Source organism: Lissotriton helveticus, chromosome 7 (assembly GCF_964261635.1).
Source record: "Lissotriton helveticus chromosome 7, aLisHel1.1, whole genome shotgun sequence".
Lineage (NCBI taxonomy): Eukaryota > Metazoa > Chordata > Amphibia > Caudata > Salamandridae > Lissotriton > Lissotriton helveticus.
In genome coordinates, this window is record NC_136068.1 from 1246429145 (window position 1) to 1246501233 (window position 72089).

A 72089-nucleotide genomic window follows, 5' to 3' on the forward strand; every position below is an offset into this window, starting at 1 on the left:
TGTATAGGAATAGAAGGCAAAATCAATTTAGGTACATTCGTAAACGAATGTTTCGCAATAGGGTGGTTTTAAATTTGTTAATGTTAAAAAATATTAAAAAAGGTAAACACAGATCTGCTTTTTATAAGAAAAAGAAAAGTGTAGAGAAGATTGTTGTTGTTGATTGTTGATCATGCTTTTGAAGTTAAGAAAAAAAAAATATTTTAATAATCAATAGAATTAGGACACTTAACAAGACAATTGATGTTTTCAAATCAAACAGTACATTTTTGTAAAGTTTTTTCTGGAGAATGGATGCACAGTTCAAGTTGTGAGCCATTTTTTAAGGAGGAGAGTTACTTTCAGGAGAGTGATTTAGTGCATGCAGTTGACACCAGTGGTCGAGCATATGAGGTGAAATACGGTTGTCCGATTGAAAAAGAGAAACTTGTGCCTAGAGAACAAGAAGAGGTGTTAACTGATGAAGTTTTAGGGAGACGTACTAAGGGTCCAGTGTACACTTGGAAGTGTAGTAGTATTTGTAGTGTGCGACAGGAATCAATCGATTTGTTTTGTAATTTCTTAGGTACAAAATGAAGATGTTGCAAGACTTAGATCCTTGCAGAGTGAGAGAAAACACAGGTTTGCAAGGGCATTCACTGGATTGTCTTTCTAGAAAAGTCTGTCAGAGTGTTTTTCATCATTTTAGGATGTTAGCAGTGCATCATAACAAAATGAGGAAATTAGTGAGAAGGTTGTATTATGCAAAAAGTCCAGCACTTAAGCTTAAACAATTAAACAGTGCTCTTTTGCATGGAAGTGAATTAGATGTGAAGAAGATTTGTGAAGAAATTGAGATTTGTTTTTTTAGTGAAAAAGAGGACAGTGTAGAAATTGACACAGACATTCAAGGTAATGTGGAAGACAATGTACAGATTTCAACTACAGAAAAGTTTGACCAGGAAATTATCAGGTTTAAGGTGAAATCAAGTGAAAGGCCGAATTTTACTTGTGTGTGTTGTCGACGAACTCATTATAAGCATCAAACTAGAATAGTTGATTTATACGTAAAAAGTGAAAAGATAAATAATTATGAGTGGAAGGATTTTGCAACTTATTTGTGGGTGGAGAATTCTTTTGATTTGAGTACTGATCAGCGTATTTGTAAATATTGTTATGATAAATTAAATCAAAACAGAATGCCTGCTAGAGCTGTTCATAATAATCTTGAGTTGGTAGACATTCCTCCTGAATTGATGGATTTAAATACATATGAGTGTATTTTGATTCAATGTGCCCATCCTTTTCAGGCAATTGTTCGCATGGAGCCTAAGATAGGGAAATTGCCTCCTTCAGATTTACAGAGAGGATTAAAGGGAAGAGTTGTTTATTTGCCTCTAGATTTCAAGAAAAATATTGATACAACTGGTGTAGAGAAAGTGGAAGAGGAACCTCTGGTTATTCTAGTTAATGGGGTTCCGACAAAGAGTAAGAAAATCTGGCAAGATTTAGTGGATGTTAGGAAAGTCAAAAAGGCAACGTTGTATTTGGTCAAAAACAATGAGTACTACAAACATGTATGTGTTGGAGCAGAGGAAACAGCTGCAGATGAAGACAGTGATTGTTCAGCTGGCCAAATTGAAAAAGTTGATGTGTCTAGAAGTGAAGAAATATATGAACATTATACTGTTCATCCTTTGCATTCCAAAGAAGTAATGGGGAATGAAATTGACTTTTTTCAAATGAAATCAGCAAAAGGAAGTCCCATTAGTGTATGGGAAGAAAGTTTGGAAGCTCGTTGTTTTCCACAGCTATTTCCAACAGGTCGAGGTGGACGATATGACGATCGACCACTTCAAATTCCAGCATCTGAATACCGGACTTTAAGATTACATGCTGAAGATCCAAGGTTTCGTCAATGCATCCCATATTTGTTTCATCTACTGTATGAAAGTGACTTGTCTGGGCTTTCTTATGCAGTAAACCATCGACTGAAAAGTGGAGCGCATCTCCAAAATGTTTCGGCAAGGGACTTTATGGAGAAAGTTAATCTGCAAGATAATATTTTTGAATCTCATCTAATCAATCTCATGGCATGTCAGCGTGGTACAAACGAGTATTGGTATCATCGTCATGGGGAATTGAAATGTATGCTAAGAAACTTAGGAACTCCTACATGGTTCCTCACTATTAGCTGTGCCGAGTATGCATGGGACGACTTACTTCAATTTATACGCGAGGCAAATGCAAATATACAAAATATAGAATTCAAAACACCTGGAGAACTGTGTTCTTTGGATCCAGTGAATGTATGCAGATATTTTAATCATAGATTTGAAGCTATGATGTCTTTCATTACCATTGGATTTCTTTTGGAGAAAGGAGTACCAAGCGAGAGGTGCTCCTCACATACATATGTTGCTGTGGATTAAAGATGCACCCAAATTTGGAACAGATTCGGATGAGACAGTGATGAGCTTCATTGAAGAGTATTCAACATGTGCTGTTCCGAAATTACTGAAGAAAACAGTTTAAGGCAACAAGTTTTACGCTTTCAATCACATCGTTGTGGAAAGTACTGTCGTCGAAAATTCAGAAACAAGGACAAGTTCTACACAAAATGTCGTTTTGGTTTTCCACGAGCAGTGATTTCTAAAGGAAGAGTAAATAATTTGATGTCTTCTCTGCGACATACTGTGATGAGGAAATCACCCAAAAATACATACAATTTAAAAAGAAACAAAGAGTCCAAGTACATCAACGACTACAACCCAGTGATTTTGTCCATGTGGAATGCTAACATGGATATTCAGTTCGTTGCTGACAACTCTATTGCTGTGGCTCGATATGTGACGTCTTACATCACAAAAAAAGAAAAGACAGAACTGAAGGAAATGTGGGAGGACATTTCACATGAAAAGAGTATAAGCAAGAAATTATACAGTTACAGTCTACAGATGTTGTCACATCGAGAAATTGGAGCACATGAATGTTCCGATCGATTGTCATCAGCAAGTCTATATGCCAAATCTAGAACCATCATTGGGTGAGTCTAGGTTTTGCTGCAACACGAAACCGAGTTTTGAAATCTGTACAGGAAATAGAGTATTTGGCGGAGAAAGAACCAGAAAGTACAGATATTTTGAAGACAAACATGTTGGATACATACTATCCAAATAGTAGTCCTTATCTTGAGAACGCTTGTCTCTATGAAGTTCTGCAAAGATATATCTATAAGAGGAACATCAGAGAAGATATCAATAATGGAATATATGCTGTCATTGGATGTGAAGGATGTCTAGTAAAACAGAGAAAAGGTCATTTGATTAATCATCGAAAATTGAGTTGTGAAAATCCAGACAAAAGAGAATTTTACTATTTGGCTCTTTTGCAACTCTTTAAACCATGGCGTACAGAAGAGGAACTACTTGGAGATTTTCTCTGTTACGAAGACTCTTTTAATGCAACGAAGGATACCATAGAATGTCCTGTTTTTCCAAATTATCTGCAAATGTTGAATGAAGAAATAGAGTAAGAAGCAACAATTGCTGCAGAGATTGCGAGAGGCAGTTCTCAAGACAGTCAGAGTTCTGCTTCATTGAGTCAGGATCCACTAGGAGGACCAATTATCCAAAATGAAGCTGCCACTGCCATGGATGAGGTGGAAAGAGCTATGGAGCAAGCTCAAGAGGATGTAATTAATTTAGAAGATTTGGTGAAACAATTAAACCTTGAGCAGAAACAGATATATGACGAAGTCACAGAACAGGTTGAACATGGATTCAGTCATGAGAAGAAAGAGTGCTCATGTACATCATTTAAGCCTGTCCAACTGTACGTGAGTGGAAAAGCGGGAACTGGAAAAAGTTTTCTGATTAAAGCAATTGAAACTTATCTGCAGAAAAGGACTGAATCACCGCTGTCTTGTGTTGTAACCGCTCCAACTGGGCTGGCAGCACATAATATTAAAGGGATTACTTTACATCGTTTACTGATGCTGCCAGTGGAGCATGATAACAAATTGCAATACCACAAGCTATCTGGGGATGCGTGTTCCGAAGTTTCCAGAGTTCTTTAATAAAATGAAACTTCTTATCATTGATGAAGTTAGCATGGTCTCAAATCTAATGCTTGCTTTGTGCATTTGAGAATGCAAGAAATTCTTAGAACAGAGTATGATGTGTTATTCGGAGGAAAACACATTATTGTTTTTGGAGATCTACTGCAGTTGACTCCAGTGAAAGGACAACCAGTGTTTAAAATGGTCACGCATGAAGATACCAGGAAGTGCCTAGGAAGCATTGGAAACGTTAATATATGGTTAAATTTCAAATATGCAGAACTACTCCAAAATATGCGGCAGGCAAAGGATGAAGATTATAAAAATATTCTACAAGATGTAAGAATCGGAAAAATAAGTCAGCATGGGAAAGAAGCTTTACATGGACGATTAATTTCAAATTTGTACCCAAATGAAAACATTCTTCCAGAGAATATTTTTAAGAAAATTAACGAGAATAAATCTGGCATATGTTTGATGCCTACTCTGAAAGAATGTTCCATGTTCAACAACAAAATGTTAAAGTTAAAAAATGAAGAGATAGTGAAACTGGAAGCTATAGATAAAATAGAGCATATGGGAGCAACAATTATTTTGTCATTAGAGAAGACTATATCTAAAACTGCTGGTTTTGAAAAGACTCTGAATGTGTGTTTAAATTGTCGTATCATTTTGAGAAGGAATTTAAATGTTGAAAGAGGTCTGGTAATTGGAGCAATGCGTATGTTGTTGGTTTTGTGAATTACAAAAATAGAGATGGAATTGAAATTAAAAAAATTAAATTTGATGGCATTGACGAAATAGAACAAATTTGTCGTTGTTCAGCTAGATTTTTGCTTGTGAAAGACTTATATGTTCGCCGAAAACAGTTTCCTGTTTGTTTGGCATATGCAGTGACAATTCATAAATCTCAAGGTTTAAGTGTAGATAGTGCTTTGGTGAGCAATGGAAGTTCTGTGTTTAAAGAGGGTATGGCATATGTGGCATTATCACGAGTCCGAACTTTATCAGGATTGTACTTGATTGAGTGTGATGAAACAAAGATTTGTGCTGATCTAGATTGTGTTAAAGAATACAATAGGTTAAGAAGAGAGTGTGCTCCACATTTGCTTCAATATCCTCTGTTTGAAAAACATGTGGTAGGCCGAAAAAGAAGAAATGAGAATAATTGCAGTGAGGTACTAGCAAAAAGACAAAAAGTAGATGAAACTGTAATTGTAAGTAGAAAGAAAAAGGATTCTGTTGAAGATGTTGTTGGATTTCAGTTTGAAAACAGTTCTGGTGTCAACTGCTATGCTAATGTAGTGGTTAATGTTGTTTTTTTTCTTCAAAATTTACATCAACAGATTGTTGAAAATCGGGATCAAACATTCTGCTATTTATTGAATTCTGTGTTTGAGAAATGTAGCAGTGATAGAGCAAAAATAGAAAGTGTTTCAGAAATTAAAAATCTTCTAGACATATGTTCTGGTCAAAATCAATTTTCACGGATTATTCAGCAGGATTGTCAGGAATTTTTAATGTATGTGTTTGATGTATTGGAAGATGAAGGAGTAGATATAAAAAATCTTTTTAGCCTTTCTTATCAATGGCAGCATGACTGTGACAACTGTACTTTATCAAGTAGTACTAGAATAGACACTGAAAGATTTATATATTTGACTGCAAATCAGTGCCTTTTAATAATCTAGTTAAAGCAGCTGATCACAATATGGTGTGTACCCAATGTAAGTCTGCAATGCTGTCCACATTATTTTTACAAACGTATGGTAAATATGTGATTTTAATGTTCCAACGATGTAGACCTGATGGAAGTAAATTGTCAACTTCTATTAAAAATTTTGTGGCTTCTCAGTTATCAATTTCAGGAAGAACCTTTGCAACTGTAGCTATTATTTATCATGACGGTCCTTCTACAACATCAGGGCATTACACATGCTATTTAAAAAGTTGTAACGGTTGGACTCTTTGAAATGACACTCATTTGACTTTCAAACAACGGTTGCCTTTTGAATTCATATCTAGTGTTTTTAGAACCAAAATATAAGTAAAGATAATTGGCCTATGAAGACGGGAGCAGTTATTAAAGGTTAGTTTGCTGTTTAAAATTATATTCTGAGTAAAAGTGATCAAGATAATATAAAAAATTGAGTTGTCATATAGGTACTGTAAGTGGATCTCATAGTAAGTGATATCAGTATTATAGGAAATGATAAACATGAGTGAGTCAGCGATGGAATTACGAAAATTTAAATATTGTGAAAATGTTGTTTCAGCCTTTCTTTCAGAACGTCAGAAAAACGGTCATTTTAGAGTTTGTTTTAATTAATTTGAAAATATACTGATACATATGACACTATTTGGCCTTAAGGAATGGTGAAGGAATGAGCAAAGAGTTATGACTGAACAGAAGGAGTATATGAAAATAATGAAAATATTTCAGATGTTCTTCGAGGTTTTCTTCTAGAAAGTCGATGAAATGGAATTTTTAGATAACAGCAGAGTACTTTCCAACGAAAAGGACCTTCATGATATACTATTTCGCCTAAAGGAAAAGTAAGTGAATCAAAGATTAGTGTACATTTGTTATTTGAAATTTAGATTTTTTTTTTAAAACACAATCTTTTTGATTGTGGTTTTTTTCCCGCTGTCATATGATGAGTAGTTTGAACTCACTTTTTTAAGTGAAATTCAATATATTCTGAGAACAGCTGAATGTAATATGTGATGTCATCAGCAGTGCATTGCACGCGCAAGTTATAGTGAGTCCAACTAACTATAATGTGGGAATTTCAGTGGTTTTATGCGAGTAAAACTTCCAGCTAACTATAACAGGTGTGAAACCTATGGTTTTTTCAGTGAATTTAATAGGTTTTTTAAATGCTAATTCCTAACTATAACTGGTGTGAAACCTATGGTTTTTTCAGTGAATTTAATAGGTTTTTTAAATGTTAATTCCTAACTTTAACTGGTGTGAAACCTATGTTTTTTTCAGTGAATATATATATATATATGTACATATATATATATATATTACCGGAACTTCGTTTTCATAGCTTTCTCTTGGTTTTTAGTCGCAGAAAAACGAAACGGACCCAAAGAGGTAGAGTTGCTGAGTTTATTTCATCGTGTGCACCACTCCGTCCGCCATGACGCGTTTCGGGCCCTGAAGCCCTTGATCACATGACATGGTCAGCCTATCCGTAGTGTTTTTAACGAATATACAGACATCATCTGACCACTGGGCCTGTAGAGATAAACAACAGACTTCAGCCTAATCTTCTGAACATCGTCCACGACAGTTTCTTTCTCTCTCTCTCTCTCTCTCTCTGCATAGATTAAAATACAAATATACATCCTTATTTTACTCACCCTGGTCATTTCATTATATACACCTTATCACAGTATGATAATTAGAATTGCATTTATATTTGACAATTTCATTAACCATTGTGAAATTAGTTATAAGTGTATAGGTAGATATATATCTCTTTCCCAATGCAGATCTCGCAATTATACAAATTCATAAATATATTTTACAAATAAAACCAGTATTATATGATCATATTTAAAATGTATAAAATTCATGGTCTGATAGTACAATACACTTGATCTTCACTTTGTGCAAATAAGCAAACAATGTGCAAACTTTCGCTTTTAAGATAAGTGCAAATCAGCAATGTTATAGTTGGGAGAGATATCTACAAGGGGATTGATAGGGAGGGGTTGTAATAAAGCCCTAGTGGGCTAGATCGATGTTCAGGATCACTGCCTCTATATTGCCCTAGTGGTTCAATTTCTGACACTCGTCAATAGGAATCAAATAATAAAACGAATTTTTTTTATATAGTGTGTTTTTTTATACCCTGGTGTTTAGAAAAAAAGGGAATCTAAAATTTACTATTGTCTTTAAATCAACAGTCAGTTAGAATTTTTGACTTTTACTGTTCCCTGTTACGAAACCGATGCTCAATTGATACTCAATATTGTTGGAGACAGGTGTACATATCCTCTGTAGCATTGAGCCCGTTGGGGGTCTTCGTATTTAGTTCCAGAATATATCTGTTTCCAGTGTTCTCAAACGGGCTTCCCTGTCTCCTCCCCTGCGGAGAGGCAGTAATGTGTCTATTGCATAGTAACTGAGACAACTTAAGTTGCCCCCATGGTATGCGTTAACATGTCGTGCCACAGGGTAAGACTCATCGTTGTTGTTAACCGCCCGCATGTGCTGGAGTATGCGTTTGTGGACCTGCAACTTGGTACTTCCCACATACCGCAGGCCACAAGCACACTTCAGCACATACACGACGAAATCTGTCTTACACGTTATTTTCTTAGAGATCAGAGTTGGTGTCTCAGTAAACGGGGTCATATAAGCAGTTTTATTTTTCCCCATTGTACATGCTTTGCATACAGCGCACTTGATGAATCCCTTACTCTTATGCAGCCAATCATCTTTTTTGGCTATCTCTGGGCTACTCATAACCAGCATATCGCTCATTGACCTAGCTCTGTGATCGCAGCGCGTTCTGCCAGGGTTTCTCCAATTATGGGATCACCCTTGACTATAGGCCAATTTCTGCCAATGATCTTATGTATCTGCTTATGCTGGCGGCTGTAAGCTGTTATCAGTCTTGGTTGGTCACTATCACTACTAGTTATCTTTTGGGTTTGATCTAAAACCCCCTCATGCTGTGTGAAGGTACCAGTTATGTTAGCTCTTACTATAGCTTTTTCTATTGTGCTCAAAAAGTAGCCCCGTGCCAGAAATCTATTTTTGCTGCTTTCCTGTGCTGCTGTACAAGACTCCTCTGTACTGCATATCCTCCTGAGCCTTAGCATCTCCCCATAGGGGATACTTCGGATCAGGTGGGCAGGGTGATGGCTTGATGCATGCAGGACCGTATTTCCCGCTGTAGTTTTATGGTGCAATCTAGTCTGTAATTTACCTTCCTCAATGTGCACCTCCACATCAAGGAAGTTCACATGGCTTTCAGTGATTGCCCCAGTAATTGTAAATTTAAATTGTTAACATTAATTTCAGAGATGAAACGCTCAGCCTCATTCCTTGATCCTCTCCAGATCAAGAAAAGGTCATCAATAAACCTATATAATAACACTATGTTGTTTCTCACTGTATCAGCAAATGCGATTCCTAGGACCTGCTCCTCCCACAGCCCCATGTGCAAGCACGCGTAGCTTGGGGAGAAGCAGGCCCCCATCGCAACTCCTCTCAACTGCTGAAATACTTGGTTCTGTAACAAAAAATAATTGTTTGTGAGGCATACCTCAATCATATCAGTAATCATAGCATTGTGCTCTAACATACTAGCTGGTCTGTTTTTTAAAAAGTGGGTTACTGCTTTCAGACCATCCTGATGATTTATGCTTGTGTATTAAGACACAACATCAAGTGTGATTAATAAATAATCATCCTGCAAAATCACTGTCTTTAATTTATCCAAAAAATCCATAGAGTCTTTTAGGTACGATGGTAGACTTTTGACATGTTCTTGGAGAAAATAGTCAATGTAACGTGAAGTGTTCTCAAAGGCTCCCTGTCTGGCCGAGATAATAGGCCATCCTGGCGGTTTTAACAGGTCCTTATGAACTTTAGGGATCATGTAAAAAACTGGCATCCCTGGGTAGTTCGTTTTAAGGAACTTGAGTTCATCTCCGCTCAAAAGCCCCTTACTTTTCCACCCATATAGTCTGGTATTGAACTTGTCCCATGCTAATTTGGCTTTCTGGAGTTCACTCCTACAGTAACATTGTCTGTCGTTAAGTTGTTTAAGAGCTTCCTCCATATATAGTTGTAAGGGCCAGAGGACAATATTGCCCCCTTTGTCCGATTGCCTAACAATTATGTCCCTGTTGTTCTGTATTTTCTTCATTAGGCTGCCAATAGCATTATTACAATGATTACTTTTCTTTTCTTCACTTATTGATGCCTTATGTAGTTTCTTTATCTCTGCTGTTACCAGATCATTAAAGACATCAATATTGTCATGGGCCATTATTGGATTGAACGTTGACTTTTGTCTAAAGGAGGTGGCCCCTGGGGTGTTAGTTCTCAAACGCCTCTCCTACTGTGTGATTTCTTCAGTCCCACCTTCCCTATTCAAATCTTGCAAGTCACAAAAAATATCAAATTCCCCCGCTGTGACTCCCAAGGTTTCAACGTTTCCCACACTACTGGAGACAGTGGTCTTGGTGTTTTTGTTTTTGTTGATCAGATATAATTTGCGCAGTTTCAATTTACGCACAAATTTAAAAACATCCATCCTGGTGCGGGCATAATTAAAGGTACTAGGTGGACAATAAGTCAACCCCAATGACAACGTTCTGACCTCTCTTGCGCTTAAATGCATTTCCGTCAAATTAATCAGTCATAACATCTCTTACTTGTCTTATTGCCGGCGATTCCATCTCTTGCGGGTTTTCTTTTTTGCTGCTTGTCCTCCCGTTGGGCCTTGCAGTCCTGCACTTCCTGCGCTGCCTGCATTTGAAGTTGTTCCTTTGGCTGATGCTAAGCTTGCTGAGTGGGACCTCAATGTTAACTTGCGGTCGTTGCGGAGGCAATCCACCTCCTGAGCCAACGACCGCTTTGTAAACCCCAATGGAATGGTGTTTGAGCGTTGTTCCTGTTCAGAGTCACTATCAGGCACAGAGCTGATATCCATGGAAGACGCCGAAGTACATCCTGTGTTTGTAGCTCCCTGCAAATTGTTTTGAGCTGTTATATTTTTTGGAGGGTCATACTTGCGTGAGAATGTAAAAATCCACCCGTTCTGATAATCCAGCTTGTCACGGTGGAATTTGAAGGTTTTACGTTTTTTTATGACATCCTCTTCTTTGGCTAACCTCAGCGTCATTTCTTCTCTGAGTTTTTTCTCTTGTGTCTGGTCAGTTAGTGCTCCTATCTGTTCATTCAAATCCAGGATCTTTTTTTGTAGTGTAACCCCATCACTTTCTGCATATTGAATAAATATTCTTACCAAATGACTGGAATTTTCCAGATTGCATTTTGCCCAGTCCTGTAACATATCTGGGTCGGGGTTTTCAAAGCTGGGGGCCAGCATTATCCGTAAGCCACGAGGTATGCGTCCCACTTCCAAGTAGCGGGTGAGAGACTTCTGCTCCACCACTTGCCTTGCTCTGTTTTCATCGCCTTCTCTAGTTGTTTAAAGAGGTCCCGTATTATACTGACCCCTCCTTCCGTTTGTGTGTTAACAATCGGGAACTGAGCATCGGTTATCGGAGAGTTGTCAAACATCTCGACTGCCGCCTCTTCTCTATTCCTGACCACGTCGGTGGCGGACATGATGGTGCACTCGTGTTGTTTCTGACGATTCTATTACAGCACCCGGACTGTCGAGCTGCGTACCTTGTGTGGCTCCGCTCTTCTAGTCCGGCCTTACTTCAGTACCAGCGCGATGTTTCTTGCAATGATCACTTGAAGTCAGTTGTTCCTGGCGTGCACTCAATCACAGCCGTGAGAGCGTTCTGCCTTTGGATTCTTCCGACCTTGGATCGATGTTGCTTGCCGGGGGCTTACCGCGGTTGCTCCTACCAGAGCCCTGGATGCTTCCGGGTTACCAGAGGCTCTGCTACCTCTCCGCTTCGCCCAATCACTGAAGGGGTCCGTTAATGCACCTGGAAGCCAATCGGTGTATAAACATTACTGGAACTTCATTTTCATAGCTTTCTCTTGGTTTTTAGGTGCAGAAAAACGAAACGGACCCAAAGAGGTAGAGTTGCTGAGTTTTTTTTCATTGTGTGCACCACTCCGTCCGCCATGACGCGTTTCGGGCCCTGAAGCCCTTGATCACATGACATGGTCAGCCAATCCTTAGTGTTTTTAACGAATATACAGACATCATCTGACCACTGGGCCTGTAGAGATAAACTACAGACTTCAGCCTAATCTTCTGAACATCGTCCACGACAGTTTCTTTCTCTCTCTCTCTCCTCCCCCGGGTATACTCTGCATAGATTAAAATACAAATATACATCCTTATTTTACTCACCCTGGTCATTTCATTATATACACCTTATCACAGTATGATAATTAGAATTGCATTTATATTTGGCAATTTCATTAACCATAGTGAAATTAGTTATAAGTGTATACGTAGATATATATCTCTTTCCCAATGTGCAAATCTCGCAATTATACAAATTCATAAATATATTTTACAAATAAAACCAGTATTATATGATCATACATAAAATTTATAAAATTCATGGTCTGGTAGTACAATACACTTGATCTTCACTTTGTGCAAATAAGCAAACAATGTGCAAACTTTCGCTTTTAAGATAAGTGCAAATCAGCAATGTTATAGTTGGGAGAGATATCTACAAGGGGATTGATAGGGAGGGGTCACTGACCATGTCATGAATGATCTAATATGTGACATCATCAGCAGTGGATTGCGGGTGCGCGAAATATAGTTAGTACAACTAACTATATAGGAGCAATTTCAATGGTTTTGTATGAGTGAAATGTCCAGCTAACTATAACACCCCTAAAACTTATAGTTTTTTGAGTGAATTTCAAAGGTTTTTTAAAAGCTAATTCCTAACTATATAACGCTTGAAACCTATGGTTTTTTCAGTGAATTTGCAAGGTTTTTTAAATGCTAATTTCTAACTATATAAGGCCTGAAACCTATGGTTTTTCAGTGAATTTGCAAGGTTTTTTAAATGCTAATTCCTAACTATATAAGGCCTGAAACCTATGTTTTTTTCATTGAATTTCGAAGGTTTTTTAAATAACAATTTTTACATCTATTAATTGTTATTTTTTTAATACTGATTTACTACATTTTTGCAGGCAGGTGTTCAGAGGGCACGCCCCCTTTTTACAACGTTCTGCAGTGCAACCCCTGGCGCGTTTGCAGAGGAAGAACTAATTCCCCTTGCATACTTGGGGTCCCTGGGGGGCAACTAGCCCACCAGGAGCCTCCAGTATAAGCCAGGGAGCTGCATTACAGAGAGGTGTAATGAGGCCACACCCTTTTTTACACCTCTCTGCAACGCAGCCCCCGGGCGTGTTTGCAGAGGTGGAACTAATTCCCCTTGCATACTGCGGGTCCCTGGGGGCCAACTAGCCCACCTGGAACCTGCAGTATGCGCCAGGGGGCTGCATTGCAGAGAGGTGTAATGAGGCCACACCCTTTTTTACACCTCTCTGCAGCGCAACCCCTGGCGTGTTTGCAGAATAGGAAATAATTCCCCTTGCATACTGGGGGTCCCTGGGGGCCAAGTAGCCCACCAGGAGCCTCCAGTTTGCGCCAAGGGCCTGTGTTGCTTTCCCCCGGGGCGGTGGTCCCCGGGGCAGTGTCGGGGGGATTGAGGACCCCCCACACTTCTTTATCACTATGCAGCCGCGATTTGGACCCCCGGGGGGTAATTTTTAAAAAAACAGACCAGGTTTTTAAAAAAAGAAATATGGTCCGTTTTGGTCCTTGTGGGACCACCTGGGCAGGCCTAGGGGGTCAGGGTGTATCTACCCTACCCCCTTTTTGTGTTTTTGTGTTCTTCACGTTTGTTTTTCTGCTTTCTTGTGCCTCGGTCTATCTACACGCACACATATACACATATATATATGCATATATATGCATTTATATATATGTATCTGTATATATTTTCTCTATGGGATTTTTGAAAATTCTATGTCTAATAACTTTGGCGTTTGTGGACGGAATTGGCTGAAATTTTCAGGAAAATGGCACATTTTGTTTCTGAGCAGCCCTTGAAAATTTGGGGGGGTTCGTCAAGGGGGGGCCGAGAAAAAAGGGGGGTCCCAAAACGTGTTTTTAACATTGAGTTTTCCATAGGGCGGTTGGCCTCACTTTTAGCCCGAACGGCTGAATGGATTTGCACGAAACTTGGCAAAATTGTAGGGGCTGGTAGCCCGATGTGCCTTTTGTAAGTCTCAATATATGTGCTCCAGTGGATTTTGAGAAATTAACGTTTAAAAAAAGATATATATCTGTAACAGCGGACCTGGCAGCGTCCCAGGACGCGTACTTTACGCGCAACGGAGCTTTGTGAAGCGAAGCTGATTGGTTCTCCGGCGTCTGTCAACATTCCAAAAAGTCTGTAGCGGCCGCCATCTTGTCTCTCGGTAGGATCGAGAGACAAGAGGAGGTCAAAACAAAGGGGGAAATAACTATAAGGGGGCATAGTAGATCCTCGCTGACCCCCTAGGTTTGATGTGGAGGTTTTAAAAGGGCCCCGCGGGGCAAAAAAAAATAATAATAATAATAATCGAACGGCTGAATGGATTTGCACGAAACTTGGCAAAATATTAGGGACTGGTAGCCCGATGTGCCTTTGCTAGGTCTCAATATATGTGCTCCAGTGGATTTTGAGAAATTAACGTTCAAAAAAAGATATATATCTCTAACAGCGCTCCGCTTCGCGTAACGGAGGTTTGCGAAGCTGATTGGTCATTCTGTCACTGGGCTATAGTTGGGCTACATCTGGCTGATATTTGGGCTACATTTGTTTTTTTGTGTGTCTGGCGGCCATCTTTGGGCTACATTGGGCTACATTGGGCTTCATTGGGCTACATTGGGCTACATTTGGGCTCCAACATATATATAGGCCAATGTAGCCCAATATATATTTTTCAAAGTTAATTTTCGTAAAAACCACTGGAGCATATATCTTGAGACATAGCAAAGGCACATCGGGCTACCAGTCCCTACAATTTTGCCAAGTTTCGTGGAAATCCATTCAGCCGTTCGAGCTAAAAGTGAGTCCAACCGCCCTATGGAAATGAAGGAAATGAATGGGTAATTTGTAATTAGCAAATAGCTAATCGCAAACTAGGAATGGTAAAGAATCGCTATTTATTCCTTAAAGTTCGCTATTTAGGAAATGCAAAAAACTTTGATGATACATACGGCGGTTCATCTCTAACAAGATAAGAAGCATAGGGATACATTTATGATGACTGGCGCATCACCAGGGATGTGTTAGTCATTCTGTGCCGCTGTTCCGTCACCTATGGTGTGCTGCATTTACAATGCGGCGCATCATGGGGCAAAAACAGCACAGATGCGTGATGTATCTGTGCCGTAAAGGTGGCGCATTGCTGGAGTTGTATCGCAAGTGTGATGAAGCTCCAGCAAGGGTCGGGGGTGCCCCTGTCGCAGGGTTTCTGTTCTCACACAGAACTGTGGACAGAGGATTGGAACCTCGGCGAATTAGGGTGTCGCAAAACTCACGTTAGTAATCAAAAACTCCTTAGCAAGCTAGGTACAGTGTCACATTGGATATAACAAACTCTCAATGTTTAGACAATCCAGAATATGAACTTATAGTACCTCAGGATACGTGGAACTCATGAACAGTCGGTCGTTCTATATTTCTTAGAAACCAGAACATGGAGTTAAGAAGAACACATGTGTATTTGAAATGTTTATTTACTAATGCCGTCTTCTCAGGCGTAGTATCTTAGATAATACAAGTACACATATTATCAGTAGCAAAATTACCAGCATAGTTACTAGTACATAAAAAGCGAATGGTGATAGTATGTTAACATGCTGTAAATGAATAAGAGTTAGCAACACTTATAAGCAGCCGCGGGCCGTGGAGGGAGTTACGGTGAGGCAGGGAGGCGGGGAGGGGGAGAAGCAGGGTGGAGAATACAAGTACACATATTATCAGTAGCAAAATTACCAGCATAGTTACTAGTACATAAAAAGCGAATGGTGACAGTATGTTAACATGCTGTAAATGAATAAGAGTTAGCAACACTTATAAGCAGCCGCGGGCCGTGGAGGGAGTTACGGTGGGGCAGGGAGGCGGGGAGGGGGAGGGGCAAGGTAGAGAGGGCTCCACCCTGCTTCTCCCCCTCCCCGCCTCCCTGCCTCACCGTAACTCCCTCCACGGCCCGCGGCTGCTTATATCTCACCCTCCCTAATACACATATTATATTATTTGCTAAGAAGGTCTCTTTGTGTTGGTTTAGGGCGTGCCCATACTTTAGTGTCTTAGATTTGAAGGAATCACATCAGCATACACCAGCTCTCTCTTCATGTGAACCGCATCAACTGTTGTGTATGTGTGTTCGGCAAAGCAATATAAAACCCGCCTCATGCCCAGAATTGGCAGAAGTTGCACTTATGTTATGAGTATGAAGTCGTGGAGATCAGACCTCATAACAATTCTGTATCGTGTTGTTCTTGAAACTTTAGCACTCGCTGTACAGATATAGTTTAACAAGCAAAGCAGATAGTAGAGCAATAACATATTATTCTCATGTAAACCACGATGAACTACTAGGTGGAAAGCTAAAGCAACAACTAAGTGTCGTGTGCAGAAGTTGCAAAAAAGGAAAAATGGCGTTTAAACCGGTAATGAGCCCATGCTAACTTAACACGGTGTAAAGATATCCAGGACCTAGATGACACCTCCCCATGATCCGGAAACGAACTGAATAAGATAATAGAAGTGCCATCTCATGAGAGCAGATTGCAAGTTTATATGTGGACGGTCCGCAAGGTAAAGCATTAAAAACTAGGAAAATTTAATGCTAAAGAAAAATAAAACAGCCAAGTACTTTATCGAGTCTTAAGCCAATAGGCAAGGTAAATAATAAAAACTTGACAAATAAGTCAATGAATTGTCAATGAAATGCTAGTACTCAGCATATCAAACATGAAAAAGGTCTATGACATAACTGTGTATGCAAAATAAGCTGCAACAGCCTCCAATAGGAAGTCACCGTCTTCATCCGAAAACAGTTCAGCCATCCAATTTAAAAGCGGAAAAGAACATACGTGCTCTCCCAGCACCGGATCCTCTATCACCATCAGAGGACAGCTCGGTGGGTTTTCAAGAAAGCTCTGTTCCAAGAAAGACTGTGCTGCCGCCAGTAAATTCCAGGGACCAAGTAGTCCATGCATCAATGCCACAGCCATAATCCTTTCGCCAGGACAAACCAACTCGTGAGTAATGATAGGAGTCATCAGCTGATTAAAGTCGACGTCAGGAGAAACCGGTCCGCAGAGACACAAATCAATGGCCCAATCGAAATCACAGGTCAGGCAGTGAAATACAGGCTGGACACAGGTGAAGTAGGAGAATCGAAAAGATAATCCATATGCCGTGCTTAATATCGCCAACGGCATTGTGCCATAATATTCTAGCATGCGATTGCGGAACAGTGTCAGCAGCAGCAGGGTGGGAGGTTGCATAGGAGGGACATCCATATTTAAAAATGTAAAAAAGCACAAGAGCGTCCGCTGGTAATGCAAGTAAAAATGCCAATCCACGAACCAGAGTGGAGAAAATAGAATGAAAGGAAGCAGGGATGACTCCAAAGATTTTCTCAAATGAAGTCACGAGACCACTGGTAACAACTTTAAAAAAGTGCGCCAGGGTCTTTGTGGAGGATGCGTTAAAGATAGTCGGAACCATCTTGCTGAAATTGAAAGGCAAATCTGAATTGAAAAGGGTCTGCACCTCTGTACGGGTGTTCGCTATGTGAAGCACGAAAGTTTCACGGGCCGAACTCAAGGCCACCTCTCTCTGAGACAAAAGAGCTCTTATTCTTGCCATGCCGTTGAAATCTGTCCCAAGGTTGGTATTTGTGGCCAGATTGAAAACTCCCTATGTTCATGTGTGGGAGGAAATAGAACATTTCTGCAGCAAATAACCCGTTCACTTACTGTTACGATAAAAGGAATACTTTTAATTAACTCAGAACAATCTTCATTATTGAGCATCAAATAACTACCATTTTCCAACAACTTGAACGTGGGGATGATAGCAGGAACTGGCGTGCCTTGCAACACGCAAGCCATATTTGGTCGGTGTTTGTTGCATGAACCGTGTAACTGTATGTGCCTACACATTAGTGAATGATCTGGCGTCTCAGTGCATTCCTCTCCATTCAGATAAACTTCTTGATCATCTTTGAAACATCTGTATGTGTATGGAAGCGACCAGACCTCATGAAGAAAAGCACTACCTAAAGGTTCATAACGACCTATTGGTATATATTTCATACAATTTGAAAACTTATATAAAGCAAAAGGCAGCGTTATTAAACCGTGGATAAGGCACGTTGCCAAAAAACCCGCAATCCTCTGCTGATGATGTCACTGAGCATGTCATGAATGATGTAATATGTGACATCATCAGCAGTGGATTACGGGTAATAGTATCTCTAGTTTACTCCCCTATAGCTGTCTTTCTTTTAACATAAGTGTCTGTTTCCTTCCCTTATACTTACTGTTTTTGGTTCGCTTCTGGTTCGCGTACCGGCGAGCGAACTGGGAAGCGAACTAAGAGAAATAGAGGTTGGCACAGTTCCAAATATTGTACCAATTTTTTAATAACGGGGAGGTAGTTCTGAAAAGAACTTTTTTTTTATTGTTTTTGTTGTTTTATATTTTTTTTATTATTTTTCGGAACATTTTTTTACTTTTTTTGAATTTTTCTGAACAGTTTTATATTTTTTTGGGTTTTTCTTGGAGGGGGCAATGAAAACGATTCATTGTAAAGGGCTCAACAGGAGCAACAAAACAAAAAAAGAAGTATTTATTATTTTGGGCGTTTCGTACAAACTTGCATATGATAGTCAATAGCTCTGTTGATCAGAGTGATGCCTTTTTCTCCGTAGGAAATGAATCCATAGCAAAATACGCAGATGTGTTTTACTTCACCAAATTTCATTTGTATATTTGGCACCATCTCCCTGCCCTCTGGTCCCGTTACTTCCGGTACAACAGATCTTCTGGCCATAATAGGGAGATTATCTAGGTCGTTCCGAAACTGTGCAGCACTGTAGTTGTTAGGATGCCACCTAGTCATATGGCGATGCATTGTGTAGTTTCCGAAACTGTATTTTTTCTCGGTTCCTCTGGACAGTCTATCTTGACAGATAAGGCAAGTTACGTATCTTGCATTTACTTTTTTCTGACCTTTGGGAATTTTAAAAAATTGCCAAATGAAGTTTTCTTTCCGGTGAGACGTCCTGGGCTGCTCAGGCAAAAACTGCCTCTCTTCGTGCTCGTCGTCCTGTTCCTCTTCTTCTTCTTCTTGTTGAATTATAACTTGAGCAGGTGGTCCACTCTTCCTTGGATGTGGTGGAGGTGGTGGGGAAGCACCAGCTGAAGCTACTAAAGAAGCCATTGCTCAGTGATCACAAAGGGTCTTTCTCTCACAATGATGAAAGTCAGAGTGAGGAAAGAAGGAGGGATTTTCATCATTTGGGAAAAACAAGAGTTCTCAACCAATCAAAAGTGTTCATTTTAGATTATATGACCTAGTCTTACATCATTAGGAAACCAAAAGTGAAATGAACCAATGAAAAGTGTTATTACCAAGTCACATGACTTGCTGTGTTTACGTTAAGCGCTTTGCAGGGCCTCCCGGTTTGCTTCCAGAAACCTGCGCTTTGCGACTCGCTTCGCGTACCAGTTCGCTAACGTAGCACGTCATATGACGTATCACGCGACAACGTGAAACGTCATGCGGACGGGAGGCGTCACGATGTTGTTTTCTAACGCGGCACTTGCGGTAAAGAAACGTTTACCGGCTCGCGGTCTATTTCGCGGCATCAAGGTCAGCTAACGGGAAGCTTCCCGATTCGCGAAGCGGGAACGAAGAAAAAAAAATATTTAAAAAAAAAATTATTCATAAACATATAAAATATATTTTTGGATTTAAAGAAGAATACATTTTACAGCTACAGATATTAGCTGTTAAAAAACCAATGAAATTCACAGAAAAAACCATAGGTTATAGACCATATATAGTTAGGAATTAGCATTTACAAAACCTTGAAAATTCACTGAAAAAACCATAGGTTATAGACCATATATAGTTAGGAATTAGCATTTAGAAAACCTTATTTTACTCACACAAAACCATTGAAATTCCATATATAGTTAGTTGCACTAACTATATATCGCGCACCCACAATCCACTGCTGATGATGTCACATATTACATCATTCATGACATGGTCAGTGACATCACTGATGACATCACTGATGACATCTCAAATGACATCACTGATGACATCACTGATGACATCATCCAGTGACTGTGTGTTTCTGTAAAGTTTAAATATGTTTTACATATTGAAGAATGAGTAGATGTATAAGTGTCTGGATGAAGCATTTAGTAGGTGGGTGACTGACTGTATGAGTGAGTGATTAAATGTGTCTCACTGAGTGCATGGGTTAGTGACTAAACTGTCTTAATTTGTGCATTATTATGTCTGTTCTGTAAACTGCTGCATGTGTTGATCAGTAGCTATATGAGTAACTATATGGGTTATTAATTGATTGTCCAAGTATTTGTATGGGAGACTGAGTGTATGTGTGGCTGGCTGGGAGATGTGTGACTCTGTGCAGATCAATGTGTACTTGTATCAATGATTGTATAAGAGAGTAAGTATGTGTTAGTATATGTTTGAAAATGTAAGGTACTCTATGTTTAACTGTATAGATTAGAAAATGGAAGTGTGATTGATTCTTTACAGGACTGACTAGGTGTGTGAGTAACTCCATGGATGAGTGGCAGAGTGTGAGTGTCTGTATAGGTGTATGAGTGCATATGATAGTGTTGTAAAGATGAGTGATTGTATGTATGAATGATTGTATGGGTGAATGAGTGAATGTGTGTGTAGACGTAGGAATCAGTGAGTGCGTATGTAGTAACTAGTATTGGTGTGTCAATGGTTTCAAAAATTATACTCTGTATTTAACACTGGGTGTAACAGAGGTTATATTAAAGTGTGAGGAGATGCATTGTATTGTCACATTAATGATATCATCATTGATGTGACCATTGATGTCAAATGAGATATCATCAGTGATGTCATCAGTGATGTCATTTGAGATGTCATCAGTGATGTCATCAGTGATGTCACTGACCATGTCATGAATGATGTAATATGTGACATCATCAGCAGTGGATTGCGGGTGCGCGATATATAGTTAGTGCAACTAACTATATATGGAATTTCAATGGTTTTGTGTGAGTAAAATAAGGTTTTCTAAATGCTAATTCCTAACTATATATGGTCTATAACCTATGTTTTTTTCAGTGAATATATATATACATACATATATAAACATATATAATCTGCATATCTATATAAATACACATATAAAAAATAATTTTCTTCATTCAAGGCTTGTTTTCCATTCAAACTTTCCAGATGTCGACTTTCCTGTCGATCTTCAGAATCTGGATTTCTTTCATGTTCTTCTTCAGAATCTGAATCAGCTGTGGTATCACCATCCTCATCAGGATTATCAGGAGGTGGTACACGAATTACGTGACTTACATGGACCCACCTTTTTAGGCCTTTGCACTTAACTGCATTTGTTGTGATTAGAATCACCTGTCTTTCTTTCTGCCACTTGGGTACCAAACAATTTCTTCTTCTGTACACTTTTGTTTTGACCCAATCACCTGGGATCAAATCATGTCCTTGTTCTCTCTCTTTTATAATCACTTCAGTTCCCACTTGATTGAATGCAGTAGTTACCACATCAGATTAGTAACTTGTTTGCTGGAACAAAATCTTGTCTCATGATCTTTCCCATTAATTTTTCTTGAGGACTCAAACCTGTCTTGTCAGGTATGTTTCTTACAGTACTCATCACAAATGGCAAGGCTTCTGTCCACTTCATACCTGTTGTTTCACACAATTTTGTAAGTCTATCCTTGATATTATTATTGATTTGTTCAACAATTCCTGATGCTTCTGGTCTGTATGCACAATGCAAATTTTGTTCAATCCCGAATGCTTCACAAACTATTTTCATTAATTCTTTTTCAATCCGTGTTCCATTGTTAGTTTCTATATTTACCGGAAAGCCAGAACGCGGAATCAATTCGCATAAAAACAACTTTGCCACAGTATTTTTGTCATTCTTTCTTGTTGGAAAAGCTTCTATCCAATTTGAAATTAAACAAAAGATAACCAGGACATATTTCAATTTGTTTTGTTGGGGCATTTCAAAGAAATCTATTTGAATTCTTGTAAATGGACCACCCTCCCGGCCTATGGTTTCCAAACTCTCAAATGTCTTTTGACCTGGATTATCTATTTGGCATGTTAGACATCTTTGACATAGTGACTCCACAACTAATCTGAACTTCGGATTGTACCATGTCTTTCTGAACAAATTCATTGTATCATCTCGATCTACATGACCCTCTCCATGATACATTCGAGCCATATCTGAAATGATACTGTTTGGTATGACCAATCTGTCATCTCTATGAACCCAAATCTTATCTCCTTCTCTTTGTTCACAGCCCTGTCTCAGCCATCCAATTTTCTTCTCATCATCTGCCTTATCTTGTAATTGTTTTAATTCTTGCCATGTCTGAATTACAAAGATTAATATGAGAATACTTGAAACATGTTCATTGAATTTTCCCGATTCATCGCAACCCTCTCTTGAGCACATAACTTAACACTGGTACCTGCGTACGCATTGCCTTTTGAGATATAATCAATTTTTTCTTCATTTACAACACATTTCACCACCGCTAATTGGTCAAGAGGCTCAATTCCATTTATTAACCTTTTAATTAAAATAGCATTTCTTATAGGTGATTCTATAGAGTTTAAAACATCTTTTTGTGACCATAGTTGATCATAATCATGAATTATGTTATATCCAAATTTACTATCAGTAATAATAGTAATTTTTAGTTTTTCACTCATTTCACATGCACTAATCAAAGCAAATAATTCCGCTACTTGAGCTGAACGAACTCCTTTGAGACAAGATGCTTCAACCACTTCTGTAATCGTACATACTGAGTAAGCTGTACTCAATATATCATCATCTGTTTTCAAACATAATCCCTTCACAAATAACACATAGTCAGATTCTAGTAAAGGAACATCCTAATGTCTTGTTTGGGCTTTTTGTAAAATTCTAATACATCCTGACATTCATGATCATTTGTCAAGTTTGTTTTAATCTGTTGATCAATTTCATCTATTACTTGGATGTTTTCACTTAAAAGACCATCAGATTCATTCCAAGATACTGGGAGTACATTTATTCTTTTTGGTCTGTTTTCCTGTTCCTTACTGAATCCTTTATCTGTATTGTCTATCTGCTCATTAACATAATTTGGTAATGGCAACGGAGGTATCTCATTCTGTTGAATCATCACCTGTCGCTGTATTTGTAGCTGTTGATTCAGCTCATTTTTCTCATTCTCCCTTTTCTTTGACCATTTTGTTTTCCATTTATTCAGATTACCCCGTTTTCTCAAAGTCCAAATTAATTCTTTTATATGGGCAATTCTACCTGATTTGTTCAAGTTTTCAATGTTCTTTTCAGTAAAATTCATTCTGTAATTTTTTTGAAACAAATTTTGTTTATTCAAATCAATTTCAAAATCAAAAGCCATTTCTTCAACAGCATCATATTTATTTTTTGTTTTCCAAGTAATGTTTTTGCAAAGAAACATCAATTCATCATCCTGATATGTTTTTAATCTATCTGTACTCATTGTACCATTTATTAATTCTTCTAAATCAATTTTTAATTTTGACTCATCAGGCTGTGTCAAATCAATTAAGTCAATATCAGAGTTTTCACTAGTTGAAGCAGTAGTCATTACTCCCTCTAGCTCATTTGAAATCATTACTGCCTGACTTTCATTATAATAAAGTTTTTCAGTAAAATTTTGAATTTCCGAATTTAATGGGACCGTAAAAACTGTGGAACTAATTTCATCTTTTCTAAGCACAAGGACTGTCACTGCTTCCATGTATCTCGCTAACTGTTTTAAATCATTTGATGAATTCACATGATCAGGAATATTAATTCCAGAAGTACTAGGCATTTCATCATACTTTTCTGTTGCTACACGAATGGAAGAAGTCTGAGCTGGGACTCTATTAATCTGAACTGGGACTCTTGGCGTTACATTAATCTGTTCTGGGGTTTTGCTAAAATTTCTGTCCTGATCTGTATTTACAACATCATTTCTACACTGACCAATAAATTCTACTCTCTCATCTTTATAATTTTTATTTATAAATTTACAAACCGAATTTTCATTAAAATGTATTTCTTTTGGGAGAGGTGGTCTATTCATTAATTTGCTTTCACATGTAACAACAACGTTTTTCATTTTCTGGTACCAGGAAAACATTTCTCTTTCTTTAGATAATAATTATCCAAGTTTTATAAATACTTACCTTATTAAAATTGACCACAACAAATAAACAGAACTTCCTACTTAAATTAATATATTTTGTAATTTACCTGCATTCACGTTTTAATTTAGGCAGGAAAATGTGCTTTGCGAAAAGCAGCGATGAAAATACTTAGACTGACAAGAGTAGAAACACCTGAAAATGATTGAGAGTTTAAAAATGTTTATTTACACACACACAAAATATCCGTTGTGGGGAAGGTTCGGCAATGTTTATTTATTTAATTACCCTATACTATCCTCGTTCTCCCCTTCTGTTAACCAACTCTAAAATCACAGCTGTGGTTTTTGCTATGATCCCTGTTAATTAGGTAGAAGTGTCTCTTTGAACTATTTCTAATGTCTAGTAGATAGCGAATAGCGATGCACAGAACTAAAAATTGCTTGGAAACACACTGAGCTTTTATACAGAGCTGATCATTCCTAAGGGGTTATTTTATGAAGCACACTACAAACGTGTACCTTAACAGATTATCACTGAAGCAGTAAAATAATTACGAGTTTTTATCCTTCTCGAAATGCTGTTATTCAAAAGACTTGCATTATTGAAAAAAAAAACGATGGAGTGTGAGAAAGAGCGGATATGTTTTATTAATATGTGCTTCACTGACAGAACATCTGACAATACTCGTCTAGCTAAACCAGACGCTGCCCAGTTCCCGCGCTGATGGGAAACTATGAGAGGACTGAAGGAAAGGAAAATGAAGTGGTTGCTTCAGGACTGAAATTTTGTCAGCCACTAGGCTCTCAGAACGTTAGTCCGTTAAATCTGTGCCCAATCTTCCATGCCTCTGTGACTCTGCTTCTGAAAACATGTCAATGACGGTCTGCGCTGGCAAGGATAAGACACGAGCGCTACATCAGAAACGAGACAGTCACTAAATAGAAACAGCGTTTAAGGCTCAGTCTCACTCTTGGCAGAAGTAAACAATGTCTCGGCCAATTACAGCATTACAAATGCCTCGGCCAATCACAGCACATCTACCTCGACGCTCAGCCAATCACAGCACGGCTTTTGTTGTGGCGTGTATTACTGCTACTGTCTCTCTCCCCCGCACTCAGCCCCTCCTTTGTAAAACACGTTCTCAACACATCACGCAACGTCCTGTCATGGCAGAATCTCACTAGACATTGTGTTTTCCCTTTAAGCATACCAGTTGTACTCATTTTAATGGTCTATCTCTATGTTCGAGTGTGTTATCGTATATGCACTGGGGGATCGGCTCATGCAGACAGCTGATCCTTGAAGACGTGCTCTCTAAAATGGAACAAACCTCCACTTAATTTAGCTGGACTACCCAATTATTTCTAAAATCAAGTCACTACACGGGGACACTTACAAAACACAAACAACTTGGCAGGCAGTGGTGACGCGCATTAGCCAATCACGCGCAACTACTCCAAAGCACTGAAATGTTTTTCAGTGAATCAAAGCGTTGCTTTACTATGACGCTACGAATGCCTCAGTCAATCAGAGCGCGGCGGCTCTGACGTACACAGCCGCTGCAGCTCCAAGCTCTCCCTTTGCACTCTCGCTCCTAAAATCAGCCCCTCCTTCACAATTTCGATCGTGACACTTTTAAATGGATTTTTATTAGCGAGCAAAACTTTTTAAATGTATTTAAGTAGCGCAGACTTTCTTCAGAGGCTCAAAAGCACTTTACTATTACTTTTTTACACAATTAGTGACTACAACAAAACAAAACCATTTGCCTGCTTCTCTAAAAAGGATAGTAGTTCCACAGACACACAGATTTTCACTTATTCACTTGAAATAGACGCTACTTATTCAGAATATTTTCTACCACATTTATACATACATTCATGCAAAGGAAATCCCTATTCATGCATACTTATTTTCTTCTTTAGGACTCTAACCTTTAGAAGAAAATCTCTTTTGCCAGTAAGAAAACAACGCTTATTTTTCCTCCTTAGGACTCTAACCTTGGAAGATAAAGCAACGCTTACCCTTCATACAGGCTTGGATATATCCTATTACTCTTTTCACAGAGAGTTTTAAAACAGGCTCCAAGTCCCTATACTCAATGTTACAATTTCATAGACAATCCTCACTATCATACATACAATTTATTCAACACACCTATAACCCTAAACTTGTGTTGTACGTCCACAACACGATGATATGCGGCGATATGACCTTTTGTGTAACTTAATAACAGCGTCCTGCTAATAGCGTTACACTAATCTTGCCATGGCTAACCTGGGATTTTTCACACTGCTGGAAAAAACCCTTTCAACTACATTCAACAATCTGACAAAATCAATAACTCAACATATGTTTAACATTGATCCTATGAATATACCAACATATATGTATCATGCATGTAACATGTATGTTAAAAACAACATATAAACCGTCTGAATTCTACCAAGGTAATTGATCCAGCGCTCTTACCAAAATTTTGCATAAATGTCTTTACCTACTACCACCAAACTTACTCTACAACACTAGGCCCATATCAACAACAGAGCGACTGAATCATGAGGCGATTAGATCTATATATGTTGTTTAAACTATCCACAATAAACAAGACCAGCTTGTCATTTAGTAAGTTTATTCAAACATATTCAGAAAACTTAGGTTTTGGAACTTTATTAAACAAGCATTAGAAAATATCATAAAGAGAGGTTTATTTAGCATTAATAAAGAGAGCTTAATTCAAGAAATATTATACATTGGCAGAAATAGGTAAAATTAAGCATTTCCAAACCCTAACTATCTCCCTGTCTCTACCCTCATCGCCTGAAAATAAAGTCTTTAATAAAAGCTGCTTTCCTTACGTATGTTGTCCATCAGCATAACACGTCCCTCTGGAATCAAAAGCGCAAGCCAAATGTCTGTTCTTTGAGCCCATTCTTATACCCTAAAACTAAAGCTAATCTAACTATTTCCACATTCCAACAGTTGAATTCTAGATCTCCATTGGCTGAGCCACCTCATGCCACAGTAAATTGTGACATCTTCTACTTCATGTCCGGGCTTATTCACTAGCTCATTGTTCATGCACAAAATCTTGGCGACACTTCCTTAGGCTGTTACATTTTGTAGCAAAGATGTTCAAGCAATACAAAATTTGTCTCGTCTCTTCCTTTCAACCTTGAGCTTGTCAGTTCTGAGCTTCCCGTGGCACCTTAACAAACCTCTCCACAGAGTCACTTTTGGCAGTCTTTTCAAAACTTTTCAAAATAAAAGTTCATAGGCTTTTCATCATCTTCAAAATAAATTTTCTCATGTGGCTTTTTATCAACAGGCCTCTTTTCAGAAAGCGTCAGTTTTCTGTGCCACTTCTTCTTGCGTCACTTTTTAAAGCATTATTTTTCTCTGCAGCCAACTCTAAGCTTCATTTGCAAAACTATTATATAAACAAACATAAAACATAAATTAATTAAGGAATTGACATTTGTTCTGTTACCCACCCACCTTTGCTAATTAATTAACCCATTAGTCTATATTACCTAGCAGAAGCAATCAAATAAAGCAGCGTTTGTATCTACCATTCTTCATTTAGTCCAGTAGGATTCTCTACATACCTGTATAAAATAAAAAGACACAACATAGACAAAAGCATATATAAAATAGGCTCATGTCATTAATTGAACAGCCGCAATTAATATTGACAAGACAATAGACAAACAAAACAAGGTTAGTTAATTATTTTTAAAACGTACTTGCTGCATAGAGCACATAATGTTAAACCCACATGTTTGTGAATGCAATTTTATTCTAGGTTGGTTTAATAACATGCAGTCAAACATATTAGTTTTATTAAATATTATGGAAGTCTGACTTCACAAGCTTGAACAAAATATTGTTCATTAACCTGCTCCATCACATGCATACATATGCATATATGCATACATATGCATGTTATTTACATGAAAGTTTGAAAAACACTATTAAAAGCAAAGCTAAAAAGCCACCTCATTACAAACAGAATGGCTTTACCTTAAACGAGGGCGAGATCTATTGCATTTTCAATGCTTGTTTACTTTGGTTCCATCAAGAAGGCATTCAGATGTGTCACACATTTGCCATAAATTCTGAATGTTAGCACTCTATTTGCTCAATATATCACTGTAGTAAAGCTACTGCTCACCAGGGAAGTCTGCTGCTGGTATTCAAAGTGCATGTTTCAGTCTGCATGTCAGAATTCTTTTAATGAAATAGAAGAGGATTAGAGAAGTCACTCAAAATGTGCCCTAATTTTTCTTTCTGAAGCACTAATCATACTTTCTATGCCAAATGAACCCCCTCATTTTGTTCCTTTTTAAATTAAATGTTTTCAAACTTACCACTTCATTCCAATCAAGATGGCTTCTGTTGTGCCACACTTTTGTCATAAGTAAGACTGTTAGCGCTCTAGTTGTTCTGTAGAACACTCTGGGACATTCTGTCATTGGGCTATACTTGGGCTACATCTGGGTGATATTTGGGCTACATTTGGGCCCTTTTGTCTCTGGTGGCCATCTTGGGAGACTGCATGTCAGAATTTTTAATGAAATAGAATAGGATTTGAGAAGTCACTCAAAATGTGCCCTAATTTTTCTTTCTGCAGCACTAATCATACTTTCTATGGCAAAATATATCCTCATATTGTTCCTTTTTAAATTAAATGCTTTAAGAGTTACCACTTCATTCCAATCAAGATGGCTTCTGTTGTGCCATACTTTTGTCATAAGTAAGACTGTTAGCGCTCTAGTTGTTCTTTAGAACACTCTGGGACATTCTGTCATTGGGCTATACTTGGGCTACATCTGGGTGCTATTTGGGCTACATTTGGGCTCTTTTGTCTCTGGTGGCTATCTTGGGAGACTGCATGTCAGAATTGTTTAATGAAATAGAAGAGTATTTGAGAAGTCACTCAAAATGTGCCCTAATTTTTCTTTCTGAAGAACTAATCATACTTTCTATGGCAAAATTAACCCCCTCATTTTGTTCCTTTTTAAATTAAATGTTTTCAGACTTACCTCTTCATTCCAATCAAGATGGCTTCTGGTGTGCCATACTTTTGTCATAAGTAAGACTGTTAGCGCTCTAGTTGTTCTTTAGAACACTCTGGGAAGCTGCGGTAGAACACAAAGGAATCAACTGACAGTCTCTGTCCTTGTTGGATGTACATGTTTTACTGAGAATGTCAGACTTCATTCTCACATGACTGAGAAAGATAATGTGAATTTACAGAAAATATGCTTTCAGTTTAGCTTATAGATCCCCTTCCAAACCACTGTGGGAAAAGCATGAGATAATAGTTTTCTTTCAAACATGATTCATGATATCCCAGCAGAAGGCTTTTTCACATGGTAAAATCACCTTAGAACACACCACAATTCCTAAAATGAGTATGGTACCATCAACACATGATTTATAATTTAACTAAAATCCTAAAACCCTCTGTTAACTACAATGCTTTTTAATGAGGTGCTATCATGTATATTGGTCCCAAGATGGCTGCCAACACTTCTTGGATGAAGAATTTGAATTTTGAAAACCGCCCACTGTGGGTGGTGTTTTCAAAAAAGCAATCATGAAGACAACACTGGTGATCCATTCATTTTCCCTGTCTAGCAGCCCATGAGGAAGAGGCGTTCTGCCTGGAAACACGTCGGGAGTGGAGAAATGAAATGGATGCAAAGAATTGCAAGCAGCCTCGAGGTGCTCAGACCAGATGGTAGGAGCTGCATTGCGTGACCTCTGTGAGCTCAAGGGCAATTGGTATGAATATTAAATGCACGGCAGCCTTGGCCGTGGCAGAGGAGCACCATTTCCTACGAACTGTGACTTGGAAAGGCTTAGAGAGAAACCCTTTCTTTCCGTGAAGCATGCAGTTCCACAGCATAATGAGCTTGCAGTTCTGGAATCCAACCTACTAAAGGATCGAATATGCTTCTAATTTTAACACAGAGACAATGAACCGACTCAAGGTTTTTATAAAATACTCGCCTTTGGGACCACATTTACCAGCATGCCATCGGGCATTTGTTGTGTGCCACGCCCACTGTGGGTGGTGTTTTCAATAAAGCAATCATGAAGACAACACTGGTGAGGCATTCATTTTCCCTGTGTAGCAGCCCATGAGGAAGAGGCGTTCTGCCTCGAAACGCGTCGGGAGTGGAGAAATGAAATGGATGCAAAGAATTGCAAGCAGCCTCGAGGTGCTCAGACCGGATGGTAGGAGCTGCATTGCGTGACCTCTGTGAGCTCAAGGACAATTGGTATGAACATATATATATATATATTACCTACTGGCGGTCGCCAGTAGGTATATATAGTTAGGAATTTTTTCCTATGGGATTTTTGAAAATTCTATGTCGAATACCTTTGGCGTTTGAGGGCGGAATTGGCTGAAATTTTCAGGAAAATTGAACATTTTGTTTCTCAGCAGCCACCGAAAATTTGGGGGGGTTTCGTCAAGGGGGGGGCGAGAAAAAAGGGGGTCCCAAAACGCGTTTTTCCCGTGCAATTTTCCATAGGGCGGTTGGACTCACTTTTAGCTCGAACGGCTGAATGGATTTCCACGAAACTTGGCAAAATTGTACATATTGTTTGCCCGATGTGCCTTTGCTAGGTCTCAATATATGTGCTCCAGTGGATTTTGATGAATTAACGTTCAAAAAATATATATATCTGTAACAGCGCTCCGGTTAGCGCCCCGGTTCGCGTACCTGACGCGTAACGGAACTTCACGATGAGGGGGCTATTAAAGGGTCCCGCGGGGCAAAAAATAAAAAAAATAAAAAATCCGTTTTTTCGCGGTAGAGGCGCTACCCGGTACGCGAACCGGGTAGCTAACCGGTAGCGTAACGGGAGTCCGCCATCTTGTGTTTCGGTCGAATTTAATCACAAGATGGAGGAAAAACAATGTGGGAAATGGGTATAAGGGGGCACGGGTGGCTGAGGAGGCTCATATATGTCAAAAAAGAAAATTTTTCGCGAGGTTAGCTGCCGGTACGCGAACCGGGAAGCGAACCGGGAAGCGAACAAAAGTGAAAATTAGTGAAAAAAGGTACATTTGACATTTTTAAGGAGTAATCATAGTTAAGGTAGCTCTGAAAAGAGCTTTTGGGTTCTGTGTAAGTTCTAGGTACTTATAAGTAGGTACCAATACATAGTCTTAAATTCAGGATGAAAATTCTGTTCCCCTCATCTGAGAAGTGAACTCCATCTCCCCTGTAGATATCTTGCATGTAGTAACGCAAGTTATTGTTGTAGATGGAGCCCATTCCATGGTCTCTCATGTAAGCTGAAACAGACTTATTTACATGCTTCCTCGATTTCTCAATTTGTGGACAAAATTGGTTGGACCACCTCCATTTCTGTCTTTGGCATATATTTGAATATACCAAGGCAGTTTGAGGAAAAAGTGCCATCAATTGCTCAAAGGTGTCCTTTAAAAGCATTTCCAGACCTACCCCAGTCAAAGTGCCCAAGTCATTTCCTCCACAGTGCACAATTAACAGGTCAGGGTTTGGCAAATGCAAAAAGGTTTTCACCAATGGTATCAATTGGTGACATCTTAATCCTCTGTGGCCCATCCAGTTGATTTCCACATTTTGTAAATTGAGGTTGTGTAAATTTCTATTATCAGCATACCTTTGAGCCCAGTGGATGTAACTATGTCCAATAATCCAGACAGAAAACATGGTGAGAGGATGTTCTGCTGCAGTCAGATGAAGTGTGGGAATGAAATGGCAGTTGAAACAGAAGGAGTTTGTTATGAAAAAACTGTGGAGTTTCAGTGCTAATGATTCAGTAGCAGTGATTGGTGGATTATGATTGCTGAAAACAGAAAGTTAGGGTGCATGGATGAGTTCTTTGAAAGATGTAATTTGAATGGTTAAGAAAAAATCATTTTAAGTAACATTGCACTGGATAAGCAGGTGTACTGAGAGTTCAGAGTTCAGTTGAAACATTGTTGTGTGAGAGGTCTTTCAGGAGGTAGTTGCTATGGAAAAAAGGCAGAAAGGGCAGAGGGGGGAAGGGTGTTCATTTGAAAAAAGTGAGGGAAGAGTTTTGATTGGCTGACATGAGGGATATGTGTGAAGAATTACAGGATTTCTGTGCCATTGCTGGTTGTAGACTCAGAAGATCATACCCTTTGCTCTGCTAAAGAAAAATTGGTGTGTGCCTGAGACTGTTTTCAAACTCAAAAAGCATTTGCTAAGGTGAGAAAAGATTCATTTACTTTAGATAGAGACTAGTATGGTTTATGGAGAAAATAAGGAAGCCAGCTGTGCATTTAAAATGTTGTTTTGTGTCAAGTGTATTCATTATATTTTCCAAAAAGATATTGCTTCTTTGACAAATTGTAATAGGAGAAAATGTGAAGTATTAGTACTGACAGAGTGTGCTTGTAGATAAGAGCTGTGCTGTGTTTTCAAATTATGACCAGAAAATCGTTTTTTTTAAAAAAGAAATGCTTTTTACATTTATGAGAAGGACAAAATGGTGTTTGCTTCTTTAAATAAATATTTCATTTCCCACCATGAATATGGGAGAATAATTTGCTTGTTTGTCGGTTTAAAAACACGTTTCTTGAAGTCATTTAGGTTTCACAATATGTTCTGCAAGAGTTTCATAGTCAACATGGGGGCAAATTTACAAAGCTTATGAGCCACATTCACGTCATTTTCCCCACGTTAAAAGTGACTTTAAAGGTGGTGCAAGGTCCTTGTAAATACGCCCTCATGAGTGCTTTGTAAATTTAAGTCATTTCCCCGTGGTGCAAGGTCCTTGTAAATACGCCCCCATGTGTGCTTGGCAAATTTAAGTACTGACAGGGTGTGCTTGTACATAGGAGCTGTGTTGTGTTTTCAAATTATACCCAGAAAATCGTTTTTTAAAAAAACAAAAATGCTTTTTACATTTATGAAAAGGTCAAAATGGTGTCTGCTTCTTTAAATAAATATTTCACTTTCCACCATGAATATGGGAGAATAATTTGCTTGTTTGCCAGTTTAAAAACACGTTTCTTGAAGTCATTAAGGTTTCACAATATGTTCTGCAAGAGTTTCATAGTGAACATGGGGGCAAATTTACAAAGCTTATGAGCCACATTCACGTCATTTTCCCCACGTTAAAAGTGACTTTAAAGGTGGTGCAAGGTCCTTGTAAATACGCCCTCATGAGTGCTTTACAAATTTAAGTCATTTCCCCGTGGTGCAAGGTCCTTGTAAATACGCCCTCATGTGTGCTTGGCAAATTTAAGTACTGACAGGGTGTGCTTGTACATAGGACCTGTGTTGTGTTTTCAAATTATGACCAGAAAATCGTTTTTTTTAAAAAAGAAATGCTTTTTACATTTATGAGAAGGACAAAATGGTGTCTGCTTCTTTAAATAAATATTTCACTTCCCACCATGAATATGGGAGAAAGATTTGCTTGTTTGTCGGTTTAAAAACACGTTACTTGAAGTCATTTAAGTTTCACAATATGTTCTGCAAGAGTTTCATAGTCAACATGGAGGCAAATTTACAAAGCTTATGAGCCACATTCACGTCATTTTCCCCACGTTAAAAGTGACTTGAAAGGTGGTGCAAGGTCCTTGTAAATACGCCCTCATGAGTGTTTGGCAAATTTAAGTCATTTCCCCGTGGTGCAAGGTCCTTGTAAATACGCCCCCATGTGTGCTTGGCAAATTTAAGTACTGACAGGGTGTGCTTGTACATAGGAGCTGTGGTGTGTTTTCAAATTATGATCAGAAAATCGTTTTTAAAAAAAAAGAAATGCTTTTTACATTTATGAGAAGGACAAAAAGGTGTCTGCTTCTTTAAATGAATATTTCACTTCCCACCATGAATATGGGAAAATAATTTGCTTGTTTGTCGGTTTAAAAACTCGTTTCTTGAAGTCATTTAGGTTTCACAATATGTTCTGCAAGAGTTTCATAATCAACATGGGGGCAAATTTACAAAGCTTATGAGCTACATTCACGTAATTTTCCCCATGTTAAAAGTGATTTTAAAGGTGGTGCAAGGTCCTTGTAATAAGCCCTCATGAGTGCTTTGTAAATTTAAGTCATTTCCCCGTGGTGCAAGGTCCTTGTAAATACGCCCCCATGTGTGCTTGGCAAATTTAAGTACTGACAGGGTGTACTTGTACATAGGAGTTGTGCTGTGTTTTCAAATTATGACATGAAAATGGTTCATAAAGAAAAGGAATGCTTTTTACATTTATGACAATGACAAAAAGGTGTCTGCTTCTTTAAATAAATATATCACTTCTCACCATCAATCTGGAAGAATAATTTGCTTGTTTGTCGGTTAAAAAATCATTACTTTAAGACATTTAGGTTTCACAATATGTACTGCTAGAGTTTTATAGTCACTATGATGATAATGATATACATTTAGAACTGTGTAGGAGGCATGGAGAAACTGAGGCTTCTGTAAGTGTCAAGGGAGGTGAGTAATGTACATTGCTCTGTTGCATACAGTCCTCATCTTCTGCGTACTCTTGGATATGCTAGACTACATCTGCACAATGAGATACCTAAGCTGAGGAAATACAGGTGAAGTGATTGTGAAATGAGCAAAAATATTTGCACGTTTTTCAATTATATCACCTGTGTTTCCTAACATTACGAATCACATTGTGCAGATGAGGTTTAGGCCTGTCCAGGGAGACAGAGGAGGTCTGGCCTTTGTTCAAGAGTGCAGTGGACATGACTCACTTCGTTGGTAGGCCTGCACATGTATTATCTCCTCTGTACTCTTCAACAAGCCTAAATTTCATCTGCAACCCTGAGTAGGCCTCACCTCAAACAAACCTCTGGATAGGCCACACCTTATCGGCATCCTGAACCAATCATTTAAAATGTTAGGGGCAGATTTATGATGGCCGTGCACCTCTTTTGCGCCGCCGCAAATGGCGCCATGTTGCGACATATTTACAACTTGATGCATCTACGCAGATGTGTCACTCTGTAAAGTCCTGCGCCACATGAAACCTGCGTCAGGTTTCATGTGGGCGTTTTGTTGCAGGGTGGGCGTTCACTTGCATGAAAGCCCTGTAAAACTAACACAGTGAAATTTACAAGATTTCACTGAGTCAGCTTTATGGCATTGCTGGATCAAATCCTTACGCCTGTTTGAAACAGGCATAAGGAGTGACGCACCATGCAATGTGTGGCTTGCCCCTGTGCATTGCAGGAGTCATGTCGCGCTTGCGACGTGATTTCTGCAATGCGCCGCTTTTGCGGCACAGATGCGTGACGCATCTGTGCTGTTTTTGCCCCATGGTGCTCCGCATTGTAAATGCGGCACACCATGGGTGGCAGAGCAGCGGCGCACGTTAACTGGTGCATCCCTGGGGATGCGCCAGTTAACATAAATCTGCCCCTTTACATTTAAGTATGAGCAGGGGACACAGAGTCGGTGATGCTTATCCAAGGTTAAGATGAGATGAGTCCTGTTCACTGAAAACTTGGACATAGGCCTCTCCTCCTCAGCATCGCTGGACATGGCTAATTAATATCTGCAAAATGTTACTCTTGTTAAACAATTTTACTATTATAGTCTCTGAGATTTGTCTCTTACTCTGCAACATCTCATTGTTGTTCTCTTTCTTTAAAGATAACGACAACATCAACCATGAGTGATAATGAGCAATCTGTTGATCTCGATCTTATCATTGAACTTGTCATTGAAACGTCAGTGGAAGTAGATCCCTTGGATGATTTATATCCTGTGGATGATGAAGAATATGATGAGGATGCTGATTTGTCAGAATTGTATGACATAGGGTGGGCAGCTGACCTGCTTGAGTCTATTGAACTATAAAGACTTTTAAAAATAAATGTAAGTTACTGGAAATGAAAAGTCACCATGTTAACCGTTTTATTTAAATTTAAATACAACTTTAAAAACAGCTTGTGTGAAGTGTCTTTAATAAAACAGTGAAATACGCTAATAAAATTAGTTCAGATTCACATATAAAAGAGCACAGGTCAAATGTAGAAGCATTCCATTTCTTTGCTACTATTTGTGAGTTTTAAATTTGTCAATGCACTAAAAATTATTGTATGTAGAATTGACAACTAGTGTGTTAATTTTTTGACGACTGTTATTGATTTACTGTTTGGTAATATTGGTTAATAATATTTTTTATTATATTTTACCACAGATTCAACTGCAGATCATTTCAAAATTAAAAAATGCCTTTAAGGCAAAGGAGAAGAAAGGCTACAAAACGTCAAACACGGCAGCTTAGTACATGCTTGCAGCAGTCCTCTACAATAAAAACTCGTCAAGTCACCAAAAAAGCTCCGGGTAAGACAACGAAATCTTTCCTAAGAAACATTTCCAGAAAAGAAAGTATCACTACAGAACATGTTTTAGTCCAGAAGAAGAGAGTCAATTTAAACAGGAAGGAAAGGCCCCTTAATAAAGTTAGTGGTAGAGCAGGAGAAAACTCTGTGAGTGCCGGTAGAAGGCACAATCAATTTAGGGACATTCGTAGACGAATGTTCCGCAACAGGATAATTGTAAATTTGATGAAAAATGTAAAGAAAGGTCAACAGAAACTGGCTTTTTATAAGAAAAAGAAAAATGTTGAGAAAATTATTGATCAGGCTTTGGAAATGAAGCGAAAGTTATTTATTTTGGTAATCAATAGAATTAGGAAACTAAACAAGTTTAAGTTTAAGTTTAAAATATTTATACAGCGCAACGTACACCTGGGCGGTTTCTTGGCGCTATTTATGAATTTATGAATTCAAAACAAATAGTAGATGGAAGAGAATAGTTAATCGTACAAATTTTTGTGAAGTATTTTCAGGAGAATGGATGCATAGTTCAAGTTGTGAGGCATTTTTCAATGAGGAGAGTTACTTCCAGGACAATGATTTGGTGCATGCAGTTGACACCAGTGGTCGAGCATATGGGGTGAAAGACGGTTGTCCAGTTGAAAAAGAAAAACTTGTGTCAACAGAGGCAGAAGAGGTGTTAGGTGATGAAGTTTTAGGGAGACGTGCTAAGGGTCCAGTGTACACCTGGAAGTGTAGTAGTATTTGCAGTGTGCGACAGGATTCCATCAATTTGCTTTGTGATTTTGTACGGACATTTAATAAGAAAAGTTTAAAACAGAAAATGAAGTTGTTGCAGGAATTAGACCCATGCAGAGTGAGAGAAGTGACAGGTTTACATGGTCATTCACTGGCTTGTCTTTCTAGGAGAGTATGCCAGAGTGTTTTTCATCATTTCAGGATGCTAGCAGTCCATCATAATAAAGTGAGGAAATTAGTAAATGTTGTATTTTGCTAAGAGTCCAGCAATTACGCTTAAACAATTAAGCAGTGCTCTTTTGCATGGTTCTGAAGTAGATGTGAAGAATATTTGTGAAGAAATTGAGTTTTGTTACTTTGCAAGTAAAGAGGAGAATGTTGAAATTGACCCAGAAGAAGAAGGTAATGTGGAAGAGAGTGTACAGATTTCCAGTACAGATCATTTTAAGAAGGAAATTGCCACGTTTCAGGTGAAATCAAGTGAGAGGCCTAATTTCACTTGTGTGTGTTGTCGACCACTTATTATAAGAATCAGACTAAGTTAGTGGATTTATATGCAAAAAGTGAAAGGGAAAATAATAGTGAATGGAAGGATTTCGCAACATACTTGATGGTAGAAAATTGTTTTGATTTGGGATCGGATCAACGTGTGTGTACTTATTGTTGTAACAAATTAAATGAAAACCGGATGCCTGCTAGAGCGGTTCATAATAATCTGGAATTGGTTGACATTCCTTCTGAATTGAAGGATTTAAATACTTATGAATCTATTTTGATTCAAAGTGTCCATCCCTTTCAGGCTATTGTACGAATGGAGCCAAAGACAGGGAAATTGCCTCCATCAGATTTACAGAGAGGATTAAAGGGAAGAGTTGTTTATTTGCCTCTAGATTTGAAGAAAAACATTAATACAATTGTAGTAGAGAAAGTGGAAGAGGAACCTCTGGTTATCTTAGTTAATGGGGTTCCGACAAAGAGTAAGAAAATCTGGCAAGATTTAGTGGATGTTAGGAAAGTCAAAAAGGCAACATTGTATTTGATGAAAAACCAATGAGTACTACAAGAATGTATGTGTTGCAGAAGAGGAAGTAAGTGAAGAAGAGGACAGCTATTTGTGTGCTGGACAAATTGAGAAAGTAGAAGCCTCTAAAAATGAAGAAATATATGAACATTATAGGATTCATCCTTTGCATTCCAAGGAAGTCATGGGGAATGCTTTTGAGTTGTTTCAAATGAAACAAGCCAAAGGGAGTCCCATTAGTGTTTGGGAGGAAAGTTTGGAAGCTCGGTGTTTCCCACAGCTATTTCCAACAGGTCAAGGAGGAAGATATGATGAGCGACCTGATCAAATTCCTGCTTCTGAATACCGGACTTTACGATTGTATGCAGAAGATCCTAGGTTTCGTCAATGCATTCCCTATTTGTTTCATCTACTGTTTGAAAGTGATCTGTCTGGACTGTCATATGCAATTAACCACATCTTGAAAAGTGGTGTACAGATGCAAAATATCTCGGCAAGGGACTTTATGGATAAAGTCAATGTGCAAGACAGTATTTTGGATTCTCACCTGATTAATCTCATGGAATGTCAGCGTGGTACTAATGAGTACTGGTACCGTCGTCATGGTGATTTAAAATGTATGCTGAGGAACTTAGGAACTCCCACATGGTTCCTCACTCTCAGCTGTGCCGAGTATGGCTGGGAAGACTTACTTGAATTTCTACGACAGGCGAATGGAAACATCGAAAATATCGAATTCAAGACACCCGGAGAACTGTGCTCTTTGGATCCAGTGAATGTATGCAGGTACTTCAATCATAGATTTGAAGCTATGATGTCTTTCACCATGAACAAGAAAAATCCACCTCTTGGAGAGGTGTTGGATTTCTTCTGGAGAAAGGAGTATCAAGCAAGAGGTGCTCCTCATATACATATGCTGCTATGGATCAAAGATGCACCCAAATTTGGAACAGATCCGGATGACTTAGTGATGAGTTTCATAGAACAGTATTCTACATGTGCTGTTCCAAAGACAAAGGAAGACAAAAGCCTAAGAGAACAAGTTTTACGCTTTCAAAGCCATCGTTGTGGAAAGTACTGTCGTCGTAAATTCAGAAACAAGGACAAGTTCTACACAAAATGTCTTTTTGGATTTCCACGATCGGTGATATCTAAAGGAAGAGTGAACAGTTTGATGTCTTCGCTGCGACATAATGTGACGAGGAAATCACCCAAAAATACATACAATTTGAAAAGAAACGAAGAGTCCAAGTACATCAACGACTACAACCCAGTGATTTTGTCCATGTGGAATGCTAACATGGATATACAGTTTGTGGCTGATAACTGTATGGCTGTGGCTCGGTATGTGACATCTTACATCACAAAAAAAGAAAAGACAGAATTGAAGGATATGTGGGAGGACATTTCCCATGAAAAGAGCCTCAGTACGAAGTTGTACAGTTTCAGTCTGAAGATGTTGTCGCATCGAGAAATCTGAGCTTACGAATGTTCTGACCGGTTATCTTCAGCAGGAGTATCATTTGGGCGAGTCTTGGTCTTGCTGCAATGCGTAATCGAGTTCTGAAACCTGTACGGGAAATTGAGTATTTGGCGGAAAAGGAGCCAAACAGTACAGATATTTTGAAGACCAACATGTTGGATACATATTATCCAAATAGAAGCAGTCACCTCGAGAATGTTTGTCTGTATGAGGTTCTACAAAATTACATATTCAAGAGGAACATCAAAGAAGATATTGATAAAGGAGTGTATGCTGTAATTGGAAGTGAGGGATGTCTGGTCAAGCAAAGAAAATGCCACTTGGTAAATCATCGAAAATTGAGTGGCGAATCTCCTGAAAGAAAAGAGTTTTTCTATTTAGCTCTTTTGCAACTTTTCAAGCCTTGGCGTGCAGAAGAGGAACTGCTTGGAGATTTCCTCTGTTACGAAGACTCTTTCAATGCAGCCAAGGAGACCATAGAATGTCCTGTTTTTCCAAAATATCTAGAAACGTTATATGCGGAAATCGAGCAGGAAGCAACAATTGCAGCCAAGATTGCTAGAGACAGTTCTCAGGACAGTCAGAGTTCTGTTTCATTGAGTCAGGATCCACTAGGAGGACCAGTTATCGAAAATGAAGCTGCCACTGCCATGATTGAAGTGGAAAGAGCCATGGCACATGCTCAGGAGGATGCGATTAACTTAGAAGATTTGGAAAGACAACTCAACGTTGAGCAGAGGAAAATATATGACGAAGTTACAAACCAAATTGATCATGGATTAAGTCATGAGAAGAAAGAGTGCTCATGTACGTCATTGAAGCCTGTCCGACTGTACGTGAGTGGAGAAGCAGGAACTGGAAAAAGTTTCCTAATTAAAGCAATTTCATGTTATCTGCAGAAAAGGACCGAGTCATCGCTGTCTTGCGTTGTCACCGCTCCAACTGGGCTGGCAGCACATAACATTAAAGGGATTACTTTACATCGTCTACTGATGCTGCCAGTGGAGCATGATAACAAATTACAATACCACAAGTTATCTGGAGAAGCTTGTTGTGAAGTTTCCAGAGTCCTGAAGAAGATGAAACTTCTTATCATTGACGAAGTAAGCATGGTTTCTAATGTCATGCTTGCCTTTGTGCATTTGAGAATGCAGGAAGTTCTTAAAACAGAGTATGATGTGTTATTTGGTGGCAAACACATCATTGTTTTCGGTGATCTTCTGCAGCTGACACCAGTGAAAGGACAACCAGTGTTTAAACTGCTTACGCATGAAGATACCAGGAAGTGCCTAGGGAGCATTGGCAACGTTAACATATGGTTAAACTTCAATTATGCTGAGCTGCGTGAAAATATGCGTCAGGCGAAGGATGAAGATTACAAGAATATTGTACAAGATGTTAGAATCGGGAAAGTGACCGAGCATGGAAAAGAAGCTTTACATGCACGATTACTGTCAAATTTGTATCCAGAAGAAGACATTCTGCCAGAGAATATTTTTCGGAAAATTACTGAGAAGAAATCTGGAATATGTTTGATGCCAACTCTTGCAGAATGTGCCATCTTCAACAACAAAATGTTGAATTTAGAAAAGCAAGAGATTTTGAAACTGGAAGCTATTGACAGAATAGAGCATATGGCAGCAGCAATTATTGTGTCTGAGAATTTGAAATCTAAATTGGATTCATTAGAGAAGACTATATCTAAAACTGCTGGTTTTGAAAAGACTCTGAATGTGTGCTTAAATTGCCGTATCATTTTGAGAAGGAATTTACCTGTTGAAAGAGGTCTGGTAAATGGATCAATGGGTAATGTTGTTGATTTTGAGAAATACAGAAATAGAGATGGAATTGAATTTTTAAAAATTAAATTTGATGGCATTGAGGAAGTACAGCTAATTGGTTGTTGCTCTGCTAGGTTTTTGCTTGTAAAAGACTTATATGTTCGCCGTAAGCAGTTTCCTGTTTGCTTGGCATATGCGGTGATAATCCATAAATCGCAAGGTTTAAGTGTAGACACTGCATTGGTGAATATTGGCAGTTCTGTGTTCAAGGAGGGTATGGCATATGTGGCATTGTCACTAGTCAGAACTTTATCGGGATTGTACTTGATTGAGTGTGATGTCACAAACATTTGTGTGGATCTAGATTGTGTTAAGGAATACAATAGGTTAAGAAGAGAGTATGCGCCACATTTGCCTCAATATCCTTTGTTTGAGAAACATGTGGTAGGCCGGAAACGAAGAAATGTGACCAATAGTAGGGAGGTTGTAGCAAAAAGATGAAAAGTCAATGAACCCGAAATTATAAGCAGAAAGAAAATGGATTCTGTTGAAGATGTTGTTGGTTTTCAATTTGAAAATAGTTCTGGTGTCAACTGCTATGCTAATGTAGTGGTTAATGTTGTCTTTTCTCTAGAAACTTTAAAAGAACAGATTGTGATCAATTCGATCAAGGTTTTTGCTGTTTGTTGAATTCTGTGTTAGAGAAATGTAGCACTGATAGAACAAAAATAGAAAGTGTGTCTGAAATTCGAAATCTGTTAGACAAATGTTCAGGTCAAACGCAATTCTCTCAAAATATTCAGCAAGATTGTCAGGAGTTTTTAATGTATATGCTTGATGTATTGCAAGATGAAGGTGTAGATGTAGATCATCTGTTTGGCCTTTCTTATCAATGGCAGCATGACTGCGAGAACTGTAGGGTATCAAGTACTACTAGTGTAGACTCAGAAAGATTTATATATTTAACTTTGCCAGACAGTAAATCAGTGTCCTTTAATAAGCTAGTAAAAGCAGCCGATCAAAACATGGAGTGTAGCCAATGTAAGTCTGCAATGCTGTCCACATTATTTATACGAAGATATGGCCAGTATGTCATTTTAATGTTCCAACGATGTAGGCCTGATGGAACAAAATTGACAACTTTAATTAAAAATTTTGTGGCTTCGCAGTTGTCAATATCAGGAAGGACTTTTGTAACTGCAGCAATTATATATCATGACGGTCCTTCAACAACATCAGGACATTACACAGCTTATTTGAAGTCTGGAAACGGCTGGTCATTCTGCAATGATTCTGTTTTAACTTTCAAAAAAAGATTGCCTTTTGACCTTAAAAATTCTTACCTGGTGTTTTTACAACCAAAATTTTAGGGAAGGAATCTCGGGATTTGCTCTGAGGAATTTCAAGAGGTTCTAATGGCTCCTACACTATTTGGCCTTGAGGATAAGTGTAGTACAGAGTGAAAAGTTATTTTTGAGTTTTAAGTAGTTCCTGAAAAAAAAGAAGGTTTTCTTACAGAAAGTGGTGGGCACGGATTAGTTAAAGGACAACAGAGTATTTCCCAAAGCAAACGGTGTTCTTACCATAACACTTGACGTCATGGAAAAATAACTGCACTTTGAATGAGTTCAGAAAAACTGTTTCTTTTAATAAGCTAATTCAAGCTGCCAATCAAAACATGGAGTAGAGGTAATGTAAGTCTGCAATGCTGTCCACATTATTTGTACAAACTTTTGGTTATAATGTCATTTTAAAATTCCAACAACATGATGGTCCTTTGACAACATCCGCTTATTACACAGCTTATTTAAAATGTAAAAAAAGCTGGTGTTTCGGAAATGATTCCCATTTGACTATGAAACAATGTTGCCTTTTGACTTAAAATATTCTTACTTTGTGTTTTCAGAAGAGAGAATTTAGGGTAGGTAACTGGCCTATAATGATTCTAGGAGTTGATATAATTGTATGTACTGTTTTAAATTGCTTTGTGATTAACAGTGATCAAGAGAATTAAATAATTGTAGTAGTCAAAGAGGTAGTGTATGTGTGCCTCATAGTAAGCAGTATCAGTGTCATAGGAAATGTGGAACATGAGTGAGCAAGAAGGGTGAGATATTACTAGTACAGGATTGTGAAAGTGATCTTGGACGTTTTCTTTCTGAAAGTTGTGGAAAAAGAAAATGACGGGATTTGCTTAGAAGAATTCCAAGAGTTATAAATGGCTTTTACACTATTTGGCCTTGAGGAGAAGTGCGGTAGAGAGCGAGAAGTCATTTATTGTATGTAACATATTTGTCAAAACGATGGAGCTTTTCTTTCAGAAAGTGGCGGGCAGAAAATAATAACAGCACAACAGAGTATAAGCTGTTTATAGGACATCCTTCAACGTCATGGAAAGTAAGTTACTTTTGAGGAGTTCTGATTTCTGATTGGTTATGTTATATGGGTTTTTTAAACACAATCATTTTGATTGTGTTTTTTTCCCCGCTGTTATATGATGAATACCTTCAACTCACTGTTTTTAGTGAAATTTGATATATTCTGAGAACAGCAAAAATAAACCATTTAACATGTATAATTAATTCTGTACTTTGTATTGTGAATTTTAATTTGTACTCGTCTTGTCTCATGCTCACTCGTCCTTTACTACCTTCTATCAATCCTCTTTACATACTCACATTGCCTTTTGTTTTATTCTCTTTCACCCTTGTTCTCTAACTCCACTTATCTTTCAACCTTTGTTTCCCTATTCCAACTCTGCTTTTTTCTTTTCTCCCTTGCACCATTTTCCAGCTTTTAGACCCTCTGCTTCGCTTGTCTTTTCCATCTTTCCTCCCTTTGTTTTCTAAATTAAATATTTTTGGGTTCTCCTTTTTTGGTGCAATCAGTTAGTATAACTCACCCTCACTCATTTATCTTTCTTTGTTGCCTCACTCAGTCTGTATCTGACACTCTTTCCTTCACTTCCTCTATCTCCTCTCTCCCTCACTCTCTTTTCCTTATTCACCCTTTCCTTATATAGTTTACCTTACTCACTTTCTTTTAGTAGCTTACACAACTTCAATTTAGTTTTCTCTTCTATCCTTCTTTTCTGTCACTGAAAGTATCTTCCTTTTTTTTCTCTTAGCAATTTACTCTATTACAATTTCTTTTTGTCTCTGTCTGTCTATCACCGTTTCTTTCTCTTTCTTTCTGCATGTTTATCTCTAACTTTATTTCTTTGTAAAATTGGATGATTTTGAATCTTTTCCCTTGTCTTTTCTAATTTTTAAATACATGTTTTAATATTTTTCAAATTTTTGTTCTTTCTTTCACAGATTGAAAGTATAAAAATAACAAGTGACTAAGTTAACGACAATTATAAGGTAAGTGTTTTGTACTCTTTCCGTTACATCTCTATCACATTTAACTTCTATTAGTTCCACTGCTTCATTTCTTTAACCCTCAGTTTCCTGCCTTTGCTACTTCCCTCATTCCCTTTTCTATTACTTACTTACTCTACTCCTTCCACTCCTTTTCTCAGTCCCTCTGTTCTCATAGTTCCTCACTACTGTTCACTCAGTTCGTCTCTATTACTCTCACTGTCTCTGACTCATCACTCTTTCACTACTTGTTCATTATGCTTTCTCCCTGTAGTTCAAGCACACTATGTTATTTACATTTCTTTGCTGTTTCAATTATTCCTTTTCTGTCACTCCTTCTTTTCTGCTTTCTGTTTTTTCTCTGTTATTCCACATGTTTTAACCTTAGTCACTGTCATACATCTTGTTTTATTCCTATTTACTTTCGCTCACTGTTTTCTTAACACTTTCCCTCAGGGTTGTTCTTTTAGTCCGGTTCTATCCCTACCTCTCATTCCACATCCTTTACTGTTGTTCTTCTTAATTTGAACATTCACTCACATTCTCCAAGAAACTCTTGTTTATTATTCTTCTACTCTCCTTTTTTTCTTTCACTTCCTTATCTATTTTGTTTTTCTCAATTATACCCTCTTACATCTTTTCTTTGGTAAATAGATCTATTAAACAGTATCTCTGTGTTACTCCCTCTAGCTGTCTTTCTTTTAACATTACTCTCTGTTTCCTTCCCTTATACTCACTCTTCCTTTTTAAAAAAAAAAAAAATTCTGTTTCGCTTCCGGTACGCGAACCGGGTAGCGAACCGGGAAGCGAATCAAAAGAAATAGAGGTTGCCAGAGTGCTAAACATTCTAGCAATTTTTTATAAATGGGAGGTAGTTCTGAAAAGAACTTTTTTTTATTGTTTTTGTTGTTTTATATTTTTTTATTATTTTTCTGAACATTTTTTTACTTTTTTTGTATTTTTTGAACGGTTTTATATTTTTTTTGTTTTTTTGGGGGGGAAACGAAAATCATTCATTATAAAGGGCTCAACAGGAGCAACAAAAAAAAAAGATAATTTACTTTCTGGGGCGTTTTGTACATTTATGATTTTCAACAGCTCTGTTGATTAGATTTATGCTTTTCTCCCCATAGCAAATTATTTTGCCGCAAAAAATGCAGACATGCTTCAGGTCCCCAAAGTTCATCTGGATGTTTGGGACCGTCTCCCCTCGCCTCTGGTCCCGTCACTGCCTGTTCGGTTGATGTACTGGCCACAGGACGGGGGTTTTCCTGCAGGTCACGTACCTGCGCATCACTATAATTTATAGGGTGCCACCTCTCCATGTGCCGATGCAGGGTGTAATTCCCGAAGCTGTACTTTTTATTAGTCCCTCTGGACAGAACTTTGTCACAGATCAGACATGTGACGTAGCTGGCATTTACTTTTTTTTGGCCCCGGGGAAATGTGTAGAATTGCTAGATATAATTATCCTTCACATGGGACCTTCTTGGCTCTTCAGGCAAAAACTGCCTCCTCTCTTGCTCCTCTTCCTCTTCTTCCTCTTCTTCCTCCTCTTGATTAAGGATGACCTGAGGAGGTGGTCCATCCTTTTTTGGTGGTGGTGGTGGTGGTGGATTGGCTCCAGCAGCTGCAGCTACAACACTTGCCATTTTAGAAAATATGGAAAGTAGGTCTTCCTCTCACAAAGATGAAAGTCAGAGTGAGGAAAAAAGGTGGGGGCTTTCATCATTTGTGAAAAAAAAAATGTAATGAACCAATGAAAAGTGTTATTTTCAGGTCACATGACCTGTTACGCTTACGTTACGCGTCCCGTTCCGCGCCCGGTTCACTTCCGGGGTGTTGCGTTTCGCGCCTCGGGACGCGGACCGAAGCGCTTCCGTGTGCGCAAACGCGGCGCATCAAAAGACGCATTACGCGGCAACGCGATACGTCGCGCTTACGCGACGCATCACGATGTTGTGTTCGATCGCGGGAGTTGCGCTAACGGAACATTTCCCGGTGCGCGGATCGGGTCGCGGCACCAAATTGAGCTAACGGGAAGCTACCCGGTGCGCGGACCGGTAGCGAAACAAAAAAAATTATAAAAAAAAATTAAAGACATAAAAAAATTAAATTAGATACATATAAAATATATTTTTCCTTTAAAAGAAGAAAATATTTTACACCATTTGATATTTGCTATTAAAAAACCATTGAAATTCACTGAAAAAACCATAGGTTATAGACTATATATAGTTAGCAATTAGCATTTACAAAACCTAGAAAATTCACTGAAAAAACCATAGTTTATAGACCATATATAGTTAGGAATTAGCATTATCAAAACCTTATTTTACTCACACAAAACCATTGAAATTCGCATATATAGTTAGTTGCACTAACTATATATCGCGCACCAGCAACCAACTGGTGATGATGTCACATAATACATCATTCATGACATGGTCAGTGACATCACTGATGACATCACTGATGACATCACTGATGACATCTCATTTGACATCAATGATCACATCACTGATGATATCATTCATGTGATAATACAATGCATCTCCTCACACTCTAATATAACCTTTGTTACACCCAGTGTTAAATACAGAGTATAATTTTTGAAACCATGGACACACCAATACTAGTTACTACATACGCACTCACTGATTCCTACGTCTACACACACATTCACTCATTCACCCATACAATCATTCATACATACAATCACTTATCTTTACAACACTATCATATGCACTCATACACCTATACAGACACTCACACTCTGCCACTCATCCATGGAGTTACTCACACACCTAGTCAGTCCTGTAAAGAATCAATCACACTTCCATTTTCTCATCTATACAGTTAAACATAGAACACCTTACATTTTCAAACATATACTAACACATACTTACTCTCTTATACAATCACTGATATATGATCGGATTGCTCACTTGTGGTTGAATTCTAAAATCGTTGAAAGGAAATCGGACCGTGAGCACTAAGGACCCGCTTTGCCTGTCATTTCAAAGCCCATTCCTCGCGGAACCCGCTCCGCGGGTCCCGCATCGTTTTGTTCTACTTTGACGGCGCTGTTGTAAGAGCACTGTGCTGTGAAGGAAAAAGCCGCTACTATCATCTGTGATTCAGCTCCTGAGGCGGAGGTGAGAGCAGGGCTGCGAGCGAGGGCCGGCGCAGGACTACCAGTCCCAGGAGCGCCTGACCCTCGGCATTATCACCAGCTGACCCGCTCTCCCTGCTGGCTCCTCCCCCGCCTCAGCGCAGCTAAAGGGCTGCACTTCAGTCATCTCATCGGATTGCTCACTTGTGGTTGAATTCTAAAATTGTTGAAAGGAAATCGGACCGTGAGCACTAAGGACCCGCTTTGCCTGTCATTTCAAAGCCCATTCCTCGCGGAACCCGCTCCGCGGGTCCCGCATCGTTTTGTTCTACTTTGACGGCGCTGTTGTAAGAGCACTGTGCTGTGAAGGAAAAAGCCGCTACTATCATCTGTGATTCAGCTCATGAGGCGGAGGTGAGAGCAGGGCTGCGAGCGAGGGCCGGCGCAGGACTACCAGTCCCAGGAGCGCCTGACCCTCGGCATTATCACCAGCTGACCCGCTCTCCCTGCTGGCTCCTCCCCCGCCTCAGCGCAGCTAAAGGGCTGCACTTCAGTCATCTCATCGGATTGCTCACTTGTGGTTGAATTCTAAAATCGTTGAAAGGAAATCGGACCGTGAGCACTAAGGACCCGCTTTGCCTGTCATTTCAAAGCCCAATTCTCACGGAACCCGCTCCGCGGGTCCCGCATCGTTTTGTTCTACTTTGACGGCGCTGTTGTAAGAGCACTGTGCTGTGAAGGAAAAAGCCGCTACTATCATCTGTGATTCAGCTCCTGAGGCGGAGGTGAGAGCAGGGCTGCGAGCGAGGGCCGGCGCAGGACTACCAGTCCCAGGAGCGCCTGACCCTCGGCATTATCACCAGCTGACCCGCTCTCCCTGCTGGCTCCTCCCCCGCCTCAGTGCAGCTATAAATCTTCCACTTGGTACCGCAACGCGGGAGCGCGCGGGAGTGCGCCGGGAGAAGCCCGGGACAAGGGCGGGACCGTCTGAGGCCGTCCGAGGACGATCGAGGACGGGACGGGCCACCCCACTAACTTCGATTCTAAGAGACTAGGACCACCAGATTACTTAGATCACAAACTCCTAAATGATGGCTCTAAAAAAACTGCGTTCAAGAACAATTTATATGAAACGCATGGGAACCGATGCAGCTATTAGAAATTGTGTAGATAAATCAATGAAACCAGGACAAATTTCCAATACACCGGCAATAACCAAATACTTTTCTACTCTCTCGGAGAAAAACCACACTTTTCTGCCATTCTTGGAAGAAGAAAAAAAGCAAAGTCTCTCAATTAACAATTGTGAACATCAGTCAATACAATCACTTGAACCAAATGATCAAATTCAGGTACTATCAAATCCAGAGATTAACCTGTCAAGGATCTCCCTGTTGGAAGAGTACAATCAATCAATCTTAGAGATGTCTCAAATAACACCTATTAAACAGCATGATGATGGATTAGCCAAGGAGGGCTTAGTGAGTAATACTACAAAGATCGAAGTCCAGAAATCAGAGACTCCCTTAAGACATAACCAACCACTTACCAGTTCCCCAGATAAATCATCTAAACTGTATATTAACCAAACTAAACTTACTGACCTTTGTTTTTCTAACTTAGCCCAGGCACCTACTACACCTCCCCTGTCAAAAGCACTATTTTCACTTCAAGAAATCCTGGAATCAGTTCTCACTCATCTAGGTCAAATTTTAGCCAACTCAGATGAAACCCTGGACGTTCAAATAGGTATTCTCAAATTTCTGGTGGAAGAAAAAAAGAAGAAAGCATTACCTAAAGATCTAACCGATAAACCAGAAATGGCTAATCCTGCTCAGTCTGAAGATGGTTGTAATAAAAGCATAAAACTCCAAAAAATGCAAAATGCAAGTACGCAAACATCGGACGCTAAAAAAAACGAGACTGATTCTAAGGAACGACGAATAAAGGTAAAAACTCCCATAATCTACTCTCTGAAAAAACTCTTCAGAGAAGAAAAGGATTATTCCTCTGAAACTAATATAAAGCACTATCCAATCTTTTCAAATAAAGAAACTGAGAAAGGTCAAGGTGCGATATTTCCTGAAAATAAAATACCCCCAGAAAAGGATATCGAGGAAAATGAAACAAAACAGATGGGAAAAATTATAAAAAACAAAGAAGTGAAGGTACACAAGGGAAAGAAAAAGCGAGGGCGACCTCTAAGAAGAATCCAAAAGAAAAAAGGGAACAAACTCAAATTTCAAAAACATACCTTTGTTAATTTGGTGAATAACCCATCGATTCAAACAACAATGCTGGCGAAGCCATTGAATCCAATAGCAGAAGAATACTGCCCGCCACCAGAAAGTAAATTAACAGAGCATAAAACTAATAATACAAAAAACCTTCAAGTCCACAAAACTTGGCAAGGGGATGGTCATCAATCAAAATACCTAACAATTGAGGAACTGTTTCCCACCGACAATGTTCCGCTTAATCGAGGAAGAATTGTTAATCTATTTCAAGAAATACCTTCCTTGAAGTGTCTGACTAGTAAAGAAATAGACTTAGTACGTTTTCCAAAAAAAGAAAACATTAAATTTGCACAAGTGTTATTTTTCTCCCCAGTTCTCCCTGGAATAATACTAAGAGAGAAGGAAATTTTACAAAAACATGGATATGATGTAATCTCTATTCCAGACATCAAAACTAACTTACAAAATACAGTAGTAATTAGACAATCTCACACTGAAAATAATCTCAGTTTAGAAAGGGAGGAATATACCTTAAACAACATGAGAACCGATATATTAAAAATTCAAGTAACACAAGGTGAAAGGTCGGTTTGGTCCCGGACAACTAATCCAAAAGAAAAGGAGAACAACATACTATCATGGTCGTGGTTACCAGAAGTATTAAATAGTAAAAAAATGGACAACGAGCAACAACGTCAGGTTTAGCGATGGTTTGAAATTATCTTTATGGAATATAGCTTGGAAAACCGCGAATAAAATGAAAGAAGCAATAAAAGATAATCCAGACATTCTTGTTCTGCAGGAAACATGGTTTACCACTCCCTTTACGCAAAAAGGTTATTACGTTTATGAAAACCCAGCAATTAAATCTAAAAGGGGTCACGCGAAAGGAGGAATGGCAATCCTGCTGAAAGAAGACTACTCTTGGTCACAAGAAATAATCGATACCTACTCGCACAACTTGCAATGTATCAAAATACAACTCAAATTACATCCAGCAGCTGCTCAAAATAAAATACTACTTTTTAACATCTACGCACCACCAAGTAAAAATCATGACCCTCTGTTTGATCATCTCTTAGAGACCATATCCAATATCCTCGAAGATCAATATTATCTACCGTATATTATCATGGGTGACCTAAACGCCAAAATATCTAACAGTGAAATAAAGAAATGGTCTACATTATTTAATGAAGAATCATTGGAAATAACGCTCCCGCAATTCCCGAAAGGAGTTAAGGCCGATAAAAGAGGAAGTTTATTATTATCATTCCTTCTAAGTATAAACGGGACAATATTAAACGGAAATATCAATGGAGACAAGCCAGCTTCATTTACTAGGCAAGGAAATGGAGCTCCCTCTATTCTGGATTATATTATATGTGGGAATGAGTTAAAAGAACAAATCTCACAACTGTCCATCAAGTTCAATGAGGAAAGTGATCATGCTCTTCTTCGCCTAACAACATTCTGGATGCCACAAAACACTTTCAAGAATGATCCGATATTTAGTAAATCCAAAATAGAGGTAAATCAAGTCCAACGCCGGATCTTTTGGGATGCAGAAAATCTAGACTATTTAAATGAACTCATCACACAACTCAAACTGTTAACCGCCTCTTATTCAGAAAATCCAATTAAGAACTACGAAATTGTATTAAATGAACTCAAACAAGCTATACTAAGTAAATCAAAACAGGACAGACCAAGACTAAGAAAGTGTGCCAGCAAGTACAAAAATTGTAATCAGCAAACTATAAAAATGCTGAATAGGATGATTCGAGCTCAGTATCTGAGTAAATCGTCAACATATAAAGCTGAAATAAACAAATTGAAGAATCAAATCCGAAGACAACGGGCTAAACAAGAAAGGTTGAAGCAGGACCGTAACTGGATTGATATCCAAATTGCAGCAAAGCAATGCAACCAACGAAAATACTGGTCGTTGATAGCCAAGATGACAGGGTCAAAAAAGAAGCTTGAAGCAATTCCTGTCTCAGAAGAAGACTGGGGCAAATTTTTAAATGATTTGTACAAACCCAACACGAATGACCTGGTGAGAAAGGACATCGATCAAGAAAAGATAACCAATGATATAAAACTCTCCAGGGCATCGGCAATGTCAATTGCCTTGAATATTAAAAAGGCAAGAAGCACGGGCGCATCAGGTCCTGACCAGATCCCGATCAAGGTTTATCAGACTGACAAAAACGCGTGGGGTCAGATGCTAGCGCCATTATTCAACTATATATTCGATTCTGGAAATATTCCAAACTCGTGGAAAGGAAGTACAATAATTCCGAAATACAAAAAAGGAAAAAGGAATATACCCGGCAATTACAGACAAATTGCTTTAATGGATGCTGGCGGAAAGATCTTTGCGGCGGAAATACTAGACCGACTGAAACATTGGGCATTTTCGAAGGGATTAATCCCTATGTTTCAGGCAGGGTTCCGGTCGAACCATTCAGTTACTGATAATATAGCTACCCTCCAATTCTTATTAGACAAATATGTAACAGGCAAATCCCTACCAATATACGCAGCCTTCATCGACTATTCTACAGCGTTCGATAGGGTTGACAGGCCGACGCTATGGATGAAACTAAGAAAAATGGGTATCCCAGAAACTCTGCTACAATTAATTGTGAACTTACATAGTGAAACCTGGTGCCGAGTCCAAATGGGGGGAGAGAAGGGCCTGTCAAAGATAATACATACACCCAATGGCCTAAAGCAAGGGTGTCTCTTGGCTCCGCTCTTATTCTCCCTATATTTGAGTGACCTGCCATTGCATCTACAACAAGGGCAATGCACTCCACCGAAAATGGCAGCTCAACGGATACACTGTTTGCTGTACGCGGACGATATAGTCTTGTTCGATTTGACACCCTTTGGTCTTCAAAACCTTCTAGTCATATTACATAACTACTCAAAAAATCACTTTTTAACCCCGAATGTAAGTAAAACTAAAGTAGTAGCATTTACAAAGATTAAGAAAGATGTGAAGTACCAATGGAAACTGGGAGAGGAGACCTTGGAACAGACAAAGGAATATACCTATCTCGGAAGAATATTCTCACATAACATGAGCAATAGTAAACAGATAATCCATTTAAAAAGGAAATGTGAGTTACATGCGGGGGCAATATCACGCTTATATGCGAATACCGGAAGCAGGCACTTTTCAGCCTTAATAAAAATTTATAGAGCCAAGATCTCCCCGCTTCTATCTTACGCCTCTGAACATATTCCCCTAAAACAATGGAGTTATATGGACTTGAACGAAGGGAAAATCCTAAAAAAGCTACTGAAAGTTTCTAATTCAACCCCAGGACAGGCATTAAGACTGGAATGTGCGATCACAAGTGCATTTGCAATATCAATAGCAAGCCTCATTAGGTGGGCCTATAACCTTTTACATTCCAAAGAGGGTACGCTTCGACATCTGCTAAAAATCGAGTCCTTTAGTGAGGAAACCACCGACTCTATATTTGTTAAAAATTTGAGAGAGGCTTTCCGTTTCGCAGAAATAAGTGCAGAAATGTTATCATCTTGGACACCCGCACAACTCAAGCTGTTTTTAAAAAACTTTTCACCAAAATTGAGTTACGAGCTCGATCAGTTACACTGCACAAAATTATCTATGTATAAATCTTATGCTGACTCCCAAGAATATAAGCAAAAACTGCCTTATTTGGAATATACTCTTACCCATGGTGCAAGGCGTACGATCATGATGCTACGTTTGGGCATACTCCCTTTATTATCTTTTACCTCTTCTTGGAACGTAAAGAGTAGTTCACAATGCAACCTGTGTTTGGGGGGTAAACAGAACTTAGAGCATTTGCTCTTTATATGTCCGAATAAAGACGTTGTCACCGCCAGGTCATCATGTCTTGAGCCGATACATCGGTCCTGTCGGACCACTAATTCAAGGGATTTTATCTCCGTATGTGTTAAGCCTCCTAACGAGTATGTTTGCAATAAGATTTATAAATTTTTTAAAATTACTCTGAAAATGTATTAATTTGTCCATAAATGTAGTATGAATTTTCTTTTATATAATTTTGTGGTCCTCGAAAGAGTACCGAATCAAAATAAAAAACTTTGACTTTGACTTTGACTTTGACTACAATCACTGATATAAGTACACATTAATCTGCACAGAGTCACACACCTCCCAGCCAGCCACACACACACACAGTCTCCCATACAAATACTTGGGCAACCAATCAATAACCCATATAGCCACTCATATAGCTACTGATCAACACATGCAGCAGCTTGCACAACAACAGACATACTGATGCACACTTTCAAACAGTTTAGTCACTAACCCATGCATTCAGTAAGACGCATTTAATCACTCACTCATACAGTCAGTCACGCACCTACTAAAACCTTCATTCAGACACTTATACATCCACTCATTCTTCAATATGTAAAACATATTTAAACTTTACAGAAACACACAGTCACTGGATGATGTCATCAGTGATGTCATTTGAGATGTCATCAGTGATGTCATCAGTGATGTCACTGACCATGTCATGAATGATGTAATATGTGACATCATCAGCAGTGGATTGCGGGTGCGCGATATATAGTTAGTGCAACTAACTATATATGTGAATTTCAATGGTTTTGTGTGAGTAAAATAAGGTTTTGATAATGAAAATTCCTAACTATATATGGTCTATAACCTATGGTTTTTTCAGTGAATATATATATATATCACCTCTGAAGTGCCTCTGATCTTAGGAACGCCACTCCAACACAGAACAGGTTAACAAACCCTTTATTTTTGCATCTGCATTTAAAAGTCGGTAAAGAACAGTCCCCAACGCGTTTCGAAGCAACATGCTTCTTCCTCATGGGGTAGGCAGCAATTGTCGAAAGCAGCCACAACGTCATTTCCCCTTTGAAGTATGCTATCTCCAGTGATGCATACTGGGCGCTGTAGTCATGTAATTTTGCTCTTTAAGTAGAGTTCCTCACAAAAGCTTTAATTCCTCCATGCCTTCTTTAAATATTTTCAACAGCCCTCCAGTGGGCCCCAGATCTCCAAAATGCAGATGCCCAATTTTTATCTTTCATGTGCGCTGTACATAGACTGAAAGTTCACAGCCTGCAGACCCAATTATAGTTGCTGGGTGGTGCATTCCCCACGGCTGAGGCTGCCGCATCACAAATCACCTCTGAAGTGCCTCTGATCTTAGGAACGCCACTCCAACACAGAACAGGTTAACAAACCCTTTATTTTTGCATCTGCATTTAAAAGTCGGTAAAGAACAGTCCCCAACGCGTTTCGAAGCAACATGCTTCTTCCTCATGGGGTAGGCAGTAATTGTCGAAAGCAGCCACAACGTCATTTCCCCTTTGAAGTATGCTATCTCCAGTGATGCATACTGGGCGCTGTAGTCGTGTAATTTTGCTCTTTAAGTAGAGTTCCTCACAAAAGCTTTAATTCCTGCATGCCTTCTTTAAATATTTTCAACAGCCCTCCGGTGGGCCCCAGATCTCCAAAATGCAGATGCCCAATTTTTATCGTTCATGTGCGCTGTACATAGACTGAAAGTTCACAGCCTGCAGACCCAATTATAGTTGCTGGGCGGTGCATTCCCCACGGCTGATGCTGCTGCGTCACAAATCACCTCTGAAGTGCCTCTGATCTTAGGAACGCCACTCCAACACAGAACAGGTTAACAAACCCTTTATTTTTGCATCTGCATTTAAAAGTCGGTAAAGAACAGTCCCCAACGCGTTTTGCAAAATGCAGATGCCCAATTTTTATCGTTCATGTGCGCAGTACATAGACTGAAAGTTCACAGCCTGCAGACCCAATTATAGTTGCTGGGCGGTGCATCACTGGAGATAGCATACTTCAAAGGGGAAATGACGTTGTGGCTGCTTTCGACAATTGCTGCCTACCCCATGAGGAAGAAGCATGTTGCTTCGAAACGCGTTGGGGACTGTTCTTTACCGACTTTTAAATGCAGATGCAAAAATAAAGGGTTTGTTAACCTGTTCTGTGTTGGAGTGGCATTCCTAAGATCAGAGGCACTTCAGAGGTGATTTGTGACGCGGCAGCCTCAGCCGTGGGGAATGCACCGCCCAGCAACTATAATTGGGTCTGCAGGCTGTGAACTTTCAGTCTATGTACAGCGCACATGAACGATAAAAATTGGGCATCTGCATTTTGGAGATCTGGGGCCCACCGGAGGGCTGTTGAAAATATTTAAAGAAGGCATGCAGGAATTAAAGCTTTTGTGAGGAACTCTACTTAAAGAGCAAAATTACACGACTACAGCGCCCAGTATGCATCACTGGAGATAGCATACTTCAAAGGGGAAATGACGTTGTGGCTGCTTTCGACAATTGCTGCCTACCCCATGAGGAAGAAGCATGTTGCTTCGAAACGCGTTGGGGACTGTTCTTTACCGACTTTTAAATGCAGATGCAAAAATAAAAGGTTTGTTAACCTATTCTGTGTTGGAGTGGTATTCCTAAGATCAGAGGCACTTCAGAGGTGATATATATATATATATATATATATATATATATATATATATATATATATATATATATATATATATATATCGTTTGCAAACAAAAAGTCTTTTGAAGCACGCTCTCAGGACAAAAAACGAGGTAGGCACCGGTATTCAAGAAGTGCTGTTTATTCCACAACGCGTTTCACCGTAAAACGGCTTGATCACGTGGAAGTGTGTTTGAGAGGCATTGGTTTAAATCTATTAAATCATAGGCATAGACATAGGACAGGTATACCATTACTCACATCGGTCAAATTATATGAACATATACATTAATAAGCGTACTGTGAATACATGCGATCTCATACTCAAGGTGCAGGGATTAAACACCTCAAAATTATATGAAAAAACATACTAAATTGACGTAAACAAAAAATATATCGCATTAAATACAACATAGAAGCGGAAACCTCCGTAGGTATGCATGTTACTGGTTTGAAATCCTATCTGAAGGACACTAAGCATTTCTTAAATGTAATTGAAGATGTGGTTTGGAGTGATGGTTACACTATGCTGGTGATAGATATCACCAGTTTGTACACGTGCATTGGACATGAGGAGGGACTTTTGGCTATTTCCTGGTTTCTGGAAACAAGACCGGTAAAATATTTTGAACACAACAAAATGTTGCTTGACTTCCTAGGATTCTGCCTAAACAATAACATCTTCCTATTTGGCCAAGATCTATATAAACAACTCACAGGCGTGGCGATGGGTACCTGCTCCGCCCCCAGCTTCGCGAATTTATTCGTGGGGTGGTGGGAGGAGCAGGTGGCCTGGTCCCCAGCGAATAAAAAGTGGAATGAACTGGTTAAATGTTGGTACCGCTACATCGACGACCTCTTTCTCATTATAGAGGGGTCAGTTGATCTAGCTAAGGAATATGTTGCGGTACTCAATGAGAATAGTAACAACTTGCAGTTCTCAGGGACATTCAGCCAAATTGAGGTCAACTATCTAGACTTGACAGTCTTTGTAGATGATGGCAGGTTACACACGAAGCTGTTTCGTAAGGAGACTGCTGGTAACTCAACTTTATTTGCGACCAGTAGTCACCCTACAAGCCTAGTGAATAGTATACCCTATGGGGAACTATTAAGGATAAAGAGGAACAACACAAAGGAACAGGATTTCCGAGAGGCAGCCAATAGTAGCATCCAGAGATTCAAAACTAGAGGTTACAAAGAGGGAGTACTTAAACAGGCAATGAAGAAAGTTTGCGACTTGGATAGGAGTGAACTACTCAAAAAAGAAAAAACAGAGAATGCTGTTAACAAAAAGTCTGTTGGGGGGACGTTTAGAATGATTACTACGTTTTCCCGCAATGCCTCTGAATTGAAACGCATCATGCGTAAGCATTGGAATATCTTGCTTACTGACACTGTCATTAAGCAAGACTTACCATCTTACCCTCTAGTAACCTTTAGGAAGGCACGGGCACTTAAAGACTATTTAGTGCATAGTCATCATGATGGTACCACATCTAGATCCAAGTCTGAACCTCTGAAAGGTTTTTATCCTTGCGGGAAATGCAAGGCTTGCAAAGGCAGTAGGCGTACAACACAGTATAATGTACCTGGGGTTAAACAACCTAAAAAATAGTGAAGTTCCTCACATGCACCACACCTTACGTTGTGTACTGTCTAACATGTCCTTGTGGCAGAAGGTATGTTGGCAGCACAACAAATCCTGTCAAACTAAGGATTTTGGAGCATCAAAGGGCAATTCAAAATGCAGACGTGAACTACCCTGTAGCCAGACATTTTGATAAGGAACACAAGCGTAACAGGGATCTGTTAACGTACTTTTGTCTGGATTCCGTCCCTGCCCATGTAAGAGGAGGAGACAGGTTACACAAACTTAGGCGACTGGAGTCGCGTTATATAATTGACCTACAAAGCAAGATGCCAGGGGGATTAAATGTACATGAGGACTTGGCAGTCCATTTGATTTGATGAAATTCAAATAGGGCTTGATTGATCAGTTGTAAATATTGTACATATTGCTTATTCTGTTTGAAATTGCTTCAATTAACTTTTCTTTCTTTCCTCTTTTTTGGAATGTATTGCCTTTTGCAATGTTTACCATCACGTAATTCAATTTGCATTAGAATCTGCTTTGGCCCATTCAGGGCGTAATATTGCGGTATGTGAACGAGAATATTAGTAAGCATCAAATGTACATAGCCCATTTGTGGGCATTATGGGAATGGCCAATTTTTGACTGATCGATTTGATCTATAATGTGTATTGCCATTAATTCATTTGTGCATGCGCAGTTGTATACTGCTTGATCTATAGAGCGGTTTGTAACATTCAATATTCTCTACCTCTTCAAAGATGGCGACCGCGTTTACTTATAATGGTCCTATCTTTGTGTTATGCACTATTACCACGTGATGATTTAAAATGCATTGAGGCTTTGCGACACTTTGTTGTTTTGAACACTGACGAAGGCCGAGTGCCGGAAGCGCGTTGTGAACGAATAAAAACTTAACCGTGTATTTACCCCTGAGTGCTGCTACCTGATTCCCTGAAATTGACGGGGAGGGATCGTTGGAGCTGATATATATATATATATATATATATATATATATATACGTCATCTATGGAGAGAAAGATATATATGTGTATCTATATACACATATATCTATATAACCCACTGGCAGTCTCCAGTAGGTAGTTATTGTTAGGATCTAGTTACAATAGGAAAATCGCAACATTCTATTCCCAATAACTTTGGCGCCGATTGACGAATCTTCTCAAACTTTTTAAAACTTATGGCCTGCTTCGGTCGGCTCCTATCTTGAAAGTTTCAGGGTGATTCAGCAAGCGGGCCGAGAAAAAAGGAGGAGTCCCCAAACGTGTTTTCTCTATGCAATTTTCCATAGGAAACTTTAGACACAACTACAGCCCGAACTTCTGAACGGAATTACACCAGATTTGGCGAAAAGGTAGCCCTTGGTTCAGAAAGAGCCCTTTTTGTTAAATGGTGTAAATCCGTTCAGTAGTTTTTAAAAAATATTAATGGAAAAAGAAATATATATATCTGGGTGGAGCCTTACCACACATCTCATCCTGAGATCTGATTGGCTGTCAGCACTTCATTCAAGAAGTGTTGGCACCCATCCTGGGACCAATATACATGATAGCACCTCATTAAAAAGCATAGCAGTTAATAGAAGGTTTTACGATTTTAGTTACATTAAAAACCATTTGTTGATGGTACCATACTCATTTTAGGAATTATGGTGTGTACTAAGGTGATTTTACCATGTAAAAACAGCCTTCTGCTGGGATATCATGAATCGTGTTAGAGAGAAAACTATTTTCTCATGTTTTTCTCACAGGGGTTTGAAGGTGAGAGCATTTTTTCTGTAAATTCACATTATCTTTCTCATTCATGTGAGAATAAAGTCTGACATTCTAAGTAAAACATGTAAGTAAAGTAAAGTAAAGTAAAGTCCACATTTGTAAAGCGCACAATCACCCGTAAGGGTCTCTAGGCGCTGGGGGGCCGTCGGGAAGATTAAGCGAGCTATTGCCCAGAGTCACATGGTGCTGGGCTAACCTGCCGCCGGGGCCGGGGATCGAACCGTGGTCCCCAGATTCCAGCGTCAGTCGCCCTGGCCGCGGCGCCACACCTCTTCCACCTCTTGTACATCCAACAAGGGCAGAGACTCTCAATTGATTCCTATGTGTTCTACTGCAGCTTCCCAGAGTTTTCTAAAGAACAACTAGAGTGCTAACAGTCCCACTTATGACAAACATATTACACACCTGAAGCCATCCTGATTGGAATAAAGTGGTAACTCTTAAAACATTTAATTTAAAAAGGAACAAAATGAGGGGGTTCATTTTGCCATAGAAAGTATGATTAGTGCTTCAGAAGGAAAAAATAGGGCACATTTTGAGTGACTTCTCAAATCCTCTTCTATTTCATAAAAAATGTTTGACATGCAGACTGAAACATGCACTTTCAATACCAGCAGCAGACTTCCCTGGTGAGCAGAAGCTTTACCACAGTGATCTAATAAGCAACTAGAGTGCTAACATTCAGAATTCATGGCAAATGTGTGACACATCTGAATGCCTTCTTGATGGAATCAAAGTAAAAAACTGAAAGTATTTCCTACTGAGGAGACTGCAGTAAATGAGAAAATTAGGAAACTTCATAACACATAAGTCTCCCAAGATGGCCACCAGAGACAAAAGAGCCCAAATGTTGCACAAATATCACCCAGATGCAGCCCAAGTATAGCCCTATATCAGAATGTCCCAGAGTGTTCTAAAGAACAACTAGAGCACCAACACTCTTACTTATGACAACGGTATGGCACACCTGAAGCCATCTTGATTGGAATAAAGTGGTAACACTTAAAACATTTAATTTGCAAAGGAACAAAATGAGGGGGTTCATTTTGCCATAGAAATAATGATTAGGGCTGCAGAAATAAAACTTAGGGTACATTTTGACTTCTCAAATCCTCTTCTATTTCATTAAAAACAATTCTGACATGCAGACTGAAACATGCACTTTGAATACCATCAGCAGACTTCCCTGGTGAGCAGTAGCTTTATTACAGTGATCTAATGAGCAACTAGAGTGCTAACATTCAGAATTTATGGAAAATGTGTGACACATCTGAATGCGTTCTTGATAGAATCAAAGTAAAAAACTGAAAGTATTTCCTACTGAGGAAACTCAAGTAAATGAGGAAATTAGGAAACTGCATAACAAATAAGTCTCCCAAGATGGCCAGCAGAGACAAAAGAGCCCAAATATAGCACAAATATCATACAGATGTAGCCCACGTATAACTCAATGAAAGAAGTGTGGCTCACTGGTTAGAGGAGGCAGACCTGGAAGCAGAGGTCAGTCCGGGACCAGGGTTCAATTCCCGGCTCGGCGGGGTCTTGAGTCCTAAAATGTCCATGGACTCGACAATTCTCGCTCAGGTGCCTACTCGATTCACGGGTTCACACTCTGCGACTCTGGGCAATAGCTTGCTTAATCTCCACAACGGCCCCTCGCGGCGGGATGCCTGGCTTTCACCTTGCGGATACCCTGCTGGGGTTATCTCACAGGGGAATACCAGGACGGGTTCCCTAAGCAAGCGCTTAGAAACCGCTTGGTGATTTGCGCTATATAAATTCCTGTACAAAGAATGTCCCAGAGTGTTCTTAAGAACATCTAGAGCGCTTACTGTCTTACTCATGACAAAAGTATGGCACACCTGAAGCTATCTTGATTAGAATAAATTGGTAACACTTAAAACATTTAATTTAAATAGGAACACAATGAGGGGGTTCATTTTGCCATAGAAAGTATGATTAGTGCTGAAGAAAGAAAAATTAGGGCACATTTTGAGTGACTTTTCAAATCGTCTTCTATTTCATAAAACAATTCTGACATGCGGACTGAAACATGCACTTTTAATACCAGAAGCAGACTTCCGTGGTGAGCAGTAGCTGTACTACAGTGATATAATGAGCAACTAGAGTGCTAACATTCAGAATTTATGGCAAATGTGTGGCATATCTGAACACCTTCTTGATGGAATAAAAATAACAAACTGCAAGCATTTCCTACTGAGGAAACTGCATTAAATGAGGAAATTAGGAAACTTCATAACAAATAAATCTCCCAAGATGTCCACCAGAGACAAAAGAGCCCAAATGTAGCACAAATGTCACCCAGATCTATCCCACATGTAGCCCAATGACAGAAGTGTGCAAAACACTTTTTTATCTTTTGTGTTTTAGCTGTTTTGTATAGTGCAGGCTTGTCAGGTATTAGAGTGATTTACATGAGCATTGGTTACATCGCACAAGAACAAATTAATTTTGGTTTTAGAAATGGGGAGATTAAGTGATTTGTGTGTACAGCTGTGTCCTACCAGTGCAGATTTGCCTGTTCTCATAACGTTGCCTGGTGCCTGAGCCTCTCACTTCCACTGGGCTCACTGCTCTGTGTTGCCTCCTCCCGCGTGTATTCACCTCAGTGCATTTCGAAGGTTTCAAGCTCTGAGTAATCACGCGCCACCACTGTTGCTCGCAGCCCGCCTTTGCTGGTTTGTTTGTTTGTTCACGGCTCAACTGTTCCGCTCCCCACCTGCTACCTTCCGCTTGCAGCTTGCAGTTTGCAGCCTGTGACCCGCCTGGCACCGCTTCTCTGCCACTGTACGTCCACTGCCTCCTGGACCACTGCCTCCCGAATTGGACCGGACTGGATAGTAGGGTGCCGCGGTACGGGTGGCCAGGAGTGCTGGCGGTGGAGGTAAATTCCAGGAACCTTGGAGGTGAGGTGAGAGCTGGGGGGGCCTGTGATCAGTGGCGTGGCTTTGCACCCAGCGTGTTTTTTTCTGATTACCAAGGAGCTGGGCCAGGACTTGACGAGTGCCAGGAGTTGGGCACCATAAGCGGGAGTGTGCGGGAAAAGGAGCGTGTTCTCCCTACTGGAGGACACAGAGTGTAGTGCCCGGGTGCACCCACATAGATGCCCCAACTAGGATGGGTGCAGCCTGTGGAGCCCCAGGGTGCCCTTCTCCTGTTTCTGCCCCCGCTTTTTTGCACTTTGCACTTGTGCTCTTGGCTTCATTCTGCCCCATGCCCACTGCAATATGCTGCCAGAGGAGTGAGGGCAGAGAATTGAACAGCCCTGGATCCCAGACCCCAGGACCTGTGGAACAAGAGCAAGCAAGCAAGCCTGAACAGTGTTATTGCAGCATCATCAACCAGGAGGTCTTTACGTGCAGTCACTGTAATTTCCCCCATCAGCTGGCTTCTCCAGACTTCAAATCAAAAGATAATCTTTAGACACATATAAATTACTTCCCACCCACTTACCACCCAGAGGAGGAATCTGGGTAAGGGTGGTGGCGAAGACAGTAGTAAATAAAAATAAAAATAAATAAATAGTAAATTAAACCACTGGCTCTCTCGTGGTCAGATTAGTAAATTAAAAACAGACACCAGTACGGGCAAATCAACCGGCGCAGGAAATGGTACAGGTACTATACCAAAGCCATCGACAAGGGGGCAAGCGTGGTTGGAATCTACCACCACGGTGCAACCATCAACCTCAAACCCACATTTAACCAATAAGACAATTTGTAAATACTTTATACCAACAACGCCAACGCAAGCACCAGCAATTCCTTCCCAAAATCCACTAGGAAAAAGTATGTCATACAGCAGGGCATTATTACATTCAACACCACAAACTGCTAATGGCCTGAATTGCAAAACAGGAAGTCCAGATAGTGAGACACGGCTACCCTACGGGATTAGAGCTGTAAAGAAGAAAGACGGGCTAGAGCTGGAAAACTCAGAAGTCTTTGAAACAGTTACACGGCCCGAGTGTTCGGGCACACAGGAGAAAAAGCTTGAAACCTTAGATCTTCCTTTGCTTGGGGAGAAAGAGCAAGATATAATGGGGCAAGTACATCAAGAAATATTGGAAATCTCCTCGGTTTTAGAGCACCCAGAAGTGCTGAGAGGGCCACAAGAGAAATCAAGTCAGGGAAAACTGGAAGTCTTGGAAATATCGTCAACTTTGGAGCAAACAAATAGAGTCAGACAACAAATGCGCGCAGAGGCTAAAACAAATTTACAGGCAGGGGGTGGGGACAACCAGCATAATTTGTCTCAGTCCCCAGCCCTGATACAAAGTTCATCAATAATTTAAAGCTTTGTTCTTGATCAAAATTCACTCTTGCTGCAGGAGGAATAGAAAGAGAATAGTCTCTCGGGAAATCAGAATTTGCTACACTCCCCCGCCGAAGCAAAATGTACACTCCACAATGGATGTTTCAACCAAAATTCTCTACTATTCTCAATAAATTCCACATTAGGAACATCCATCAACGCTCTTACATGGCAAACGGAAAACTTGGCAACTCAAATGGAAACTATACAGGCTCTTGCAATAGCCATTAACATGGAAGCTAAAATCAACATCCTAGACTAAAAAATGGAGCTGCTGAGGTTGCAGCCAACTGCTAGGTGCTCATGCCTTCCAATTGTAGAGAAACTTAGCACTTTGCCTGAAGTGCTAACATCCATCATTATAGAACTAATGCAAAGACAACAGGAAACCATAGTTCAGTGCCTTCAAAGAATAGTTGAAGGGACTGCAAAAGATTACACACAAAATGGCATGAATAGTTCGGCAGGTGCAACAATCCCCCCTAATGAGCTACGAACTGCAATGGTAGTGAGCACTGTAAACAATCCTGAGGGGAAAACCTCAATTCAACACTGACGAACATAATAGTTAATAAACCAATTTTGTGCTCGGATATATCTCCACTAGCTTTGCAGTCGCCATCAGTTTCCCGTCAAAGTACAACATCTCCTGAGGAATATATAATCAATGAGAACGTGCATTGTAATAACAGTGGGGTCACAAATTTGGAGCATACCCTAGAACCAAGTAAAAATCTTTCAAGAAGGGCGAAGAAATGTCTGAAAAAACAGACCAAAAACTTAAAACAACAAAGAAAGGCAAAGGACTTACAACTGGTGGCTAGAGAGCTCATTGACGCTCGATCCAAAAAGACACCTGCAACAAAGGCGCCCATACAAAAGAACCTGAAATCACAGAATTGTTTTCGATTATCCAAAGGGAAAGCCAGGTGAAATATCAAGCCATAACAAATAATCCTATATCCCAACCAATTTTGAATGGACCGGCCAACAATATGGAAGAGCAGTCACAGCACAAATCAGAAGTGACTTCACAATTGGTCAGTATTGGCAGTCTGCATAAGGTACAGCACGAAGAAAGCCATAGGAAAATTCAGCAGACAGTATTGGACAGAGAAATGATAGTACCCATACCACTGAATAACAGTGAGTTTCAGGGGTCCCAAGTAGCCAACAACAACCACAAAGTATCTCCAACAAACACACAACGATTTGCCGCATATTCTCTTGTGGCCAGCCAACCAGCACAAGGGTATTAAGAGAGGGAGAATAACATAATAATTTTCACACCTGAATATACATCACGGGGAAGTTTGGACACATTGAACCAGTCCAACATTCTACAAATTTTCCATCACATCCCAGAACTCTCCACGAGCTCCAGTGAAGACCTCTCCCAAGTATAATTTAAAATCTTTGACAATAATACAACCAGAGAGTCAACGATAGTAAAATGGACCAACGGCTCGTCTGTACAAAAAATTATGAAAGAAAAAGAAAGGTTTGGAAACTGGGGGATTAATGTTCACACTGCAGAAGAAGAGAAATATCCATTTATGCTAAAAAGAGGATTGCATCCAAATCCAACACTGCGCCCACGAAAGTCCATTTAAAAAGGGACCAATTACGTCCCTCGCACAACAGCCTTTCCCAACATAAAATTACAGTTTTTGCCCAAGTCTGCTCAAACAAAGCGCATGTGCGCATGAAATGGTTGCCTGAGCAATAAACCTGGCAACTTGCTCAAAGTAAACTCATGGAATGTTTACAGGCTAAAAGCCTCACTACATAATAAGGAAGTATTTGAATTCTTGCAGTCCGGGGACATGAAATGTCTGCAAGAAACTTGGTCGCTCATCCCAATGGCTATACCAGGTTTTAAGGAATGTCAACAGCCTGCGAAAAAGCGTATTATATTTGGAAGACCGTTGGGGGGCTCATCAATATACACGTGACTTAGTAGCAATATAAAAATAAAACCTCAATTAAACATGGACATGGTTCAGGCAGTCCTAGTGCAAAGATTGAAAGGATTGAAATTAAACGGATGCCCAATAAAGATTATTCTCGTGAATATTTACCGCAACGAGGACCCCAGACACAGTGACATGAAAGCACTAGTGGATATCCTTGAGGAACTACTGAGCAGTCAACCAAATTCTGTGATTGTAATAGCTGGAGACTTTAATACGAAAAACCTTGGAATGAAACCAGATGATGCATTGCCCATAGATAAAGCTGGAACATTGATGAATACATTCTTAAATATACACAGATTAAAATCAACACAAATGTGCTAAGTCCTTGAATCGGCCTCCAACATAGACACACAAGGGCTATCTAAATCAATAATTGATTATATTTTCACGTGTGGTCGCCTTTATGGGCAAGTGATGGAATTTCAAAAGCTTCCTATCCCGACCAGTGACCATCCCCCGTTTGCCATAACTATCACCTTACACACAGCCCGCCTTCCGACTATCATCTCCGTGGGTAATACCAATGGTGAAGAAATGTATGCTTTGCCAAGGAGACTAAAGTGGACAAAAATAGACACAGCAGCCCTAAGACAGTGGAAAAATAATTGGCCTGGATCTGCTGAGGAATTCACGGCAGGTAATATTAATGAGAACTGGATTAAATTAACGACCATGGTATAACAACTTCTGAAAGGTAAAGAACACTCTCCAGTCTCTGGAGAAACGTCTTGTCGCCAATTTCAACCATAATGCGAAAAAGTGGAGCAAAGTAAGAGGTCGCTCAGAACAGCCACATTGATTCATAAGCAAAACGGAAAATATGAAACATATCAACACCAACTCCTAGCAAAGAATCCATAGGAAAAACGTGTGGGACAATAAAAGAAAACAACAAGATTCGGAGTGGCTACATGTTTTTTCCTTGCTAAATCCAAATAAACAGGCTGAATTCTGGTCATATGTTACCAAGCATTTCTGGGTATGGCCAAAACAGCTGTAATGTGGTTGCTAGTGACATATGGATAACCTATTTAACGACATTATATTGTGAGGCGCAAAATTTGACATCAGCGCACAACCAAGAGCTTTTTACCATTACTGTTCAGCCCGAAACTTCACTAGTAGCCACAGAAGACAAATTTCAATCGGCAGTGGTAAAGAACCCACTAAATATGGAGGTACCTCCAGAAGCTCCCGTCGTGACAACAATTTAAAAAAACATAAGAAAGAATGGGGCACCAGGCCCTAACAGATTATCAGGACAATTGTTTAAAGAAGACCGCGATTTCTGGAGAAGCATACTCACGCCGCTCTACCAGCATTGTCTGGCAAATTCAAAATTCCAGAGACTTGGAAAGGATCTCTATGACAACCTATTCATAAAAAGGGCAATTCCGGGGACCCCTTGAACTACAGGCTGATAGCCCTTTTAGACATTGAAGCGAAAGGATATGCTAGCCTCCTTCTGCAAGACCGGCAGACCTGGGCCGATGAAAATGAAATTCTACCAAGTTGCCAAAATGGCTTCAGGCCAGGAGCGTCAACAATGGATAATATTTTAGCCCTTGCATACATGATAGAACAGACTACACAGAAAAAGTCGCTGCCTCTCTTTGCATGTTTCCTGGACTACTCCGCGGCCGTTGACGGAGATAATCGGAGTCTGCTGTGGCGGAAACTACAAGGTTGGGGGAAACCAGAGATTCTTTTAAAAGCAATAATTAGCCTTTACACTGGAACCTGGGTACAGGTGAAAACTTCGATGAATTCAGCTACTAAAAAGATCCCAACTGACCGTGGTTTAAAACAAGGCTATGTATTGACACCTTTGCTTTTTAACTTATATACTTCAAACCTCGCTAAAACTACTCTTAATGCAAATCTTCTATCTCTGAAAATTGGCTCAAACAGATTATTTTTAATGCAGTATGCAGATGATATGGTGCTATTAGATCACACAAAAAAGGAGGCATGCAAAGACTATTATAGGCACTAAATCTTTACAACAACAAGAATGACCTAAGAGCAAATGCAGGAAAAACAAAAGGTAATTATATTCGGAAAGTATCCCAACAAACTCTGACAATATAGGAGGTTAGGCAACTTGGAGATAACAACAGTGACCAAATGCAACTACTTGTGGGTGTGACTGATGAGTAATGGGAAATCAACAGCTCACCTTGCTTCAGTTGAAACAAAGGCCAAGGCAGTGACGTTTCCCTTTTGCAAGCCCAATTCTAAACTAAATAGCCCAACAACAAAATCCATTAGAAGAGATATAAGGGCAAGCTGCTTCCCTCAATTACATATGGCAAGTTAGCATTTCCTCCAGCTTTTGTTATTAGCCCCGAATTTTCAAAATTCCAGCGCATACACAAAACATCCTGGTGCGACTGGAATTTGGGTTGAATAAACAAAGCTACGAGCACTGGGCAACGTTTGTGCGGTACTACCGAGGGGTTTGTGCGGCCCCTGCGAACACAATGAAGTCAACCCTGAAAATGTTCTTTATGAAAGCCAATAATTCATGGAGCAACGGCCTGCTAACTGTCTGTATTGCATTACAGCTTGACATGACCAAATTGCAGGATCTGACCTATCAGCCTGGCACACTAAAATCTATATTAAAAAAACAAGTTAGAGCATTATCTAGGGAAGAAGACATGAAGGAGTTGAATCATTCCAAAAGTAACATTGGGATACTTGTAAGCTCCTATGAAGATCAGTCAAGGCAATCATACCTCAAAGCTGCATTAAACAAGATAATTCTAAAGCAAATCTTAATAGTGAGGCTTATGGCATTGCCGATAAAAGATATCAAGAGGGGCTGGAAATCCCTAGAGGAGATTACCACCTGCAGACTATGGGCCTCATTATGATGGAGGATTTTCCGCCTCCTCCCCCGGGCCGGCGGAAGCCACCTCCGGCCCGGAGGAGGCGGAAAATCCTCTGCGGAGTCACCAAAGACCCACCGCCGCATTACGATGGCTGGTGGGTCTTGGTTTCTGTCCGCAGCTTTTCCGCCGCGGTCGGAATACAACCACGGCGGAAAAGCTCTAATTTGGCTGGCAGTGTCTATCAGACACCGTCAGCCAAATTAGGAAGCATTTGTAAATATGCTTTTCCGCGGCGGTTTTTCCGCCGTGGAAAAGCATGTGTACTTTTGATTTTGGGGGCCCGTTGCGGGCCCCCAGGGTGTAGGCGGGTGGGGGGTGCACATGGGGGGTACCTATGGTACCCCCCAGTATTTACATGCACAAAGAGGCAGGCACCTCTAGACAGGTCTATAAGCTATTGTTTTTTCAGTGAATTTCAATGGTTTTTTAATAGCAAATATCAAAAGCTGTAAAATGTATTCTTCTTTTAAAGGAAAAATATATTTTATATGTATTTAATATAATTTTTTTATGTATATAGATTTTTGGAGGGAACGAATTTATCAACTATCATGCTGAAGAAGAGTGTGGGGGAAAAAAACCAAAGAGGAAGACTAAGAGGAAAGAACAATCAGTTCAAAAATACAATTGCTTTAAAGCATGAAGTGCTTTTCCACACATTTACATTTAAATAACCCATATTAGAACATACAAGATATCTACAGAGGAGACGGTGTACATTGAATTTTAGACTCTTCATTGGTACCTACATGTTGGTACTTACATCACCCACACAACACAACAACCGGGACGCTGTCACAGATATATATATTTTTTTGAACGTTAATTTCTCAAAATCCACTGGATCACATATCTTGAGACCTAGCAAAGGCACATCGGGCAAACAGTCTCTACAATTTTGCAAAGTTTCATAGAAATCCATTCAGCCGTTCGAGCTAAAAGTGAGTCCAACCGCCCTATGGAAAACTCAATGTTAAAAACACGTTTTGGGACCCCCCTTTTTTCTCGGCCCCCGCTTGACGAAACCCCCCCAAACTTTCAAACTATATATACCTACTGGCGACTGCCAGTAGGTAATATATATATATATATATATATATATATATATAATTATATTACCTACTGGCGGTCGCCAGTAGGTATATATAGTTAGGATTTTTTCTCTATGGGTTTTTTGAAAATTCTATGTCTAATAACTTTGGCGTTTGTGGACGGAATCGGCTGAAATTTTCAGGAAAATGGCACATTTTGTTTCTGAGCAGCCCTTGAAAATTTGGGGGGGGTTCGTCCAGTGGGGGCCGAGAAAAAAGGGGGGTCCCAAAACGTGTTTTTAACATTGAGTTTTCCATAGGGCGGTTGGCCTCACTTTTAGCCCGAACGGCTGAATGGATTTGCACGAAACTTGGCAAAATTGTAGGGACTGGTAGCCCGATGTGCCTTTTGTAGGTCTCAATATATGTGCTCCAGTGGATTTTGAGAAATTAACGTTTAAAAAAAGATATATATCTGTAACAGCGGACCGGTTAGCGCTCTGGTTCGCGGACTTTTCGCGCAACGGAGCTTTGTGAAGCGAAGCTGATTGGTTCTCCGGCGTCTGTCAACATTCCAAACAGTCCGTAGCGGCCGCCATCTTGTCTCTCGGTAGGATCGAGAGACAAGAGGAGGTCAAAACAAAGGGGGAAATAACTATAAGGGGGCATAGTAGATCCTCGCTGACCCCCTAGGTTTGATGTGGAGGTTTTAAAAGGGCCCCGCGGGGCAAAAAAAAATAATAATAATAATAATCGAACGGCTGAATGGATTTGCACGAAACTTGGCAAAATTGTAGGGACTGGTAGCCCGATGTGCCTTTGCTAGGTCTCAATATATGTGCTTCAGTGGATTTTGAGAAATTAACGTTCAAAAAAAGATATATATCTGTAACAGCGCACCGCTTCGCGTACTTTTCGCGTTACGGAGCTTTGCGAAGCGAAGCTGATTGGCTCTCCGGTGTCTGTAAACATTCCAAACAGTACGTAGCGGCCGCCATCTTGTCTCTCGGTAGGATCGAGAGACAAGAGGAGGCCAAAGCGAAGGGGCAAATGACCATAAGGGGGCATAGTAGATCCTCGCTGACCCCCTAGGTTTGATGTGGAGGTTTTAAAAGGGCCCCGCGGGGCAAAAAAAAAAATAATAATAATAATCGAACGGCTGATGACCATAAGGGGGCATAGTAGATCCTCGCTGACCCCCTAGGTTTGATGTGGAGGTCTTAAAAGGGCCCCGCGGGGCAAAAAAAAATAATAATAATAATAATCGAACGGCTGAATGGATTTGCACGAAACTTGGTAAAATATTAGGGACTGGTAGCCCGATGTGCCTTTGCTATGTCTCAATATATGTGCTTCAGTGCATTTTGAGAAATTAACGTTCAAAAACAAGATATATATCTGTAACAGCGCTCCGCTTCGCGGAGATAAAATTATATGTGTATTACCTAGCTGTTGCTAACACCAGTTAGCGACGGCTAGTAGGAGATAGCGACCATCTTGGGTCCCACTTTGCATGTGAGTGATATATATCACTAATGACATGCAAAGTGGGCATGCCAAGATGTTAGCGACTGGAAACAGTCGCTAACATCGCTATCTCCTATTATCAACTTTTG